The following is a 70,600-nucleotide window of genomic DNA, read 5'->3' on the forward strand; positions in this document are numbered from 1 at the left end:
CACAAGGCTTAGCCCAGAGCAGGTGCTGGATAAATGTTTGCTGAGTGAATAAACTCCTGAAGACAAGCTAGGAGGAACTGTGAGGACGCATCAGAGGAGATCCTACCTTCCTCTGCAAGGAATCACTTGATGGAGCTGATGGCCCCTTTAGGTGGTTCAAGCAGAAAAGACAACGGGATTCCAGAAGGTGGGAGGAGGGGTCGCCTACACAATTGGAACATTTCACACAAAAGTCCAGATTTCAAGCTATTTTTAAAATATCTGAAGATCTGGCAACCGAAGCCTGCACATCCCCATGACAACACGGGCTGGTGCTGAGCGGCGCTGCCCCTTTCAGACTGGACATGCGCTCTGCAACTCCCCGCGGCCCCGCGCTCCCCTTCGCTGGCACTGGGCCCACCTCACTCGGCCACATCACCTGGCCCCCTGGGATGAGTCGGCCAACCCTGGCTTAAGACATCAGATGAACAGAAAGCCATGCTGGGACATGGGGACAGTGGCATGTGTCCCCTCCGCCTGCTGCTAAGGAACGTCAGCCTGGGGTCCCGCCCTCGAGTTCTTCGGCAGGTGTCCGGTGTGAGGGAGCTCCGGGAACCACATAATCCGTTCCCTGTGCTGAGTTCTTTGCCAGGTGGCGCCAGGGCTCCAAAATGCAGCGACACCCTCTTGAGGAAAGAGGTGTCGTTCCAGTGCACACCAGAAGGGGGCGACTCTCCCAGCCGTGCCTTCAGAGCTGCCCATGAGGGCCATTCCTAGCCTTGCCCTGGCAACTGGAGCACAGCCCTCGGAGCATCCTGTGTCCCTGCCCTGTGCCACCTGAGGTGGCAGCTGAGGCCCAGGCTGCCTGGCAACATGATGGGCTCGACCAGAATTGACTGGGCCAGGGCTGCCTCCAGGGGCCCAGGGACGCCCTCAAGAAAACCACGCACCTGGAAGCGCTTTCGGCCTGTGCCCCAAGGGCTGGAGAGCACTCCTCCTGTTCTGGTCTCTCTTCCTCCTATTCTGGGAGTGTCCGGACTTCCTGTGGCCTGTGCCCTCAGGGCTGACCCTGTCATTAAATACTGTGTGCTTGGCACTGTGCTCAGGCTTTATACACTTTTATTTAAAACCCCAACAATCCCATAGGTAGGTTTTATTCCCCATTTGGCAGTTACGAGTGAGGAAACTGAGGCTTAGGCGGGCATCACCTGGCCAAGTGCACGCAGCTAACAAGAGGTGGAGTCGAGATTCCCATTCAGGCCTGCGGAATCCCCATTCCCTGAACTGCCTCACTCCCGTAAAGGAAACTTTAGAATCAACCTGTGAAGGGAGAGAGAGATTGGGGTTTGAGGGCAGAGGGCTCTTCTAGTCACCTTCTCTCCCACTTTAGCCGGAGCATCCCCCGACACCCACAGACCCCGCTTTAGCCAGAAGACCTCTATTGTCTGCTTTATACATTGAGGTTATGAACCCAATATATTGTTTGAATAAAAGGTTTCTGGTGCTTTCTTTTAAAAAGCCACTTAACTAATGAAGAGAAACAAGAGGCACAGAGAAAGTGATCTGTCCAAGGTCATATAAAAAGTGCATCACACTATTCCTGATATCACTAATCCAATCACGTCCATTAGGGGTTGGGGGGCGCTGCCCGGATGCAGCTGCCCCTGGCTGGGCAGTTTAGATGTGTATACTCTGGCTTCACTCCAGCAGCCTCAGTGGGGAGTCGCCAGGCTCCTTTAAACAACATTCCACTAGGACAGGAACAGATGGATAACCCAAGCCAATTAGGAACCAGAAAATCTCCAAGAGGGCGAATGCCCAGAACAGGGGGAGCTCGGGGCAGCAGCCCAGCTCACTGCAAGCCGCACAGTCGAAAACCTTCCTAAAACAACCCCTTGGCTGCCTTGGAGCATAATTTAATCTTCCTTTGATGACTCCGGATCTCGCCCTGCCTCAGGCCCCTCTGAGAGCATCAATAACCGCTGGGCCCAGGTGGGAAGCCGAGGGGCAGGGCGGGACCCAGCTTGACCAGCTGACCCTGACCTGCGGTAGGAGGGAAGCTCAGTCTGGACCCTGTGGGCTGGATGTTGCCTTGGTGGAGAGGGGGGCCCGGGAGGAGAATGGAAAGCTCTCTCTAACCGTAAAGGGGAGCCCTAAGGGGGACCCTCCCTAGCCCCCAGAGCAGGTGGGAAGGGGCAGCTCCCAGGCGTTTCTGGAGGTAGGAACAGAGAGGTAAAAGGAAGCAGAAGTGATATTGAAGACCAGCCTAGGTGACTTTTTTTTTTTTTTTTGAGACATAATCTCCCTTTGTCACCCAGGCTGGAGTGCAGTGGTGCGATCTTGGCTCACTGCAACCTCTGCCTCCCCGGTTCCAGTGATTCTCCTGCCTCAGCTTCCCAAGTAGCTGGGAACTATAGGCGCATGCCACCACGCCCGGCTAATTTTTGTATTTTTAGTAGAGATGGGGTTTCTCCATATTGGCCAGGCTGGTCTCGAACTCCTGACCTTGTGACCCACCCACCTTGACCTCCCAGAGTGCTGGGATTACAGGCGTGAGCCACCACACCCAGCCTTCTAGGTGACTTTTTAAGGGAGAGGCAATATATTAATAGTACAGTGTCCCCATAGGCTTCATAGAAAATGTTGGTTCTAAGGGAGGGAATGGGCTTAGGGCCACCCTGCCCTGCCCTGTGCTTCCTGGCTGGGGGATGGTGAGGAGGTCACTTAAATCTCTCTTTGCCTCAGTTCCCTAATGATTAATGCTAGACTAGTCACAGGGCTGCCCTGAGGGTTCAACGAGCCTAATGGTGGTGGCTAGAAGTCGGGGTCTTAGACCGAAGTCCCTGCTGAGGAAAAGACCAGAAGAGCAGATAGGCTCTCAGGTGAGACTGGACATGTTGCTTTGTTTTGTTTTGTTTTCTTTGGCTTGTCTGTATTTCCCACATTTTATGCAAGAAACACACATTATTATATAATTAAACTAACATTCAGAGTGAAAATAAAACAGTAAGGACTGCACTTGGTCCCCAGGGGGAAGCGGCTGATCAGGAGAGAGGCCTGTCCATTGAGGGTGGGATGGAAGGGGACAGTTCACCTGTGTCAGAGACACAGACAGGGAGGTCCTGGCTGCTGCCCCAAGGGCCCAGGAGATGGCAGCCCTGCATCCTGGGGGATAGATGAAAGTGACATTTTCTGTCTGGGTATGCCCTAACACGTCCTGAGAGGCAAGTCCCCTTCCCCTACTCAGGAGGTGCCAGGCAGGGGAGGCAGCACGGAGGAGAATGCTGCCTGCTTACGGGCACCAGTGTGCTTCCCATTGGTTGTCCTCAGCTCCAAGTCCTCTGAACATCAGTTGAGAAGGACCTTGAACCCTCAGCGGTCAGGCCAGATTCCTTCCCAGACTCTCCCCTCGGTGAGCCTGCCTGGGCTGCTCGCACTGGGTGGATGGACAAAACGGAGGCACCTCTCAGGCTTCCCATTTGGGCCCATGGTGTCCATCCAGCAGCCCTGCTAGGCTCAGCCACGCTGCCCCACCCCCACTGGCCTTCGCTGAGGCAGCCCTTTGAGAAGTGCTGGGCTTGGTGGGTCCACAGCACTCTCCCTGCCAGTGATGTTAATCCGCAAAAGAAAGTCAAACATTAGCCCGGGAAACAGCTTATGCCTTATATAAGCCCCCCTGGGGGAGGCACAAACACAGCTTGTTAGAGCTGAGCTGCCCAACTACAGCAGCAGCCGGCCCCTAGGACAGAGCAGGGACCTCAACTACACTGATCACCAGCCCCATCGGACCCAGACCCAGCCACCAGGTGAGGAGGGACGGAGGGCCCCCAGCCCAGGCACCCAGGAATCCCCGGGAATCTCCCGCGGCCAGGCTCTCATTGCGACTGGCCAAGCCACTAGTGCCCTCTGAGACCCACTTCGGGCTCTTACAGATACCCCAGCATGGTAGGCCCAGCCCCAGGGAACTGCCAGAAGCCAGGAGGCTCTGGGCTTGGGGAGGCCTTTTCCACCAGGCAACCTGTACTCTGCTAACCCTGTGTATCTGCCTGGAGCAACTGGGGACATCTGCCACCCACCTCACAATCCGTCCTTTGTAGCCAACATCCAAGGCCGGGCCCCTGGGTCCCTGCTATGTGTCCTGCACTGCTCCGTGCATGCAGCATGTACGACCAGCCTAGCTGAGCACACACACGCTCGTACCCGCAGGTGCACACACACACACAGCACACACCCGAGTTCACACAGCTGTGTCCTTATGCTCCAGCCTAAATGAGCACATACCTATAGATACCTTTGTGTCCACACACCTGGACACACACTTACACCTTTGATCCCATAGCCCTCCATGCAGGTGGGCTCTTCCTCAGGCATCCGCACAAGAATCTGCGGCTCCACACGCCTGAGCTTCCACATCCTTACACAGTCACACATGCACCGCTCCACACACCTGTGCTCGCATAGCCACCTGGTTCACCCTCTCACATACGGTTCCATAGGCCCACGCACCACCAGGCACACGTATACCTCTCCCTGGCCTGTGCCCTGCCCACAGCTCTGGCTCATCTTGCCCCAGTGCCATGACCTTCTCGGAGATCTTGGACCGTGTGGGAAGCATGGGCCGTTTCCAGTTCCTGCATGTAGCCATATTGGGCCTCCCGATCCTCAACATGGCCAACCACAACCTGCTGCAGATCTTCACAGCCGCCACCCCTGTCCACCACTGCCGCCCGCCCCCTAATGCCTCCGCAGGGCCTTGGGTGATCCCCATGGGCCCAAATGGGAAGCCTGAGAGGTGCCTCCGTTTTGTACATCCATCCAATGCCAGCCTGCCCAATGACACCCAGAGGTCCACGGAGCCATGCCTGGATGGCTGGGTCTACAACAGCACCAAGGACTCCATTGTGACAGAGGTACGCCTAGGCAAACCCTCTCCCTCCACTTACCCACGTACCCCATACCCTGGCGGGCAGCAGACGAGGCTAGGGTCTGGTGTTCCCAGGAACTGAGGACAGGCCACTGGGCAGGCAAAGAGGAAGGACCTGAGTGCAGAAGCGCCAAGAGCCTTGGCTTCTTCCCACTCGGAGTCCACGCAGTGCTTCAACAAACTGCTACCGAGGGCCTGTTCTGTGACAGGCACAGAGCTCAGCTCTGGGAATACAGAAATGCACCATGCCTGCTCCCAGGGGGTCTACAGCCTGGTGGGGATAGCACCCCTTAAGGAAAATACCACATAAAGAAGTGTAAAATTGCAACTTCAAAGTGACTTTGCACTATGACCTACCCCTAGGGTAGATGTGAGAGTGAGGGCATGGGGAATGGGCATTGAAGGAATCCTCCCTACACAAAGGCCCCCGGAACTGAGATAGAAACATCAGCCAAGGGCCAAACAGGCAGTGAGGGAAAGAAGGAAAATTCCATCTTGTGCAAAGGCCTCAAGGTGGGAGGGCTGTGGAGGAGGGACCGCACAGGCTTGAAACGCTCCACAGCAGACCCAGAAAATGTCTCATCCCCACACACAGGCACTCGTGGGTTCACCTCTCCTCCCCGCAGCCCTTCACTGATTCATTGACTCTCTCACCTGTCACCTCAGGGAAATCCAGAGTTAAATCGGACTCTTCAGGGAACTGACAGGCCAGTCGGGAGCCTTCGCTAGGACGCAGATGAGAAATTGGGAATTGGCATGTATTGGACATCACTAACTGCCAGGCACATGGGGTGCTTTGTAGACACTGTCTTGCTTGATTCCAACGTGATGCTCCGTGGAAGGTGAACTCCATCTCCCCTTACAGAATTTTTAAAAATGAAAAACCTAAGACCCAGAGAAGGGAAATGATTGTCCAGTGCCACATGGCTGGTCAGTTTCAGAACTGGAATTTAGAGCTAAAGCCCATGAGAGGTCCAGGGAGACAAATGTTTATGGGAGTCCAAAAGAGGGAGAAACCGTTGGATTCAAGGGAGGCTTCATGGAGGAGGTGGCGTCTGAGCGGTGAGCAGAGACCAGTGTTTTCATCCTCCCTCGGGAACCATGAACCCCTCAAGGGCAGGATCCTGTTTTTCCTCATGAGAAGAGATGTGTTGCAAAGCCCTGGTGCCAAGCACTATATGTCTGTGGGCTCCTGGAGGCCCAGGAGATGTAATCTCTTTAAGAGAAGTATTATCTCCAGTTTGCAGATCAGGAAACTGAGGCTCAGCTTGATTCCATGACCTTCCTATGTTACACATGGCTAGCGCCTGGCAGAGGCAGGATTTGAATTTAAGGCTATGTTCAGAGTCTGTGTGATTGCTATTCATTTGTTTAACAAATATTTTGATATAAAGTGCTTACTATGTGCCAGGCATTGTTCGAAGAGCTTCACAGATATTAATACTTTTAACCTTCCTGACAACACTATGAGATAGTTTGTATTGTCATTCTCTCTCTCAGATGGGGAAACTGAAGCACAGAGAGGTTAAGTAGCTTGCTCAAGGTCACATAGCTAGTAAGTTGCAGATTCAGGACCAAACACACACACCTGCACTCCACACCACGACATTTGCTACTCTCATATCCCTAGATTACATCTCCTCCCTGTCATGTTTGCTACTTTTTCCCCCCAGCACCAAGCATAATGCCTGAAACCCATCAAGTATCCATTTACGGACACCCAATGCATAATACTAAGGACACAAAGTCAAAGAGCCGCTAGCCCTGCCTGCCCTCCAGGAGCACACCGCTAGTGAGACGCAGACCCACTCTCAAGGATCCTGGGCAGTTTGGTGGAATACACACGTTTCCCAAGGCAGGGATTTTCTGCCGCTTTGTTTACTACTCTATCTGCAGCAGCTAGAATAGTGCCTGGTACAGGGGAGGTGTTCTGTGGAACGAATGAATGAATATGTGCTTTGTACACTCAGAATGCTCTGAGGCCCAGGGGAGGGTTATCTAATCAGCCTGGAGTGAGGATCAAAGTCAGGCTGGAGTCAGTAATGCCCACACTGTTCATGGAGAGGTGGGAGTTAGTGAGCAGCGCACCCCAGGCAAAAGGAAGGGTGGCGGGGGAGAAGGGTTAAATGCAAAGGCACAGAGGCAAGAAGAAAGACCCAGCACAGTAGCTCATGCCTGTAATCCCAGCAGTTTGGGAGGTGAGAGTTAGTAAGCAGTGAACCCTAGGCAAAAAAAGAGTGGCGGGGAAGGAGGGTCAAATACAAAGGCACAGAAGCAAGAAGAAAGGCCGGGTGCAGTGGCTCACACCTGTAATCCCAGCTACTTTGGGAGGCCAAGGCAGGCAGATCACCTGAGGTCAGGAGTTTGAGACCAGCCTGGCCAATATAGTGAAACCCCGTCTCTACTAAAAACATAAAAATTAGCCAGGTGTGGTCGTGCCCATCTGTAGTCCCAGCTACTCAGGTGGCTGAGACAGGAGAATTGCTTGAACATAGGAGGCAGAGGTTGCAGTGAGCCAAGATCGCATCACTGCACTCCAGCTTGGGTACAGAGCAAGACAACCCCGTCTCAAAACGTCAAGATTGCAAGGGCCAGGGGAAGGCTGGAGGAGTGAGCAGTAGGATATGGGGGTCCCCAGACATGGAGCTGGAGAGGACAGCAAGAGGGCCCATCTTGGATGATACAGAGGTGAAAATGTAGCCTCTGTCATAAGGGCAATGGGGAGCCAGTGACTGTGGTGGTGTTAAGCAGGAGAGTGGCACCACAGGTCACCTTCGAAGGCTTGTCACTCTGACTGCCCCTTAGAGTAGTTTGTGGAGTCTTTTAGTCCAGCAGCGGGGAGACCCATTAGCAAGCTGCACAGGGATCCAGGACAGAGACGACAGATAAAGGGACAGTCAGAATAGACACCAGGAAGGTCAGGAAGTTGGAATCTCTGGGACCTGGTAACTGAATGCAACTGAATGATGTAGGAAGTGAGGGACAGGGAGGGAGTCCAAGATGCCTCAATAGCCATAAGTAAGTTTCCAAATGTACTTGCCATGCACCTGCGACCTGGGAAGACAAAGAGGAGTAAAACTACCCAGGTCCTCCAAAAACACAGAACCTAGCCAAAGAAACAAAAATCTCACAGGAAACAATTACATCACCCTCATCAATAACATTGACTGCAGGCTCACACTGTGCCACATGGTTCTAAGCACTTCGGCCACATAAATTCATTTCATCTTCACAATAACCCTCTAAGGTTAGCACCTTTATTATCCCATTTCACAGATAAGGACACTGAGGGACAGGTCACGGCCAAAGGCCTCACGTTTCATACAGGATGGAATGAGGAGTCAAAGTCAGGAGTCAGGCTCCAGAGCCTACGGTCCTCAGGAATGCACAACCCCCAACCCACAATCCATAAGGCTGACTGTGCACCCCGCTGCCCAGGGCATCACAGATTGTCCTTCCCTGCCTCTGGTAGCATCTCCAGGGCAGGGACCATGTCTCTCTCACCCATCTCTGTCATCACGGGACTAGATGCATGGCAAGCGCTCAATCAACACTGAATGAAGGACTTGCCCCTCAGAGCCTGGTGGGAGAGACAGACGGGAGGGATGCAGACCCTGCTCACTGCGGGGAAGTGGCTTCCTTTCCAGAAAACCCCTCGAGCAGCCTCTAGGAAGGCCAGACGGAGAGAGAGGTTGCAGGCCTTGAACCCAGTCAAGCATCAGTTCACGCTTGAGCCAGTTCCCAGTCACCATGTCAGCAGCTGAGACAGTGTGAACCGCCCATCCCAACAGGACACCAGAGGTCGCCAGGCCTCAGGGCACTGCACCCTTCTCTGGGTCAGGTCTGGCCCAGGCATTCATCAGGCGCTGGGTCCCTGGGACTGTCAGCTGTGAGAGCCCTTAGGGAAGCATCCCTGCCCAGCCATGAATGCATCAGTGGCTAAACCCAGCCAGCCACACTGGTACCGGCACAGCAAGGGCAGACCCTTTCATCTTTCTGTTTCTGGGTCAGCCATAACAAGTCCAGCTCCATGTGCTTGGGTCAGGTTCTGGCGCCCCTTGGCTAGAGACAGAGCAGTGGCTGGACCTTACCTAGAAGTAGGTCTCTGACACAGAGGCAGGGAACCGATACGTTGGCTCCAGGTGAAGAGGGTGGTAATGAGGAAGGCAGGGTATTTGGCGAAGAGCAAGGTCAGTCCAGGTGACACCCGTTAGTAGAAGCAAGGAGTCATCCCGCAAACAGTGTGGGATCGCGCAGCAGAGCTCACAACCTGCCTCTGCCAGTGATCAGGAATGTCATGATCCCTGGAAGTCTCAGATTCCTCATCCGTAAAAAGGGCTAAGAAAGCAAGTGTGAGGGTTAACGGGGATGACGCAAGCACGGTACTGAGCCCAGGGCCTGGCACACAGCATTCCATTTTCATGTTAGCTGCACTCCTTGCTGGTGCCATGCTTTTTTGCTGTTGTTGTTAATAGGGATGTCTGAGAGCTAGAGGGTTTGTTCCCATCAGAAGAGAAGGGGGATCCCCCAGTAAAAAAGGGTAGCCAGCTCTCGCCATTGTTTCTGGCTCACCCAAGCCCTGACTTTGCCTCCCTCCTCAGCCTGGCCCTCCTCTTCTGCTCAGATCCAGCTCCTTCCCTACAGTCAGCAACCTGGCAAGTGACCTCGCCACTCCAGCTTCAGTCCCCTCATCTGTAGAATGGGGATTTTAAGGATCCTCCCTCTTGGAGTGGGCAAGAGGGCTGGAGGACTGAGCTGGTGGAGTGCGCAAGCCCAGCACTGGGTCTGGACAGGAGTGGAGGCAGTCTCCCTCCCCCTTCTGATCCCCTAAGCTTTCCTGGCAGGGGTGACTACAAATTCCTTTCTCTTGGTGCAGCAGAGAAGGTCAAGATTTTTCAGAATGAGCTTTACTAGGACATTAAGAGGAAACAAAGGCCTTTAAGTCTGGAAAGCATGGGAACACGAATTCTGGACGCTGGGCTCCCTGGAGAGGCACGTACCCCATAGTCCACACCACTGAACCTCAGCTTGTGGGCCTCAGGGCCTCGGCCGGGCCATGGATGAGCAAGACTCATTTCTCTAAGGGCCCTGGGCTTCCTCTCTGGGCCTTGAGCCTCCCTGTCTTGTCTCCAGGGCTGCAAAAAGCCCGTCTCCCACCCTCTCCAGGGTGGAAGAGTGCTCCAAGGAGTCCCCAGGTCGGCTGCTGGAGAAGCAGAGAGGCTGCCCAGTGAGGCCTCTGGGGAGCAGACTTCTACCCGGGGAGGGTCCCCTGCCGAGTCTCTGGTCAGCCACCTCTGACCCTCCTTCATCCCAATCCCCAGTCCTCAGTTGCCCATCTCTCATCTCCAGCAGCACTTCCACTTCACACCCCCATTTGCCCACCCTCAGCCCTGCTGGGGGCTCGTCCTCCCCCATCTCTTTCCTCGCCTCCAATCTGACTCCTGGGAAAAGGCCTGAGAGCCCCCACCCAAACCACTTTTCAAGCCAGCCTGATCCCTATTGACAGCTCTGACCTAGAAAGCCCCTGATTATGTGCACAGGAGGAGCTGGGACCTTCCTATGAGCTCTCCAGAATCAGGAACTCACCAGTAAGCACCCACTATATGCAGGGCCCTGGGCTGGCGTTTGCATCCCTTCTCTCGTGACCCTGCAAATCAGGCACTATTGTCCCCATTTTAGAGGGATACACTGGGCTCAGTACACTGGGCTCAGATCCAGATGGTGGCCTTCCCAGCCACGCTGGTGGGTCAAGCTTTTATAGAAGAAGGGGGGTGTTGAGAGGTCCTGACTACAGAATCCATGCCCTTTCTACTGCATTACCTGTCCTTGTGAGCGCAGGCCTTACAATGACTTAATGACATTAATAGTGACAAGAATAATAAGACAGCTATTGTGAATTGAGTGCCTATTGTTTTCCAGGTATAAGTGCTGGATGCTTTTCATTCCTATGTCATTCACAAGCCTGAGAAGCAGGTACTAGGTACCTGTGGGTACTGATGAAGAGGCTGAGCCACACAGAGGTTAAGTAATTGGCCCCAGAACACATAGCTCCTCAGTGGCAGAGCTGGAAACTGATGTCTTTTTGACTGTCCCCAAGATACCTGGCTCATCCTCTCTGGTCCTTGTGCCTCAGCACAGGTTCCTTCAGGGATCCAGGAACGCACATGGGCAGCAGCAATTCTCCCCTAAGCTACATCTGACCTAGCTCCAAAAGGCCCCGGAACTAAGGCAGGCTATTTCCTTGTTCCTGCTGTAGGTGGTAGGGACCACGTATGTGGTTCCAGGCAGAGCCAGCTCCCCACACACACGGCAGGGCCCCATCCCGCTGATCATGCTCCTGTTCACAAACGGCTCGTCCTGACTCTTTACAGCCCACTTTCTGCCTCATGCTCTGCAGGGCCACCTGGCCTCGCTTCTTGCTGCTCACTCTTTGGATACGATGTCAGAGCAGCTCATCTGGCTCTGACCTTGACTGCCTCCTGGACCACAATCCTATGCTGGGCTATGCTGTCTTACAGTGGCTCAGAGTGACAGCTCCCGTGTATGGTGCCTTCCCTTCAGCAGCCCAGGCCTCAGAACATGGCACGCAGGGAGGCATCGAGGAGCTGTGCTCAGGGCCAAGGGCAGCATCTTGGGTCCAGCAGACCTGAGTTTGAGTCTCTTTCTTGAAATGAATTAAGCTGTGCTTGAGCAAGCCACTTACCCTCTGAGCCTCAGGTTCTTTGTCTATAAAAAGAGATAATAGTACCTACTTTATGAGGTTACTATGGCGTTAATTGCAAAGCTTTCTCCTGAGCATAGTGCTTTTCTCTTTCTTCCCCACCACCTTCCTGATGCATCAGCCCACACAGGAAGGCATGGCAGTGAGTTTCCTACCCTTCCCTTCCAGAACCCAGCTCCCTCGGGGCTCGGCTACATTCCAAGAAAGGAAAAAGATGGTCAAGAACACTGAGCTAGGCCAGGCGCAGTGTGGCTCATGCCTGTAATCCCAGCATTTGGGGAGGCTGAGGTGGGTAGATGACCTGAGGTCAGGAGTTTGAGACCAGCCTGGTCCAACATGGTGAAACCTCATCTCTACTAAAAATACAAAAACTAGCCAGGCATGGTAGCGGGTGCCTGTAGTTCCAGCTACTCAGGAGGCTGAGACAGGAGAATTGCATGAACCTGGGAGGCAGAGGTTGCAGTGAGCTGAGATCGCGCCACTGCACTCCAGCCTGGGTGACAGAGTGAGCTTCCATCTTAAAAAAAAAAAAAAAAAAAAACACTGAACTAGAATATTGAGTGAGGACATTACGTGGAATTGCCAAGTTGATGAGACGGATCAGCCACGGTCATGTCAAGGACTAGACAGAAGCACCAGGAAGTTGAGTAACTAGCTCTGTTCAACCAGCAAGTTACCTTTCTTCCCTCTCTGGGCTTCCTCAATGAAACAAGGATAATTAAATCCAAGGATCCAAGTAGCAGAGCCTATGCATGGAGACACAGTCCAGGGAAACACAAGTCACACTCAACACTTGGAGTAATAATCAAGACATCTGCTATAGGTTTTCTTAACAGAGCCTCCTTAGGGGCTTTGTACAGAAAGCATGCCAAAATTCTCCCAGCCCTGTTCACTCATTAATTATTTGTTGAGGAAACATTAACATATACTACGTAGCAACTACTCTGCTAGCCATTAGATATAAAAACTCAAGGCCAGGCGCGGTGGCTCACACTGGTAGTCCCAGCACTTTGGGAGGCCTAGGCAGGTGGATCACGAGGTCAGGAGGTCGAAACCATGCTAGCTAACACGGTGAAATCTCATCTCTACTAAAAAGAAAAATACAAAAACTTAGCCAGGCATGGTGGTGCATGCCTGTAATCCCAGCTACTCAGAAGGCTGATGCAGGAGAATCGCTTGAACCTGGGAGGCAGAGGTTGCAGCGAGCTGAGATTGCACCACTGTACTCCAGCCTGGGTGATAGAGCGAGACTCTGTCTCAAAAAAAAAAAAAAAAAAAAAAACTCAAATGAGACATTCTCTATCCTCAGCAAGATTACAGAATACAGGAGAGCAAACAAGTGAATTAGCAGCTAGAATGCCATGTAATAGGAACCTTACTGGAGGTAAGAACAAGAAAGGGAAATGAGGAACACCTTACCTACCCTGGGCGGCTAGACACTCTTCTCCTCCATTTATCGATCTGACAAACACTTACTGACCACCTGTTTGTACCAGACAACCATAAAAGAAGTTCCTGGCTCTCCAAAAAGATGATATTGACATGAGTTTCAAAAGACTGCCAACATTACTAGAATAAGGAGATCATAACCAACACCAAAGCAAAGAGGAATGCAATAGCATGGAGGTTCTGCAGTATAACCTGATTAAATCCAAGGACTCCACATGGCTCAGACTATCATGGAGACACAGTCAAGGGAAACACAAGTCACACTCTTGATACCTTGAGTAATAATCAAGACATCTGCCATAAGTTTTCTTAACAGGGCCTTCTTAGGGTCTTTGCACAGAAAGCATGCCAAAATTCTCCCTAAATACCTTCCTCTCTCCCAGAAATTCCAGGATGCCTTTAAAATTCTCTCCCATTTTGCTCTACATCTGGTTCCCTATTGCCATGCTTGTCTAGTCCCAATCCTCTTCCAATCACCCCTTATAAAGCCAGCAGGTCCTTCAAACATTCAGGAGTCATGCCGTATATTAGTTTCCTAGGGCTGCTATAACAAAGCACAACAAATTGGGTGGCTCAGAACAACAGAGATTTTATTGTCTCAGATCTGGGGGCTAGAAGTCCAAACTCAAGGTGTCGGTGTGTCCTCTCCAAAAGCTCTAAGGAAGAATCCTTCCTTGCCTCTGCCAGCTTCTGGTGGTTGCTGGCAACCCTTGGCATTCTCCAGCTTGTAGATGTATCACTCCAATCTCTGCCCCTCTGCATCATAACATCCCCATGTGTCTCTCTCTTTTCTTATAAGAACATGAGTCATGGTGAATTAAGAACCCGCTCTACTTCAGTATAATCTCATCATATTTGACTTAGCTAATTACATCTACAACAACTCTATTCAGAAATGAGGTCATATTCTGATCCATGAATTGTTAAAACTTACATGTATTTTTTGGAGGGACACAAGTCGGCCCATAACAGTTGCAGATCTCAGATCTGAGTTTCAGTCTCTGTCTTGAACCATGCCATGCTTGGGTAAGTCACTTACCCTGTGAGATCAGGTTCTTTGCCTATAAAAAGAAATAACATGAGTACCTACTTTATAAGGTTATTATGGCATTATCTGCAAAGCTTTCTCCTGATCTTCAGGGAAGATCTGTGTTGGTCTTCAGGGAAAATAGATTTGTGTTGATCTTTAGGGAAGCCATGGCCACATTTTTCTCATCAGTTCTGATGTGCTTCATTAACCATGAAATCTCTGGAGCAATTTAGAGTGCAATTGAAGTTCAATTTTTAAAAATATTTAACCACAAAGCACTCCTCCTTCCAAGCTTCAAAACTTCATTGAAGGATGATAATCCTCCAGTAGACAATTTTTCCATAGAAGGTTTTCCAATCTGACTGTGAAAAAAAATACTTCTCTCCTGCTCACTGGCATGTGGTTATATCCTCAGCACATACAGCCTAGACACTATCCATCTTGACATGCGCTCATTCTGGTGAAATGAGGCAGTTCTCCACATAGCATTTGGAGTGTGGGCCCTATGACCGACCTCTCATGTAGACATTGGCAGATCTCTAACTTCTAAGGTTTTCAGTCCCTCTGTTCTATCTGTGGAATGTTCACACATTCAATTCCACAAGTATTTATTGAGTGCCTACTATGTGTTGGGTGCTGTTCTTTTTTTTTTTTTTTTTTTTTTTTTTTTGAGACGGAGTCTCGCTCTGTCGCCCAGGCTGGAGTGCAGTGGCCGGATCTCAGCTCACTACAAGCTCCGCCTCCCGGGTTTATGCCATTCTCCTGCCTCAGCCTCCCGAGTAGCTGGGACTACAAGCGCCCGCCACCTCGCCCGGCTAGTTTTTTGTATTTTTTAGTAGAGACGGGGTTTCACCGTGTTAGCCAGGATGGTCTCGATCTCCTGACCTCGTGATCCGCCCGTCTCGGCCTCCCAAAGTGCTGGGATTACAGGCTTGAGCCACCGCGCCCGGCCGGGTGCTGTTCTTGACAATGAAAGTACAGTAGTAAACAAAACAGACTAAAAGCCTTATCTTCACCAGGCTGATATTCTTGGGAGAGGAACATGCAATAAACAAAAAAGAGGGAAAATTTTGCAGCATTCTGACGGTATAAGTACTGTGGAGAAAATTAAGTAGTGTAGAGAGGTATAGGCTACTGGGGGTTATAATTGTAAATAGGGAGGTCTCACTGAGAAGATAATATTTGAGCAAAGATCTGAAGGAGGTGCAAGCCAAGTAGCTATCTGGGAGAACATTCTAGAAAAAGAGAACAATATACATCAAGACTCTGAAGTAGAAGCATGCTTGAAATGTTTATGGAGCAGTAAGGTAAACAATTCAACAAGAGTGGAGTACGTGAGGGAGAGGGCAGTAGCAGGTGAGAGCAGAGAGGTGACAGGGATAAAGATGTTAGCTGATTTTCCAGGGCCTCCTAAGCCATTGTAAGGATTCAGGCATGTTCTAAACAGGACTCAAAGTTTACTCCAGGAATGATATTTTCTATAAATTGCTCAATTTTCTGGTAGAAACCAGCTCATGACAGTTATTCTAAAGCCTACATGATCATGAGCATCATGGTAGAAACCAAGACCCAGGACAGCAGCCTGAAACTATTCCAAGCAGGTCTGACAATTGACCTTCTCATGATCCAAACAGATGATTGATTTCTTAAGGCACTAATTATCATGGAGGTTGGGATAAAAATCTAATTTCCATTTGCAACTTCTTATGGGATGATTCAGGATAGGCTAGGTTATTATAACAACAATAATTCATGGTTTGAAGAATATTGAAGTGTTTCTCTGTCTCACGTAACAGTTCCAAGGTGAGTAGCATTTTAGGCCAGTGGGTGGTTCTGCTCCACAGGGTCATTCAGGGACCCAGACTGACAGCAATTCTCCAGAGTTGTTCTAGTTGTCACCATTCCCACCAACAGGAGGGGAGAAAGCGTGCAAGTCCAGACTAGGGAATCCCTCTTAAGCAGATGACGTGGAAGTAACATCTCTTCTACTCACATTCCATTGTCAAGAACTACATGGCCCCACCCAGTACGAGGTCATCATCGAAATGTGCTATTTACTATGGAAGAAGGGGTGAATGAATTTAGGTGAACGGTAGGTCTGTCCTTTAGATTTTCCTAAAGGGACTGTACACAGCATGCCACAAAGTACCAGAGGTCTCTCTAGATGGCCACTTACATATTCCACCTCACACCCCCTTGCTTCTTCCTTTACCTTTTTCCCTCCCCCATCTCCTCCCAACACACACACCATGCAGGCCCCCTTCCCAACTAAAAGGGACCACCGGGCTTGCTGGCCATGCTGGGCCACTCTGAGACAGCTGCAGGACCTGGAGACTCCATCCACCATCATCCTCCCTCACTTCCAGCTGAGGAAAGTGGGAAAGAGCTCCCTGGAATGTGTGGTTCTTCGCCTTTTGGAATGTTTTGCTTCCAAAACATTCTTGTGAGGCATTTCTATTGAATTAAATTCTCCACTTCATTGCACAAGTAATTCAGATGGCTGGAGCAAAGGGTGCATGTTGGGGATTAGCAGATTAGACCAGACAGGTAGGCAGAGGCCAGAGCATGGAGGGCCTCATAAACCTGTGTTAATGGGGCATTATCTTTACCCAAAGGGCAAGGAGAAGCCAGTGAGCACTTTAGGCAAGACAGGCACCTGATTTGAGTGATGTTTTAGCCCTTCAGGTTATCAGTGAAAGAATGACTAGGAAGGGATGAGGCCAAAGGCCAGTAGACCTGTCAAGAGGTTGCTGCGGCAGCCTCATCTGGGCCTCAGTTTCTTTATCTGTAAAATAGGGTGATATTAGCACCTACATAATAAGGTTATTGTGAAGATTAAAGTTAAAACATGGAAAGAGTTTAGAACAGTGCCCAGTACCTAGAATGCCCTCAATAAATATCGGCTGTTATTATTAATCTAAGTGCAAGATGATGAGGCCTACACTAAGGCAGTAGTCGTGGAAATAGAAGAATCCACATTCAAGAAATACAAAAAAGCTAGAATCTTGAAGATCAAGTGATTGTGGAGTAGGAGAGGGAGGAAGAAACCAAGAGGGTTATCGGCATGATCTCACTTATATATGGCATCTAAAAAAAAAAGTCCAGTTCACAGAAGTAGAGAGTAGAATGATAGTTACCAGAAGCTCGGGGGGGAAGGGGCTGGAGCAAAGGAATGGGGAGTTACTGATCAAAGGGTACGAAGTTTCAGCTAGATGGGTGGAGTACGTTTTGAGATCTGTTGCACAGCATGACAGCTACAGTCAAGAATAATGATGTATTGTTTATTTCACAATAACTAAAAGGGTGACTTTCAAATGTATCACCACAAAAAATGTCAAGTAAATGAAGTGATGTTAATTAGCTTGATTTCATCACTTCACATTGCATACACATATCAAAACATCACATTGTTTTCATACATGTAAAATAATTATGATTTGTCAATTAAAAATAATATAATTTTTTTAAATAAAAATAAAAAAGAGGCTGGACGTGACGTGGTGACTCACATCTGTGATCCTGTGGGCCGGGCGCGGTGGCTCAAGCCTGTAATTCCAGCACTTTGGGAGGCCGAGACCGGCGGATCACGAGGTCAGGAGATCGAGACCATCCTGGCCAACACGGTGAAACCCCGTCTCTACTAAAAAAAATACAAAAACTAGCCGGGCGAGGTGGCGGGTGCCTGTAGTCCCAGCTCCTCGGGAGGCTGAGGCAGGAGAATGGCGTAAAGCCGGGAGGCGGAGCTTGCAGTGAGCTGAGATCCAGCCACTGCACTCCAGTCCGGGTGACAGAGCGAGACTCCGCCTCAAAAAAAAAAAAAACATCTGTGATCCCAGCACTTTGGGAGGCCGAGGCAGGCAGATCACTTGACGCCAGGAGTTAGAGACTAGCCTGGGCAACATAGTGAGCTCTTGTCCATATAAAATATCCAAAATTAGCCAGGTGTGGTCATGCACACCTGTAGTCCCAGCTACTTAGGAGGATGGCTTTAGCCCAGGAGACTGAGGCTTCGGTGAGCCATGATCATGCCACTGTACTCAGCCTGGGCAACAGAGTGAGGCCCTGTCTCAAAAAAAAAATTAACGTAATTAATTAATTAAAAAGAGAATGTTACCAGTCCCTGAGATTGGGACTTTAATAAGAAGTGGGGTGATAAGTCCCATTGAATGTGGGATGTGCCTGTGACTTTATCCAGGTGGAGTTCTCAACTGGGACCACTGAATCTGCTCCTCTGGGGGTCAGAAGAGAGGTTGGGCTGCAGGTGGAGATTTGGAATCTTCAGCATAAAATAGGAATTGAAGCCATAGGAACAGATGGCATCGCCTGGGGAAAGTGGAGCGAGAGAAGGATTCAGGAAGAGCCCTGGGAAACTTCAAGGGCTAGGCAGAGAGAAAGGAGCCATGAAGGAGAGGAGCGCAGAACAGCAGGAAGCCCGACGGAGGGTGAGATCAGCAGCATCCACATCTTCCAGAGGGCAAGCCAGGCCAGGATTCGGGACGTTGCGTTGTATACTGTGACCTTGATAGGCACAGATTCAGTAGACGGGTTAGGGGCAGAATTGAGACATGAAAAGGAGATGAGGATGGAGTGATACCAAGTGCAGCTCCTCGTTCAAAGGAGTTGGCTTTGAAAGGAAGAGAGAAATGAAGTGAATGGGAAAGGAAAGAGGTGTTAAGATGGAGAGATTTGGACACACCTAAATACTGATGAGGAGGAGCAGAGAAAGAGAGACTGGATCTGCAGGAGGAAGAAAGGTGGCAAGGATAGAGGCACGTTCCTGTAGAGGAGAGAAGGCAAGGTCAAGGGGGTAGGCAGAGGGACTGGCCTGGGCCATGTGAGCGGCAGGGAGAAGGCAAACAGGGATGCAGGCAACTTGGAGGGGAGGAAGAAGTTGAGGTCAGACCTCGATGTGGCAGCTGAGTAGACTTTGAGACCCATACGAGAGGCCACACATGCCTGAGGGATTCAGGTCAGGGGCCAGAGTGCCACAGACAAACCAAGGAGCTCTGAGCCAGGCTGAAAAAGGAAATGGTCCTTGGGAGGTAGGGGCTGAGTCAGGACGCTGGGAGAGGAAGCCCACATGTATGAGGGCACAGGCTGAGCACGGCTGAGCAGGCTGTCTACACTGAGTCAGGCTAGCCCTACCTTTCTCTCGTGCAGTGGAACTTGGTGTGCAACTCCAACAAACTGAAGGAGATGGCCCAGTCTATCTTCATGGCAGGCATACTGATTGGAGGGCTCGTGCTTGGAGACCTGTCTGACAGGTGAGACATGGGGGCACAGCCCATGGAGGCATGACCCATGGAGACCCCTCCTTACTCTGCTCCACCCATGCACCCCCAAAGAGGCAAAGAGCTGGGGGAGGGTGGGATGGCTCTTGCTGTGTGGCCTTGGGCAAACCTCAATACCTTTCTGGACCATAGCCTTCTCTCCACCCCAAGGCCCTTACAACTGGAATCTTCCAGCCTTCCTTGTTTTTTTTTTTTTTTTCTTAAGACAGAGTCTCACTCTTGTTGCCCCAGCTGGAGTGCAATGGCATGATCTCGGCTCATTGCAACCTCTGCCTCCCGGATTCAAGTGATTCTCCTGCCTCAGCCTCCCAAGTAGCTGGGATTACAGGCGTGTGCCACCACGCCTGGCTAATTTTTGTATTTTTAGTAGAGAAGAGGTTTCACCACGTTGGTCAGGCTGGTCTCGAACTCCTGACCTCAAGTGATCCTCCCATCTTGGCCTCCCAAAGTGCCCAGATTATAGGCATGAGCCACCGTGTCTGGCCTCCAGCCTTCCTTTCTTCCAGGGGTAAAAACCTCCAGGTTTTGGGACACAGCGTAGTGGCTGTGGAGCAGTGGAGGCAGAGAAGATGGACTGCTTAGAGATGGGTGGTCCTTTGACCCCTGCTCAGTCAGCTAAGCTGAGGCGGATGTAGAGGAGATCACTCATTAACTCAAACCTCTAATTGCAAACTTGTCAAAAATAGCAATTACCAAGAAAGCTCTGTCCGGGGAGGGAACTTCATGTGTCCCACAGGAAAAGGTTGGGGGTCGGGTCCAGCCCTTTGCCCCACAGCCTGCAGAGTCACTCCTCTTGGCAGGCACACTGTGGCTAACTCGGCCCCTCCTCTCCTTTGAGCCACAGGTTTGGCCGCAGGCCCATCCTGACCTGCAGCTACCTGCTGCTGGCAGCCAGCGGCTCCGGTGCAGCCTTCAGCCCCACCTTCCCCGTCTACATGATCTTCCGCTTCCTGTGTGGCTGTGGCATCTCAGGCATTACCCTGAGCACCGTCATCTTGAGTGAGCTGCAGTGGGGCAGGGAGCTGGGCTTTGGGGAGCACCGTCCAGAAGCCAAAAGAGAATGGGGTCTGGGTCTGGCTCAACCACAGGCTCCCTGTGACCTTCGTCAAGGTGCCACCCCCTCTCAGGACCTCAGAGGCCTCACTTAAACTTAACAGTGACAACAAGCGCAGTAGTAGCAGCTATCAGTCTTGAGGACTCACCCTGGGCCTGATACTCTGCTGGGTACACAATCTCCTTCAATAACACCTGCAAGTCAGCGACACCGTTATCCCCATTTTACAGATCAGGAAACTGAGGCAGAACAAGGAAAGTCACTTGCCACTGGAGAAGCAGTAGTTAAGAGCATGAGTTTGGAAACAGATACACCTAGGTTTGAGTCCTACCCCCTTGAGCCTCAGCTGCGGCATCTGTAAAATGGGGATGATGAACTTAGGGTTAGCATCAGAACAGCAGGAAGCCCCAGTGGAGGGCGATATCAATAGCATCCATGGGGAGGATATCAGTAGCCGTGGGGATGCAGAAGCTGGTGCCCCTTCACAGGGAGGTGCCTGGGACCTAGCAGAATGCTAATCTGGTCCTTGGACTCCTCCCACAGATGTGGAATGGGTGCCTACCCGGATGCGGGCCATCATGTCGACAGCACTCGGGTACTGCTACACCGTTGGCCAGTTCATTCTGCCGGGCCTGGCCTACGCCATCCCCCAGTGGCGTTGGCTGCAGTTAACTGTGTCCATTCCCTTCTTCATCTTCTTCCTATCATCCTGGTATGTGGCCCTCTCCTCTTCATCTGTTTCCTTAGGCGCCCCAGGGCCAAAAAGGGGAGCCCATACCTGCCCAGGCTGGCCAACTCTGTGTCCCCAGGCACCCTGTCCCAGAGTCAGGGACGGGCACTCCAGGAAAGAGGAATTACATAAACAAATGCATGCTGCAGGAGAGAGCAGGGATGGGGGCATGTGGGGAAGCAGGGCCTGCCTGCAACTGAAGAAGAGGGTAAGTGGAGGTGGACGGGATGGGGACCGGTTGGGAGTGCACAGAAAGCTGGGGGAGGCTGGACTTCATGTGGAGGGAGGTAGAAAGCCACAGAAAGAGTCTGTGGTGCTACAGGCCTGACCAAGTTTCCATCTGTGACATAATAGCCCAGAAGGACAGACCCAACTGAGTGGGGATAACAGACCGATGGGAGGGGACGGTGCAGGGAGGGGGATTCTGGGAGACTAATCTGGGATATACCTTGAAGGAAAAATCTGGAGAATTTGGGACTGCTAGAGTTGAAGTACAAAGGAAAGTTCAAAGAGGAGCCTGAGCCTGGGAACCGGGGAAAATGGAGGTGCCTGGGTCAGAGACCCAGAGTGGGCCGAAAGCTCATTACCAACATGTTGAACCTGAGGCCACACTGAAAGACAGGAAATGGGTCTTCAGAAAGTAGTCAGAGCTGGCCGGGCGCAGTGGCTCATGCCTGTAATCCTAGCACTTTGGGAGGCCGAGGCAGGGGGATCACTTGAGGTCAGGAGTTTGAGACCAGCCTGGCCAACATGGTGAAACCCCATCTCCACTAAAAATACAAACGTTACCCAGGCACAGTGGCGCATGCCTGTTATCCCAGCTACTCGGGAGGCTGAGGCGGGAGAATCGCTTGAACCTAAGAGGTGAAGGTTGCAGGGAGCCAAGGTCACGCCACTGCACTCCAGCCTGGGCAACAAAAGCGAAACTTCGTCTCAAATCACACACACACAAAAAAAGTAGAGCCAAAGAGCAGAAAATTCCACAGGAGCTCAGGAAAAGAAGTGAAGTTTTGGAGTGACCTTTTATTGAGTATCTGCTACGTGCAAGGCCCGTTTTGGCATCAAACTACATCGTCTGTGATTCTCATGGCTTCTCTGAGTGAGGGAGACATTATTGTCCCCATTTTACAGATGAGGAAACTGAGGCTCAGAGATGTGAAGCAATTCCTCAGAGTTACATGAAAAGATGCAAAGCTGGGATGAAACATCAGCTCGGAAATGAGAATAGCAGCTCCCAGAGGGGATGGGCTGAGAGCACTCAGAGTCAGGAGGCGAAATAAGGGTGGGCGATTAGCAGAGTACAGTTGAGAGCTTGGGCCAAGTCACTGTGTGACTTGGGGCAAGTCTCATGCACTCTGAGCTTCCAGAATTTTCTAGGTAGCCGGGCGCAGTGGCTCACGGCTGTAACCCCAGCACTTTGGAAGGCTGAGGCGAGCGGATCACGGGGTCAGGAGTTTCAGACCAGCCTGGCCAACATGGTGAAACCCCGTCTCTACTAAAAACACGAAAAATTAGCCGGGCGTGGTGACACGTGCCTGTAATTCCAGCTACTCAGAGGCTGAGGCAGGAGAATCGCTTGAACCCGGGAGGTGGAGGTTGCAGTGAGCAGAGATCACGCCATTGCACTCCAGCCCAGGTGATAGTGCGAGACTGACTCCGTTTCAAAAAAGAAAAAGAAAAAGAAAATGATTTTTCTAGGTAAAATGAAGATAATGTTGCCTGTCACCCAGAGTTTCATGGGTCTGGTACACAGGGAGGCTCACTAATTATAAGCCATTCCTGCCATAATTATCGGGAAGAGGAGGAGAGTCCAGGCCTTGCCATGGTTTTGGGAGGAAGTCACTGCTAATCTTGGTAACAGCAGGCTCAGAAGACCGTCCGGGCAGCAGGAGGGATAGTGATGGGCCCAGGAAGCTGCCACCATCAGCTGGGGCAGTGGCCTGAGGCCAGGCGACCAATGTCCACTCCCTAAGGGCCTCACTGGATCCAGGTCACCCACAGGGGCTACAGCTAAAGCTGACCCCGCCTTGGACCAGACTTCTCCAAACACCACTCCTTTCTCCCCACATCTCAGCCTCTTCCTTTCCTCTTATCCTAGTGACCCTCAGGGACTGCTCAGAATGAGCCAACCTCAAAAGCATAGCCTGGGGGCAAGGGAGAGTGGGGGTGACTGCCCATTTATCAATCCCAAGACCCCATGTGGTGCTCACCCACTCCCCACAACTCCCCCAGCAGAGTTAGTCCTTTGCAGGGAGAATCTGAAGGTTCCAAAGCCTAGTCCCTAACCTCACCTTAGCCTCCATCCCCCTCTCAAGCTGCCCTGTGGCTGCGGCCCTGCCCTCTCTTCTCCAGAGAGGCTGGGAATGCAGCCCAAGGAGGGCTGGGGAGGTGGATGTGCAGGACCCTCCAGCAGTCCAGCCTTGAACATGCCGTCCCCTCCCCAGGCCCCACCTGCCTTGGCCTAGAGCCTGAGGCTCCTAGTTAAGGAAGACACCCAACAATAACAAGTGGCCCAGGTCGGGGGTGGAGGAAAGGCTCTTCTGGAAGGGGAAGAAGAGAACACTGGAATTTGTGCTGGCTGCAGGCAGCCCAGGTGCAGAGTTTGGCCAAGTTTAAATTCCATGAAACCTGCAGTGAGATAGCTCAGGTTTCTGGTCTTCCTACCCCTTGGCCCTGGCTGTTGATGTTCTTCCAACCTCTCAAAAGGGGCTCTGGAGTGGGAGGAGCCACTGTGACTGGTCTCTGGCCCCCAGGTGGACACCAGAGTCCATACGCTGGTTGGTCCTGACTGGAAAGTCCTCGAAGGCCCTGAAGATACTCCGGCGGGTGGCCGCCTTCAATGGCAAGAAGGAAGAGGGAGAAAGGCTCACCTTGGAGGTAGGGGCTGAGAAGGACTATAGTCTGGGAGCAGAACCCCTGTGCCCCACTCTGGGGCTGGCCCCTCCCCTTGCCTCTGTTTCCCTGGCTCACACCTGATTACCACATCTGATTCCCTGAGTTCCTCTAGAGGCACCAGGCCTGCATCTCCCTCTCTACTTCCTGTCCACCAGCTGGTCATTAATGGCACCCCTCCCCCTCCTCTGCCCCAAGGAGCTCAAACTCAACCTGCAGAAGGAGATCTCCTTGGCCAAGGCCAAGTACACCGCAGCTGACCTGTTCCGGAACCCCATGCTGCGCCGCATGACCTTCTGTCTTTCCCTGGCCTGGTAACCCACCTCCTCCCTGCCCACACCCTGCCGAGGCAGGGGTAATAGACAAGGCCTCCAGCAGGCTCACCTAAGGGCAAGGCCTACGGCATCTGAAAGAGAAGTCAGGGGATCCCCTCTCCTGGGCCACCACAGCCCAGCCCCAACCCCAGAAATCTGCTGCATTCCTGCCCCACACTCAGGTCCAGCCATCAGGGTCTGCTTCCCTCTGGGGTCACAATGCCCCACTCCTCACCCCCAGGACAAATGCTCCAGACACCTTCCCCAGCTCACATCCCTGCTGTTCAGTGTCCCCATGCTCTCCCTCTCTGTCACTGCCCCGCTCTGGGTCAGCTCTGTCCTCTGGAACCCCACAGAGCAAGGCTAGACCAATGGGTTTCAGACTGGAAGACAAAAATTATATTTCTCTCAAGTTTTCTCCTCTGTCTGACTTTCTCCAGCTCCCTGAAAGCCCTTTCTGTGACCTGGCTTCTGCTTCCCATCCTGGCCATTTCTTTGTGAATAGGATTCAATTTGTCCAGGAATCCTTCAAAGGGATCCCACAGTTCAGAGAGAGGAAGGAAAACATGTGACCCAGGCATACAGCTCTATGCACACCTCCCCAGTCTGGATGTTAAACTGCTACCCAACCAGGAGAGATCATTTACCGCCTCCTTTGGTCTCCGAGATTCCCTTCAGTCCCGATCTTCTCTAGAGTCAGTTATCAGCACCTTTGCCACCACACCCTGTACCATGCCCACGTCAGACATGACCAATCAATCACAGCACTTTCTCCCTGAGCCCAGACACAATCTCAGAGACCTCAAAAGGACACTCAAATAGCCCCCATCATCAGACGCAGTTGGCACAAGAAGTGAAGCTATTCATCATCCTGGTGACCCAATGACCAGCATGGGGAGTGGCCTCTGCCTGGCTGCAGGTGCTAACCAATCCTTCTCTGCCTCTCAGGTTTGCTACCGGTTTTGCCTACTATAGTTTGGCTATGGGTGTGGAAGAATTTGGAGTCAACCTCTACATCCTCCAGATCATCTTTGGTGGGGTCGATATCCCAGCCAAGTTCATCACCATCCTCTCCTTAAGCTATCTGGGCCGGCATACCACTCAGGCCGCTGCCCTACTCCTGGCAGGAGGGGCCATCTTGGCTCTCACCTTTGTGCCCTTGGGTGAGAGACTGGGGCTACCCCAGAACCCTCTGGAAGAGGCTGCCAGGTTGGGCACCAGGGACTTCACTGCTAGCTCTGCTGCTAAGTCACTGTGTTACCTTGAGTAACACAGTGAGCAGGTCACTGCATTCTCTGGCGCTCGGGGTCTCTCATCTAGAAAATAATTCAATTGGGCTAGATGACATCAAAGCTTCTTTCCAGATCTGACTTGGACTGGGCAAAGTACGGTGGTATCTGGATAGTGTGAAAATTTTTGAAGTATTGGGAGTGTCCTGAGTGATATCACTGTAGAGGATAAGCTGAGATGGTAAAATGACAGAGCTCATGCTCAAGAAAGACCCCACAACCTACTCCATCATGACCTTGGAAAAGCTATGCTTATTTTATATGGGTGTTAGTTGGTCGATACACCTATATCCTTCCAAAAGAACTTGAGGTATTTTAAGACAAGAACAAGAACATATACAACAAAATATAAATGGAAATAGAGGATCAGAGGCAGGGGAAAACACAAATATAGCAGGACACAAGCATGCAAAGCATTAGGAATAGCGGAAAGACTATTACTCAGCTTTAAGTTTGGATCTGAGCTTCCTGGAAGCCAAAGCAAAAAGGGAGACAAGATCAGCTAAGGAGTGAGAACTCGTGGGTGCTCCTGAACCCCGAGGCCCACCACATTTTCTTCCCTCTGCAGACTTGCAGACCGTGAGGACAGTATTGGCTGTGTTTGGGAAGGGATGCCTATCCAGCTCCTTCAGCTGCCTCTTCCTCTACACAAGTGAATTATATCCCACAGTCATCAGGTAGGTGCTGGACCTGGGGCCAGGCCCAGCCAGAGGACACAAGTCAGGTGGGACTGTGGCATTTTCCTGTCCTCTGCCCAGGGGAGCCATCCTTTATGAACCCCACACACAGGCTGCCAATCCCTACTCTGAACCCTCGCAGGCAAACAGGTATGGGCGTAAGTAACCTGTGGACCCGTGTGGGAAGCATGTTGTCCCCGCTGGTGAAAATCACGGGTGAGGTACAGCCCTTCATCCCCAATATCATCTACGGGATCACCGCCCTCCTTGGGGGCAGTGCTGCCCTCTTCCTGCCTGAGACCCTGAATCAGCCCTTGCCAGAGACTATCGAAGACCTGGAAAACTGGTCAGTCACTGCCTCTGGCCCCATCAGTGCTCCTCCCTGGGGAAGCAGGTCTGGGCCCAGGGCTTTTCCTGAGCTCTCTGTCCCTAGGTCCCTGCGGGCAAAGAAGCCAAAGCAGGAGCCAGAGGTGGAAAAGGCCTCCCAGAGGATCCCTCTGCAGCCTTATGGACCAGACCTGGGCTCCAGCTGAGGACAACGGAACCCCCTTTCCCTGCCCTCCAGAGACTGATCCTAGCCAGGCACCTTAGGGGTACAGGGAGGCCCCAGATAGGTCCACCCTCCTAGGATGAAGCCTTCTGAGAGCTTGGTGAAGGTGTCTCCATCACCACCACCAGAGCCTCCTGCCCAGCCCTGGCCAGTTCAAAGGTTCAGCCATAGACCTTTCCATACCCATCCCTGCCCTTGTTCTCCCTGCAACCCAGGCCCTGCCATTCTTCTGTCCAGCCCTTCCCCACTGGCCACCTTCCTCCACTGTCCTGGTTCTCTTCCCCTGAGGTCCCCTGATGTCCCCTGGCTCAGTCCTAACAAGACTGAGTCTTAACAAGATAAGAAGTCCTCCCCTTCTTGACTCCCACACTTTTCTTTGATGGGAGATTTCAATAAACAGCAATAAGAACTCAAGCCATGATGTTCAGGAGTGGGGGTGGGGATGGGAGCTGGCCACTGTGTGGACACGTGAGCATGCGCATCTGTCCATCCACACTTTCATGTACGACAGGCCTGTGTACAGGCACCACAGGTACATACAAGCTGGACTGATGTGAACATGAGCAAGCATGTGTGAGTGCTCTGAGGTGTGTACACCACACCTGTGCATGAAAATACATGTGTGTGTCTACATGTCTCAGGATGCATGTGAGCAGATAACTGACCAAGCCCAGAGTGGCTGCAGACAGAAGCCAGAGCCCCTCCAATCCTGATTCCCTTCCCCTGATCACCCCAAATCTCTGACCTATGTCTCAGCCCCATGCCCAACAGGGAGTTTTTCTCCTGTTAACTGAGAAAACTGCAACGGTAGCCGACTGCTGTCAATGTCTGCTGCCATGTTCCCGGTTCCCTCCAGCCACAGGAGAACAGCCAGCCCCTCCACACCCAGCCTCTCCCACCGGCAGCCATCCCTTTCCCTCTGGGGTCTCTGACCATTCCCTCTATCCTGGCTGCTGCCCATCACCAGTTAAACAAGCTTAGGCTTCTCCCAACTTAACAAAAATCAAAACAAACACATGCCAGGCTGCTGTATCTCCTTCCAAGGGCCACACTGGCCCTTTCTCCCCTTCGAAGCCAGACTTCATAAAGGAATTGTCTGCCTCCCCGTATCCACCTTCTAGCCTCACACATCTCCCCCACTGCACTCCGGCCCCTACCCCTTCTCCCCTTGGAACTGCTTTCACCAAGGACACTCATCACCTCCCTGTGCTGAATCCATAAGTCACTCTTCAGCCCTCCTCTTACTGGCCTTTCGGCAGATTTGGTCCTACTGGTCACTCTCTTCTTCCTTGGTTTCTGAGAGGCCACGTGTTTGCAGCTCCCTCCCACACACTGGCTACTCCTTCTCAGGCCCCTCTGGGGTATCCTGTAAATGCTGCAGTGTTCACTTTGCCTATCCTGCCCTGACCCCTTCTCTAAGGATCTGCATCCCCAGAATCTGCCAACTGAACAGTTCCATGACCCACCATCTCTGGTAGTGACCAACTAGACCAGAGGCCACTCCAGATCCAAATCTCATTGATCACAAGGGCACTCCAGATCCAAATCTCATTTATCACATACTCTTTCCTAGGCTAGGATTTGAGATCTTAGAGGTTCTTTTCCATCTCTTTGTCCTTGCCCTGGGAAGACAAGCTAGCATGAGGCTAGGCTGGCCCAGATGCAGATAGAGCAGAGGAGGCCAGTTGCAGCAAGAGAATAAGGCAGATGCACAGAGAAAAAGAGAACAAGAGACCACATGGGCCCAGATAAAAAGAGCTGGTGAGGCGACTTCCACTGGTTCTTAACGAATTCCAGGTCTCGGTTCCTCATCAGCCCTGGATGCGCTTTTTACCTTGGGATTCTATTAAATATCCCTGAATTCTCCAAATAAATTCCCCTTTCCGTTTAAGCTAACTTGATGGGCTGCTCCTTGTAACCAAACAGCTCCAAAAGCAGATCCTCTCCCTCTATCATCTCTTCAACACTGATGTTCCCCAGGAATCTTTCCTAGGACCCTCTTCCTGTAACATTCTTCCCCAGCACCGTCCAGGGGAAATAGAGTGTAAGCCACGTATGTAATTCCAAATCATCTAGTAGCCATTTTTAAAAAGCTAAAAGAAAACAGGTGAAATTAATTTTGAGTATATTATATAAATAATATAATAATATTTGTTTGGACCAATATCTTCAAATATTGCATTTCAGGATTAGTCAATATTAACATTATCAATTAGATATTTTATAACCTTAAATTCAGACTAAGTTTTCAAATTCTGGTGTGTATTTTCCACTAGCAGCATATTTCAGTTTGGACTAACTCAATTCAAGCACTCAGTAGTGGCTACTGGCTACCACATTGGACAACTCAGACATACTACAGGTCTTTAATTATCAGACACAGAGCTAATTACTCTCAAATCTGTATTTAGATATTTCAGAGACAGCTTAATAAATATGAAAGGGGTCGTATTATACCCCTGCTTCAACATTCTGGTGACTTCCCAATGGGATAAAATCTAAAGTCTTTCACAAGGCCTGCCATGACCAGGCCCAATCTGCCTCAACAGCTTTGGTTTTTAACACTCTCCACCTTGTACCCAGAAATCTAACCTCAACTGACTTTTTTCAGATCCTAGACTGCCTCTGCTCTTCACCATGTCCAGCGCTTGGCTTCTCCCCATCCAACTCCACAGCACTTGGCTCACGCCAACTCATCCTTAAGGCCTAGCTTGGATGGATTCCTCTGAAAAGCCTTCTGTGACCCCCTCCCCGCCCGCCCCAGAGCCTGGGTTGGGTACCTGCTTATCAGACAATGAACTATGATCACATTTGTGTCTTAGTGGGTGTTTCCCTGGAAGCAGACTCCAAGACAAGAATTTGAGTCCAAGTACCATAGATGATCTGGCAGGAGATCCTAGAAAGCATAAGTAGAGGAAGTCAGGGGTAAGTCAGGGAAAAGAATCAAGAGGCAAGAAGAAAAAGAATGAGAAGGGAAGAAGGGTCTCCTATCCCAGCCCATCTGTCACCCAGCCACGTGGGAAGCTGCTGGGACTGGCCATTTGTGATCATTTTGGATGCAGGACTCCCCCTTGCCAACCTGTAGGTAACCTGGGGCTGGCACCTAGGACCAGCCTTGTGCCACACTGCCCCCTGAGATCTGGCCCTTAAGCTGAAAGTGCTATGGGGTTGAATGAGGAGAAGCCACCTAGTTTCTATCTTGGAACCTGGTTTCTACCTATAGAGCTTCTACCTTGGAGCCTAGGATCAGCTGACAACAGAGCCAGCAATGCCTCCCCTTGGTTTGACTGGGTCTCAACCTGGAGGGAGAAGGACTAGGCTCAGGGAGGAACACTGACCCCGCCATGCCCCCATCTTTCGGCTGTCCAGAATTCAGAGCGGTTGCCAGGATGTCCTGGCCATGACTATTCCTGTGCTGCTTCGGGGTGCTTATTGCAAGGACATGCATGAAGGGAAGGGAAGACACCCAGGAAATGCTTTCCAGGTACACGGTCAGGACTCATGGTGAACTGGGATGTTGGTCAGGACAAACTGGCCACTCACAAGACCGGTTCTTCTTGCAATCCCCAAATCCCCATTCTGGATTCTTCCTCCTCTCCATTGCTGCTTATTCCTCTACAACCCCAGCTCCGCTTGCTTTTTCTACTCCCTCCCTTCTGTCTCTAAGCAGGGACTCCACCTGGCTCGATGCATGGAGATCCAATATGGAGCACCACTTTTGGGCAGAGTCCTCATGCTGTGTCAACTCACAGGTCACTGGCCTCATGTCCAGTCTTTAAATGGAAGTCTTTGGAGGAATTTCTAATTTCTGCACCATCCACCAGCCAGGATAATCAGGCCACAAGGCACAAAGCTCACAGTGTATCTCAGAATTCCTTACTCAGAATGTTGCGAGGGGCCTGGCTGACACTTGGAATCTGCTGGACTCCTCCCCAAGTCAATCATTTCAAACCCATGGTTAGGGCATGTGATCTAAGTAAGACTGTTTTATATGATCTGTAAATTATTTATTTGAAACGTCTCACAAAAGAATGAAAACCAAAATCACAGGTAGTCCCACACTTTAAATCCCATTTATATAATGGAATAAAGTTATACAAAATCAGGACTTCTCCCAGAAAATCTGGGATATATGATGGCTGCTGGCATGGTAGGAAGAACAATGGAGTCCAAAGAGTTGAGTTCCAGACTTGCTTGCTGTGTGATCATGGACAAATCCTTTGCCTGCTCTGGGCCTTGATCTCCTTATGTGTACAATGAGATGTTTTTACCTGAGTGATGGTGTTCAACTTAGATGGCATGTGGTTCTATGGCTCTGGGCCAATCAGAGATTCCCAGATTTGACCCTTTCTCAGTAAGTATGACCAGAATTTAAGTCTACATTCCAGTCAGCACAAGGAAGTGCAATTGTGAGGTTTCAGTAGCCCAGAAGTTTCCCCTAAGGGGCAGTTCCTAGCTCTGGAAATCACTTGCCATGCGAGTATGCCCATCCAGAAATTCTCCATGAGCCAGGAGGCTGCTGGGAATCCCTTGCCACTCAGATGATCCCAGGACCCAAACACAATTCAGGGCCCAGAGTCTCCAATGGAGGCTTTTCCAGACTCAGCCAGGCTCGGAGCTCGTCAGGCAGTCAGGAGGGAGCTCTTCTCCAAGGCGGGGTTGGCACAGGCTTAGAGAGGGAGGGTGCTTGTAGGGGCCCACCATCCCCTGCTGCCCTCAACACTCCACCCATTCCCCCATGAGGGCACCAGGTCCTAGCAGGAGACTGGCCCCACAGTCCCCAAGCTGTTTGTCCAGCTGTCCTCGCAACCCCAGACCACAGGACTCTTATGTATCTTGGCCTGGAGAATGTTGTCAGGCATCTGGATACCCACTGGGTCCCAGCCCAGAACCAACACCAGGTGGGAGGGGGAAGACTGGGTTGAGTTGCATCCCTTTCTGGGCCTCCCCTTTTCTCTTTTGTACAAATGAGCCCAGATAATTTCCAAAACCCTTTGGGCTGGGCAGTCTACACCTCAACAGCAGCAGTTAAGAACTCAGCTTTGAAGTTAGACAGAATAGGTTGGAACCAATCAAAGACTTCATGGATCTCAGGGTCCTGATGAATGATAAAAACCCTCCCAGCTTCATGCACAAGGCTGAAGTTTGCATAAACTACACAACATGAACAGGGCATCTCGACTTCTAACGAGAGAAGTTGGACATCAAACGACATCCCTTCAACAGCAAGACTTGGAGATTTCTGCCCCAAAGAATTGAGAAACATCCTTTCTTCTCATGACCCTTGGCATCGGCTCATTTGCATAGGACCTAGAGTGCTTTCTGTCAAATGATGGAACTCTAATCATCCATCACGTGTAGACACATGCCAAGAGAATGACGAAGCTAGGTGGAGGGGCAGTCAGCAGGAGCCAGGTTACCTAGAGGGACAGTTAGAGACCCAAAATGGAAACACATGATAAAGGGCAAGGAAGAGTCCAGCATGGTAAGCCAAGCTCAACAGTCAAGCTAGGACATAGTGGAGAAGGGTGTTAGAGCAGACACAGGAAGGTCAGTTTCCTGATTCAGCCACCCCAGTGGTGGAAGTGGCTGGGTGGGCCCAGGCTGGGGAAGAGCTGCAGGCCTTTGGAGGCCAGGTTATCCAGTTGTCCTCCAGCAGAACAAGGAGGAGGAGGATTTCTCTTCCTTGCCTTCCAAAACATTTTCTTCACAAAATGAGATCATGGGGGTTCCTGGGAATATTTTGATAGGAGTCATCTTTCCTTGACCAAGCAGGTATAAGATTGATTATTAAACACACAAACTCTGCAACATCTTTTTTTTTTTTTTTTTCCTTTTTTAATGAAGCCTCACTCTGTCACCCAAGCTGGAGTGCAGTGCTGTGATCTCAGCTCACTGCAACCTCCACCTCCCAGGTTCAAGCAATTCTTCTGCCTCAACCTCTTGGAGTAACTGGGATTACAGGTGCGCACCACCTAATTTTTGTATTTTTAGTAGAGATGGGGTTTCACCACGTTAGTCAGGATGGTCTCGAACTCCTGACCTTGTGATCTGCCTGCCTCGGCCTCCCAAAGTGCTGGGATTATAAGCATGAGCCACTGTGCCCGGCCTGCAACATCTTTTAAGGTAGCGTTTCTCAATCTCAGCACCACTGACATTTGGGGGTCTAGATAATTCTTTGTTGTGGGAGCCTGTCCTGTGCATTGCAGGATATTCAGCGGCATCCCTAACCTCTACCCGCTAAAAACCAGTAGCACCACAACCATCCCGAGTTGTGACAACCAAAAATATCTCCAGACATTGCCAAGTGTCCCCTGGGGGGCAAAATCACCCCCAGTCAAAAATCACTCTTCTTCGGATAAGATGTACTTAGACACATTTTCTTTCTAAAATCAATGTGATAGTCTCACCTTTTCACCAGAAACAAGTAAGAAGAGTCAGTAACCACTGAATTACAGAGCATCTGAGCTACTTTAAGCTTCTTATCTATATTAGTTCATTTAATGCTCCAAAAACTCAAGGCAGCAAACATAGCTATTATCCCCATCTTGCAAATGAGGACACTGAGGTACACAGGAGTTTAGTCACTTGCCCCTGGTTCCACAGCCAATAAGTGTGGCGTGAGGGTGTGGGTCCAAGTAGACTGACTCGAGTCCATGTTTTATATAATATGAATTGCACAAGTTAATAACGAGAAGCTGCTACCTACTGTCTCTCAGTGTCCCCAATCTGGGATCCAACCAACTGGATCCCATGGAAGCCCATCCAATCAGAGCTCCACACTTCCCTGATCACATGTGACTCAGGAGCCAAAACTCTGTTGGAGGAATTCATGTCATTGAATTCATATCATCTTAGAGTTGTGGCTAAAAATACAGTAAGTTCATGCTCATTGTTTTAAAAAATAACACTATGGCTGGGCGCAGTGGGTTACTCCTATAATCCCAGCAATTTGGAAGGCTGAGGCAGGTGCATTGCTTGAGCCTAGGAGTTCAAGACCAGCCTGGGCAACATGGCAAAACCACATCTCTTAAAAATAAATACATAAATAAATACATGTGTACTGGTGCACACATGTAGTTCTAGCTACTCAGGAAGCTGAACTGGGAAGATCACCTGAGACCAGGGAGGTCAAGGCTGCAGTATGCCAAGACTGTGCCACTGTACTCCAGCCTGGATGACAGAGTGAGACCCTATCTCAAAAATAAAGCAAAGAGGCCAGTCGTGGTGGCTCACGCCTGTAATCCCAGCATTTTGGGAGGCCGAGGGGGGCAGATCAGCTGAAGTCAGGAGTTTGAGACCAGCCTGGCCAACATGGCGAAACCTCATCTCTACTAAAAATAACAAAAATTAGCCGTGCGTGGTAGCACATGCCTGTAATCCCAGCTACTCAGGAGGCTGAGGCACAAGAATCACTTGAACCTGGGAGGTGGAGGCTGCAGTGAACTGAGATTGCATCATTGCACTCCAGCTGGGCAACAGAGTGAGACTGTGTCAGAAAAGAAAAGAAAAGAAAAAAAGAAAAGAAAAGAAAAGAAAAGAAAAGAAAAGAAAAGAAAAGAGAAAAGAAAAGAAAAGAAAAGAAAAGAAAGAAAAGAAAAGAGAAAAGAAAAGAAAAGGAGGTGAGGGGAGGGGAGATTGCACCATTGCACTCCAGCCTGGGCAACAGAGTGAGACTGTGTCAGAAAAGAAAAGAAAAAAAGAAAAGAGAAATGAAAAGAAAAGGAAAGAGACACTTTGGACAGAAGACAATATGACTAGGGGAAAATCCAAAGCTTGGAGGGGCCAGAAGAGCCACTGCAGAACTACCCTACGTTGTGTATGACATTGGTCTTAGGTCCCACTCCAAAAGCAGCCTCTAACCTCTGTTGTTTCTTCCAACTGAACAAGCCCGTGGTTCTATAGGACGTGAGCTGTCCCCAGAACAACGACTGGGGTTGTCACATTTAGCAAATAAGGATACAGGGTGCCCAGTCAAATTTGCATTTCAAATCAATGAAGAATTTTTTAGTATAAGTATGTCCCATGCAATATTAGAGACATTACTCATACTTTTAAAAATTCTTCATTGACCTAAAATGCAAATTTGATTGGGCACCCTGTAATTTCCCTGGCAACCCTTCCCAAAGGCAGACTATTTGGATCTCATCCACTAAAAAGGGCAGAAACTCCTCAAGAGGCCACCACACTTCCCAGAGCCCAGTCTCATTCTTAAAAGGAAGACAAATAGATCCAATAGATCCCACCCTGGCTCCTCCTACCCCCAGATGCCCAGATGCCCCCCCATACACCCCTCTCCCCACTCCTGCTTCAGTCCACCCTCTCCTGCCCTTTATAACCACTTGGAGAAATTCCACTGACACAAGGAATCCTTGGAGGGTTAATCCTTCTGATACCAAGTCACACTTTAACTCATTCCCTCCAGGTCAAGGATTAAAAGCTGCCCATACAAGGGTCAGGCCTCCAGCAGACCCTGAAAGCTGAGCTGCCCTGACCCCCAAAGTGAGGAGAAGCTGCAAGGGAAAAGGGAGGGACAGATCAGGGAGACCGGGGAAGAAGGAGGAGCAGCCAAGGAGGCTGCTGTCCCCCCACAGAGCAGCTCGGACTCAGCTCCCGGAGCAACTCAGCTGCGGAGGCAACGGCAGTGCTGCTCCTCCAGCAGAGGACGGCAGGCAGGCAGAGAGGCAGAGGTCCTGGGATCGGAAGGCCTCAGCCCCCAGCCGCTGGGCTGGGTCTGGCCCAATGGCCTTTAATGACCTCCTGCAGCAGGTGGGGGGTGTCGGCCGCTTCCAGCAGATCCAGGTCACCCTGGTGGTCCTCCCCCTGCTCCTGATGGCTTCTCACAACACTGTGCAGAACTTCACCGCTGCCATCCCTACCCACCACTGCCGCCCACCTGCCAACGCCAACCTCAGCAAGGATGGGGGGCTGGAGGCCTGGCTGCCCCGGGACAGGCAGGGGCAGCCTGAGTCCTGCCTCCGCTTCACCTCCCCGCAGTGGGGACCGTCCTTTCCCAATGGCACAGAAGCCAATGGCACGGGGACCACAGAGCCCTGCACCGATGGCTGGGTCTATGACAACAGCACCTTCCCATCTACCATCGTGACTGAGGTGAGGACCTGGGGCTCCCCATCCAGGGGCCAAGATGGGAAGATGGGGGCCTTTGTTAAAAAAAAAAATGTACGTGGAGAAGTTAACTGCTGAGTTTTTTAATTGCTGAGTTAAAAAGAAAAACGCTCTCAGCTGTCAGGATCAGAGAAGCAAAGGGCAAAGTGCCAGAGGAAGAGGGTGACATGGACCCCAGAGGACCAGCTGAAGGAGGGGAAGGGGATTCTCTGAAGCCAGGCTCATCCCTGCCTGACCCTTGCTCCTCTCCCCACAGTGGGACCTCGTGTGCTCTCACAGGGCCTTACGCCAGCTGGCCCAGTCCTTGTACATGGTGGGGGTGCTGCTCGGAGCCATGGTGTTCGGCTACCTTGCAGACAGGTCAGTCCTGGGTAGGGTCAAGGGGCTGGGCTGGGATTAGGGGCTCAGCTGGGCTCAGGGGGTCTAGGTGGGAGCTTGGCATTGCCAGCCGGGGCTGGTTTGAGAATCTACAGCACCAGTCTCATAATACCACAGAGGTCCTCAAAATACCCCAGCCTAGGCATGATCCAGGGTGAGCCCTCCTCTCCTGGCTCAGCCTGGCCCCCATCAGTCTCCAGGGCCCTGTTACAGGTCTCCCCTCCTCCCACAGGCTAGGCCGCCGGAAGGTACTGATCTTGAACTACCTGCAGACAGCTGTGTCAGGGACCTGTGCAGCCTTCGCACCCAACTTCCCCATCTACTGCGCCTTCCGGCTCCTCTCGGGCATGTCTCTGGCTGGCATCGCCCTCAACTGCATGACACTGAGTGAGAGACACTTACCAGCCCACTCCCCTCTGGCCACCCAGCCCAGCAACCCCTTTCCAGCCTCCCCTCCCGGCCTGCCCCTCCTGAGCCCTGCCTGCCCTCCAGCTTCTCTCTTGGGTCTCACCTTCCTGCCAATAGAACAACCTTTTTCTCAGGCTCATGCCACCCTGACCCCTCATTTAAAAACAGGATTGCGAACTCCATTGTTAGAGCCAGCAGATCACGCAAGAGGCCAAGCAGGCCAGGTGCAGGAGGCATTAGGGAATGGTGAGAACTGTATTCAAAGGAGAGACACATTCATCCAGAGACACCCCAGGCACACAGCTGCTCCAGGCAGGAGATCCTAGGGTTGTCATAGCTTCCCCCTCCTCTTTGATTAATGTAAAATATCCCAGTGTTTTTAATGTTTGCAATTAACTCTAATAATAAACATAGGGTGAGGCGGCATCGTGCAGACAAGACGCGTCCATGGACTGAGTGTGGTCTCTCCATGGGCCATGGATGTGCATCCTCTGATAGATAAACCCCCCCTGACCCCATGTTTCTCAAATGAGGAATCTGAGGCTGAGAAGAAGGGAAAGGATTTACCCAAGGTCATTCCTCAACCACAGAAGGAAATCCAAGGATTTGGGATTCTCTGGGCTAGAGGAATTAACCGGGACTGGGCTAGAACCTGGGCAAGACACCTAAGAAATCCAGCCCCCAAGTCCAGCCTAAGTATCCAAGTCCCTGTCCCAGCAGCCCAATGGGGAGCCCACCTGGACAGGAGGTAGGCCTCTCCAAACCACACCAGAGAGGTGGTCCCACTCCTACCTCAAGACTCCAGGATGCAGAAGAGCCACTGCCTCCTCCAAGCTGCTCTGGCCAGTGAGAGTGGAATCCAGTCCACAGCTGAGGAAGACCAGAAGAATGGTTGCTGTTGAAGACAGACCGAGTGGCCAGAGGTGCTCTCAATGGAGAAGGAACTCTAGTCAGGAGAATGGGTTGAGGAGGAGCAGGAAAAACAAAAAAGTCAAGAATGTGGAGGGGGCAGTTCCCGGATATTCTGAACCCAACTCCCCATCCATACCTCCACTGAAATTGCCCCACTCCCATCACCCCGGCACTCAACTTACTCGATGCATTTTCCACTGAGCCTTGGGACAGGCCAAGGTTTGGATGGAGGGAGGGTCTTTACTAGCCCAGTAGCCCAGGTAGTTGCAGCATCCTGTCTTAACCCTCTTTCCAGATGTGGAGTGGATGCCCATCCACACACGGGCCTGCGTGGGCACCTTGATTGGCTATGTCTACAGCCTGGGCCAGTTCCTCCTGGCCGGCGTGGCCTATGCTGTTCCCCACTGGCGCTACCTGCAGCTGCTGGTCTCTGTGCCTTTTTTTGCCTTCTTCATCTACTCCTGGTGCGTGGGGCCTAGGGTAGGACATGGTTGCCACAGGAGCCCAGAGGGCTGTAAGGGACAGGGCATCTCCCAGAGCTCAGCACACATCCCATCCCAGAAATGTAGAGAAAGTCAAACCCAATACAATGCCTCTGTGTGGCAGACAGGGAGACCAAGGCTGCGGGGAGAAGGCTTTGCCCCAGGATATCCAATTCTCTGGCTTCCCCCACTCAGTCAGCCTGCCTGCTCTGCTCCCCCTACCAGCAACCAAGAGCTGAGCTTCTGGATTGGGAAATATGTCATTACCAAGCTGGGCACTGCCTCGTGGTCCTACAGAGAGGGATTTGGCAAGGCCCCCGGGTTCCCAACCTTACATAAAATCCCATCGCAGGCCCCTGGAAAGACCAGCCCCAGCCCCCCACCCAGCTGACTGGAACTGAAGACATGCTGACACCCACCCCCACCCCTGCTCCCAGGTTCTTCATCGAGTCGGCCCGCTGGCACTCCTCCTCCGGTAGGCTGGACCTCACCCTGAGGGCCCTGCAGAGAGTCGCCCGGATCAATGGGAAGCGGGAAGAAGGAGCCAAGTTGAGTATGGAGGTGAGATCCCCTGAGACTTCCCATGATAACCTCCCAGGGCTTCATCCTCAAACCCCAAACCCAGGGCCCAGGGAACTCCCCTGAATAAGGGATTAGGGAGGAGCTCCTTGGGAAGATCCCAGGCCCTGAGCTCTGCCGGTCCCAGCAGGTACTCCGGGCCAGTCTGCAGAAGGAGCTGACCATGGGCAAAGGCCAGGCATCGGCCATGGAGCTGCTGCGCTGCCCCACCCTCCGCCACCTCTTCCTCTGCCTCTCCATGCTGTGGTAGGCCCAGAAAGACAGACAGACTGAGACAAAAGGCTGGCTGGGGCGGGAGGAGACACAATGGGTGGAAGAGGCCAGACAAGAGGGCAGGAAGGTCAGCAGACCTGCTGTGAGAAGCAGTAACCCCACACTAGGGATCACCTTTAGGAACCAAATGCCCCCCAGCCTCGACTCAGTCCCAGTCTCCACACAGGACACCAGTCTCCCCATCTTGTCTTTTCACTAGCCCTGTTCCAATATGGAGACACCTCATCAGGACCAATGGGCTCCAGAGTCAATAGACTTACATCATGAAGGCAGAGACCAGTCTGGCTTGCAAAATATTCATAGATTTTACTGGCTTGATGGTGCCTGCCGGAAACACAGGCACAGGCAACAAGATGACTAAAACTCATCTCCAAAGAACACTTTGGCCAAGGCCAAAGAAAATCTTCCTTTCCCTTTGCAACACTCCCCATTATCCTTCCTTCCCATCACCATAGCAATCCCATGACAGTTAAGGGAAACATGATCAGAAGGAACAATCCTGCCAATGAATTATTTGCTTCCAATTTGGGATTTATTCTGAGTCATGGGCTCTAGCCAATAATCTTGAGCTTCATTTTTCGGGCTCTTGACATCTTCAAAAGCACAACACTCATCCCAGGAACATGGACAGGTCCCAGAAGGCTCCGTACTCTCCCAGCTGCCTTGGCCCTGAAGATGGCTTGGATATCCACCTGCCCTCCCTCAGCCCAGCATCAACTGATAAGATGAGAACTAAACCTATGTAAATCCTACACAGCAACTAAGTGAAAATTCCCCCAATTAACTGGGACCCTAGTTATCAGAAGATTGAGAAATTTGGAGTATTAGAGGACTACCTCAATACTTAAACCCTGCAGTTTGATTATATGGTTAAATGAAGAAATATTAGCCAAGACAGATTCCAGCTCCTTAAGCAGGGTACCCAATGCAGCTCCCCCGCTTTTGAAAGAGTACCCCACTTTAAGCCTCCCTAACAAACTCTATACCCCTCTCTTCTCTCTGCTAGGTTTGCCACTAGCTTTGCATACTATGGGCTGGTCATGGACCTACAGGGCTTTGGAGTCAGCATCTACCTAATCCAGGTGATCTTTGGTGCTGTGGACCTACCTGCCAAGCTTGTGGGCTTCCTTGTCATCAACTCCCTGGGTCGCCGGCCTGCCCAGATGGCCGCACTGCTGCTGGCAGGCATCTGCATCCTGCTCAATGGGGTGGTACCCCAGGGTGAGCACCCATGAGCACCTTGGCCCCTTCTCCTCAGCCCCATCCCCACACATAACCCAACCTCTCAGAAGGGAGGGGGCCAATTCCTCCTAGCCTCCACTCCCAAGCTCCAGCTATCCCCCTTCTTTCTCTCTAGACCAGTCCATTATCCGAACCTCTCTTGCTGTGCTGGGGAAGGGTTGTCTGGCTGCCTCCTTCAACTGCATCTTCCTGTACACTGGGGAACTGTATCCCACAATGATCCGGTGAGTGGGAGCCTAACAGGAGAATGACAGCCTTTCCTTGGGGAAAGACATTCTCCTGTGCACAGGTCGGACCCCAGAGCTAAATCAAGTACATCCCAGCCCAAAGGCCCCTCCCAGCACTCACCATTGCAAGGCACATCGTAGCTACTCAGTATACACCTCATGGCCTAGCTAACACAAGTGTTACTATCCTCTAAGCCCTTACTGGACCCTAGAAGAAGATCTCAAAAGTAACCACCAATTGGCGCAGGGTAAGGAACCAAGAAGGCACATTTCAGAGGCAACAAATTGAAGTCCTCCCTTAATCTCCAAAACACAAATTAGAAGCTGCCACCAAACCTACATTCTGTCTATAAACCAAGTGATACATCTGAAAGCAAAGACCACAAACGTGAAAGCAATTTCCTATCTCAGGATTCACTCCTGATAATATCCCAGCAGTAGGAATAAATATAGTATTGCTCATTTGAGTCCTAAGATGGGGAGCAGTATTTTTGCATTAAGAAACAAGAATGGCGGCCGGGCATGGTGGCTCATGCCTATAATCCCAACACTTTGGGAGGCCGAGGCAGGCAGATCATGAGGTCAAGAGATCGAGACCATCCTGGCCAACCAACATGGTGAAACTCCGTCTCTACTAAAAATACAAAAATTAGCTGGGCGTAGTGGTGCACACCTGTAGTCCCAGCTACTCGGGAGGCTGAGGCAGGAGAATCGCTTCATCCCGGGAGGTGGAGGTTGCAGTAAGCTGAGATTGTGCCACTGCACTCCAGCCCCAGCAACAGAGCGAGACTCTGTTTCAAAAAAGAAAAGAAAAGAAACAAGAATGGGATGCAAAATTTACATGAGATGTCAAAGAAATGTCAGGCTTCCCTGGGCTAGTTGGAGTGGGCCTGTAAAGTCTGCAGAGTGGAACCCTGAGGGTCATGGTCTTGTGCCCTTATCAGATTTCAGATGAAAGAGCAATAATCCAAAGCACTCACTATGTACCAGGCAGTGTCTTAAACTTTTCACAAACATTAATTCATTTAATCTGCATAACAAGCCATTGTGGTAGGCACTATTATTATTCCCATTTACAAACATGAAAGCTGAGGCAAAGAGAAGTTAAGTGACTTCTCCAAGATCACACAGCTAACAAATGGTGAAGCACGCATTTGAACCCCAAGCAGCATGTCTCCTGAGTCAATGTTTTTAACCTCTTATCTCATGAATAATGTTCTTAACATGCAGATTCCAGCTCCCTCCCACTAGGGATTCTAATCCAATAGGTGTATGTTGGCTTGTTGCAACTATAACACAATTCCTCCAGGTGATCTGAGAACCGTAGTGTAACACAACTGGATCATTTGACATCAGAAACTGAAGCCCAGGGAGGGAAAGGGGCTTGCCCAAAGTCACACAGCAAGTTAAGGGCAGAGGCAAAATTCAATCTTAAGTCTCCTTATTCCTTGGCCAGAACCCTTTCCAACTTCTCTTTTGAAAAAGATCACCAACAGCTGTGGTGGGGGAGGACCATTTGAGCCCAGGAGTTTAAGACCAGCCCTGGCAACGCAGAGACCCTATCTCTACAAAAAAAAAAAAATCGCCAAATGGGTTTGCTAATTAAATGGGGAACGGAGGAGGTACTGGGAGTGTCCTGGGGGCTGAGCCTGAGCTGCCATCCTCCAAATGGGACCAGAGCCTGGGCATTCACGCCAGAACTCTAACCAACACCCATCCGCTGCGGGCCCTGCAGGCAGACAGGCATGGGGATCGGTAGCACCATGGCCCGAGTGGGCAGCATCGTGAGCCCGCTGGTGAGCATGACCGCCGAGCTCTACCCCTCCGTGCCTCTCTTCATCTACGGTGCCGTTCCCGTGGCCGCCAGCGCTGTCACTGTCCTCTTGCCAGAGACCCTGGGCCAGCCACTGCCAGACACGGTGCAGGACCTGGAGAGCAGGTGCGCCCCCACCCAAAAAGGAGCAGGGATATATCCCAGGTCACACATGCAGGGTGAGGTGGCATGGAGACTCAAGCCCAGGCTTCCTCTTCTAGCCCAAAGCTCTGTGTCCCTTTGTCCCCATTTGCCTGAGCTTCTCCTAGAATCCTTCCTGGGGATCCCAGCTCCGGGGAGCAGTAGGTGTTTGGGGCAGAGAGCAGGTGGCCAGGCACAGCTGAGTGGAGATCCCACGGGAGCCCCCATCTCCTGGCCCTGGCCTGGAGTCTACATACCCAGAGTGCCATTCCTCTGCCCCCTGCAGGAAAGGGAAATGGACGCGACAGCAACAAGAGCACCAGAAGTATATGGTCCCGCTGCAGGCCTCAGCACAAGAGAAGAATGGACTCTGAGGACTGAGAAGGGGCCTTACAGAACCCTAAAGGGAGGGAAGGTCCTACACGTCTCGGGCCACCCACACAAGGAGGAGGAAGAGGAAATGGTGACCCAAGTCCAGGGCCTGTGGTTCAGGAAAGCACCTTCCCAGGGGTCCACCTCCCTTTATAATCCCCACCAAAACCACATCATTAAAAGGTTTGACTGCATACCATCTCTCCATGTCTCTCTTGTCTCAAATGGAATGGCCACTCCATTTTAGTCAGCTTCCAGCCCCAGAGGCCATACAGTCCCCCCTCCCACCCACTCCATCCCCAGGATTTTCCAAACCATCCTAGACAATTAGAAAAGACTCTTGGCCGGGCGCGGTGGCTCACGCCTGTAATCCCAGCACTTTGGGAGGCCGAGACGGGCGGATCACGAGGTCAGGAGATCGAGACCATCCTGACTAACAGGGTGAAACCCTGTCTCTACTAAAAATACAAAAATTAGCCGGGCGCGGTGGCAGGCGCCTGTAGTCCCAGCTACACGGGAGGCTGAGGCAGGAGAATGGCGTGAACCCGGGAGGCGGAGCTTGCAGTGAGTGGAGATCGCGCCACCGTACTCCAGCCTGGGCGATAGAGCGAGACTCCGTCTCAAAAAAAAAAAAAAAAAAAAAAAAAAGAAAAGACTCTTGCCTTTGCCCCTCTGTATCCCTCCTTTCCTCCCTCTTCCCTGCCCCATCCTCTAACCTATTCAAATATTTCTGTGAGATTTAGCTAAATATCTAATGCTCCTCCCTTCCCTGTCAGGCTAGAAATTGACAAGAGCTGAAATGACTGGCTGAAATGAAAGCAGCCAATCAGAGGCTTTATTTCAAGCTCCTCCCCCTCTGTGAGAGCAGGTGGGAACCTCTGACAGCAAAGGAGAAGAAAAAGGACAACAGCTGGCCAGGTGTGGTGGCTCACATCTGTAATCCTAGCATGCTGGGAGGCCGAGGTGGGTGGATCACTTAAGCCCAGGAGTTCAAGACCAGCCTGGGCAACATAGCGAGACCCTGCCTCTATTAAAAACAACAACAACAACAACAACAACAGCTGCGACTTCAGGAAGTTGGCCCCTCTATCAGCATGGTCAGGATGATGGAATCTCTAGATTCCAACAGGGTCTGGACTCAAAACCCGCTCCGCTCTAGATTAGCCTGCTAGCTAACCTAATCCTGCCTGCTGCACTACCTGAGCTCTCTTGGTTGCTCTGCCTCCTGTGGGCTCTGGGCTGGTGGAGGGAAGAGAAGAGGGAAGGGGTTGTGGGGAACACTAACTATGTGCCAGGCACTGTCCTAAACCATTTGCCTATATTAACTCATTTACTCCTCCCAGCAACCCTTGGAGATTACTACAATCATTCCCTGTTTTACAGATAAGAAAATCAAGACACAGAGAGGTTAAGTAACCTGTCCAGTTCATACAGCTGGTACATTGTGGAGTCAGGATTAGAATTCAGACAATCTGGCACCAGGATGTGTGCGCCTGACCCTTCTGCTGCCAGGAGCTGTGAGGCACTGAAACTTTAGCCTCTTTCACCCCCAGGACCCTTCTCCTCCTTCCTTCGGGGCTGAAAAGGACGAGTAGGAGAAGAAGGGAGATGATCATGGGAGGAACCATGTGAAATGAGTTAGGGGTAAGGCAATTTAAGGGTTAAGGTCAGGAAAAGACCAGGATGTCCAGCACCTGTGTCCTCAAAGGAGCTCACTTCAGGGAAGCCTGGGGCAGCCCTATTCTCACCTGCAGGTGGCAGGAGTGAGGCCTGCCACGCCCTGCCATAAATGCTCACTGGCACTCTGCCTGGAACCCTATCCCCAGTAGCCAGCCTGGCCCCCAGGGCCAGCCCCTTATCCCCGGGGGAAAGTCCACGTTCCTTGAGCTGTACACACTGCCTTGCAGGTAGGACCCCAGGGGCTCGGGTTGAGTTAGGGCAATCTGGAAAGAGGGGTTGGCCTGAAGATCCCCTGAAAAAAAACCACACAGCCCAGGGGGAGCTCACAGCAACTCAGACAACAGGACTCTCCAGGGCAAATCTGGGCACAGCAGAAATCACCACAACCCACCTCACCTCCTGGAACATCTGGAGCCTTGGTGTTCCCCCTTGGTGCTGAAACTCCTCATGCTCCCATTGGTTGCTTGAGGGTCACCAGCCCTACTCACCCTGCAGTTTCTCAGGCAGCACTGCCCTCATGGCTGACCCTCATGGGGCATCTGGACTGAGACTGGGAGACAAGACACATGGATTTAGCCCTGCTTCTGCAGATCCGGGGTTTTGAGACCAGTGACTTGGCCTACCACTGGCTCCAGACTCTGCCAGCAACTCTGACATGCCCTGGTTCCTCCTGCAAGTCTCTGTGCTCATATCACCTGGTATCTGCAGATGCCTCAGCAAGGCTGCCCAGAGCCAGCCATAGCCTGCCTCAGCTGCACCCCAACTGGTACAAGTCCTGGGTGCTGATTCAGCCAGCTCAGACCATGCACACAGAATCCATTCTCCCAGCTCCTGGCCTGGACTTCCTATACTCATCCTGTGTGCTTGACAAAAGAGAACGCTAAACCATAAACCTTCCTCCCACTTCTAAGTCACCAGTAAGTGACTTCTGACCTTGCCCCCCAAGGAGTCAGCCCCAAACACAGGCTCAGATCCCATCCTCTAGCCTTGGCCCTGAGGCTGAGTTAGGACACTGTCATGCCCCACCATAGTGGCCTCCGATGCTCTCCCCATTTTTTTTTTTTTTTTTTTTTTCTGAGACAGTGTCTTGCTCTGTTGCCCAGGCTGGAGTGCAGTGACACGATCTCAGCTCACTGCAACCTCCACCTCCCGGGTTCAAGCGATTCTCACTGCAATGTCAGCCTCCCAAGTAACTCGGATTATAGGCACACACCACCACACCTGCCTAATTTTTCTATTTTTAGCAGAGACAGGGTTTCACCATGTTAGCCAGGCTGGTCTTGAACTCCTGACCTCAAGTGATCCGTACGCCTCAGCCACCCAAAGTGCTGAGATTACAGGCATGAGCCACCGCGCCTGGCCTATCTCCACTTTTGACCATAGGTGCTATCGTCAGCCAGCCTGGCAGGGCCGTGTAGCCACCCTCAGTTTCCTGGCCAGGATGGTACACTCAGGAGGATCCTCAACTGCCTGGTCCTGTAGAGTGCTCACCAGAAGCCACATCCTCAGGGTTCCATGCCATCATCCCAGGTCCCACCTTGACAGCCCCAGTTTCACACCACTCCAAGCCCCTCCCTTAGGCTCTTCTCTTCCCTTTCCCAAGAGTTTGCACGACCTATTTGGGTCATGTATAGAGCAGATGCCCAAATAGCTAAATTTCATATCATGTGGGAGGCTGAATAATGACCCCCAAATATGCCCACATCCTAATCTCTGGAACCTGTGAGTATGTTACCTTACATGGTAAAAGGGGTTTTGCAGTTGTGATTAAATTAAGGATTTTGAGATCGGGGTTGTGTTACCCTGGATTATCTGGGTGGACCCGATGTGGTCACAACAGTACTTATAAGAGAAAGGCAGGCGATCAGAGTGGGTAGTAGTTGAGACAACAGAAGCAAGAGTGTGGAGTGAAGCGAGAAGGGACCGAAAAGCTTTTTTTTTTTTTTTTTTTTTTTTTTTGAGGCGGAGTCTCGCTCTGTCGCCCGGACTGGAGTGCAGTGGCCGGATCTCAGCTCACTGCAAGCTCCGCCTCCCGGGTTTACGCCATTCTCCTGCCTCAGCCTCCCGAGTAGCTGGGACTACAGGCGCCCGCCACCTCGCCCGGCTAGTTTTTGTATTTTTAGTAGAGACGGGGTTTCACTGTGTTAGCCAGGATGGTCTCGATCTCCTGACCTCATGATCCGCCCGTCTCGGCCTCCCAAAGTGCTGGGATTACAGGCTTGAGCCACCGCGCCCGGCCCGAAAAGAATTTTCAAAAAACACATTCAAGTCAAAACAGAGACCATAAACCTCAATTCATTCAATAACTTATCATTCAAACCACTAAGTAAATGCATATGGTGATGTTAAAAAAAAAAAAAAAAAAGGAACCACCAGCCAAAGAATGCAAATGGCCTCTAAAAGGCAAGGAAATAGATTCTCCCCTAAAGCCTGCAGAAGAAACGCAGCTGGGTTGACATATTGATTTTTTTTTTTTTTTTGAGGCGGAGTCTTGCTCTGTCACCCAGGCTGGAGTGCAGGGGCATGATCTCAGCTCACTGCAACCTCCACCTCCTGGGTTCAAGCAATTCTCCTTCCTCAGCCTCCCGAATAGCTGGGATTACAGGCATATATCACCATGCCCAGCTACTTTTTGTATTTTTTGTAGAGATGGGGTTTCGCCATGTTGGCCAGGCTGCCTCCCGAGTTCAAGTGATTCTCCCACCTCAGCCTCCCAAATAGCTGGGACTACAAGAGTACACCATCACGCCCCGCTAATTTTTGCATTTTTAGTAGGGACAGGGTTTCACCATGTTGGCCAGGCTGGTCTTGAACTCCTGACCTCAGGTGATCTGCCTGCCTTGCCCTCCCAAAGTGCGAGAATTACAGGCGTGAGCTACTACGCCCCGCCGACATATTAATTTTAGACATCTGGCCTCCAGAATTATAAGAGAACAAATCTATACTGTTTTAAGCCACTAAATTTGTGGCAGTTTGTTAACAACAGCAATACGAAACTGATACGCATCCCTTGTTCCTAGATTCCTCCAGGGAGGCCCCTAGACAGTTTCTTTTTCCCATGCACCATAATTTTTGTAGGGATGGGATGTAATGTCTGGATCATCATAGGCCGCACCTATTGTCTTATAGCCTGTCAGATTCACAGAGTTTAAATTAGCCACTAGCCCTTGTAGACACTTAAGTTTGGGACTCCTAGACTTCTCTGTGCTACCCTCCCACCACTACCATTCCTTATGTTTAAAAACTGTGGAAGGAAAATTGTGTCATAGGTGCAGGAAGCAAAAGGAAAACACTGACCGGGTAGACTCCACTGTCCCACTGCACCTCCTCTTTCAAGAAAATCATTTGGATGTTCTCTGAGATGTGACTGTCTCCATTGGTTCATGTGATAGCCATAGAACAGTGGAGGACTCTAATGCAACAATGCTGTAGTAATGGCTGGGTGCGGTGGCTTACACCTGTAATCCCAGCACTTTGGGAGGTTGAGGCAGGCAAATCACCTGAGGTCAGGAGTTTAAGACCAGACTGGCTAACATGGCGAAACCCCATCTGTACTAAAAGTACAAAAATTAGCCGGGCGTGGTGGCAGGCACCTGTAATCCCAGCTACTCAGGAGGTGGAGGCAGGGAAAGCTTCAACCCGGAGATGAAGGTTGCAGTGAACCGAGATCGCACCACTGCACTCCAGCCTGGGTGACAAGAGCAAGACTGAGTCTCACAAAAAAAAAAAAAAAATGCAGTAATAAGCTAGATGAACTTGAGGCTCAACTTCCCTGATCCATTCTAGTGAGGTCTGCTCCTCCTGAAACCCTCCCCCAAGAGAATCCTGCACTTCAGTAGCAACAGCAAGTGCCATGTAAACCACACCCATAGAAGAGACCAAGCAGCCTATAAGGGCTGAATGTAGGGTTTAGATGTAAGTGGCAGACAACGTTGAGTCTGGACGGATGTCCAGAACCGTGGCAGCCATCTTGTAACCCAGAGGGAAACCAGAGCATGGACTAAGGCAACCAATGAGGATAATATAATGGAAAGATAGAACTAATCTGGGTGTTTGATGATTTAACCCCCACCGATTCAATCAATACTGGCACCACCTACCTCTACTCTGATTGTTAAGGGTAACAATTTAAATTTAAGTCCTCCTTTTACTTTAAGCCAGTGTGAATTCATTTTTCTGTGATTTGCAGTCAAAGATATCTTATATTTTTACAGTTTTATTGAAATACAACAGACAGTTGCTCAGGTGGTGGTGGTGGTGGTATTGTTGAGACAGGCTCTTGCTCTTGGCCCCAGGGTGGAGCGCAGTGGTGCAATCACAGCTGACTGCAGCCTCAACCTTCTGGGCTCAAGCAATTCTCCTGAATAGCTGGGACTACAGGCAAGGGCCACCACTCCTAGATAATGTTTGTATTTTTTTTGAAGAGACACGGTCTCGCTACGATGCCCAGGCTGAGTTGCACATATTTACAGTGTAAAATTGGATGCATTTCGACACATGCATGAAACCGTCACTACAATCAAGACAATGAACATATCCATCACCACCAAAAGTTTTCTCATGCTCCTTCTTCGTGTGGACATAGGTTTCTACTTCTCTTGAACCAGATTCTCTTCCCCAGATTAATTTCATCTTTCCATTATATTATCCTCAAATATCAAGGAGTGGAATGGCTGAGTAGTATGTAAGGTGTAAGTTTAGCTTTTTTTTTTTTTTTTTTGAGACGGAGTCTTCCTCTGTCACCCAGGCTGGAGGGCAGTGGCGCAATCTCGGCTCACTGCAGGCTCTGCCTCCCAGGCTGACACCTGCCTCAGCCTCAGCCTCCCAAGTAGCTGGGACTACAGGCACCTGCCACCATGCCCAGCTAGTTTTTTGGGGGGGTTGTTTTTGTTTGTTTGTTTGTTGTATTTTTAGTAGAGATGGGGTTTCACCATGTTGGCCAGGCTGGTCTCAAACTCCTGACCTAGTGATCTGCCTGCCTCAGCAGATCCCAAATCCAAAAGAGCTGGGATTACAGGCATGAGCCACTGCGTCCAGTCATATGTTTAACTTTTTAAGAAATAGCCAAACAGCCGGATGTGGTGGCTCACGCCTGTAACCCCAATAACTCAAGAGGCTGAGGCAGGAGGACCCCTTGACCCCAAGAGTTCAAGACCAGCCTGGACAATATAGCAAGACCCTGTCTCTAAAAAATAAAAATAAATTAATAATTTTAAACCATGTTTTTAGTAGAAACAGGGTCTTGCCATGTTACCCAGGCTGATCTCAAACTCCTGGCCCCAAGTGCTGGGATTATAGGTATGAGTTGTCACACCAGCCAAAATTTTACAAAAGAAATAGCCAAACAATTTTCTTAACATTTTATATTCCCACCAGCAGTATATGAGAGATCCAGTTGTTCCACATCTTTGCCAAAACTTGGTATGATTGCTTTTGTTGTTGTTGTTTGAGATGGAGTCTCTCTGTAGCCCAGGCTGGAGTGCAGTAGTGCAATCTCTGCTTACTGCAACCTCTACCTCCTGGATTCAAGCAATTCTCCTGCCTTAGCCTCCTGAGTAGCTGGGATGACAGGTGCACACCACCACACCCAGCTAATTTTTTTGTATTTTTAGTAGAGATGGGGTTTTACCGTGTTGGCTAGGCTGATCTGGAACTTCTGACCTCAAGTGATCCACTCGCCTTGGCCTTTCAAAGTGCTGGGATTATAGGCATGAGTCACCATGTCTGGTCTGATTGCTGTTTTTAATTTAAGCCATTCTAGTTAATGTGTACTGGTATCTTATTGTAGTTTTAATTTACATTTCTCCGAAGACTAATGATCTAAAGCAACTGTTTACGTGCTTATTTCCGTCTAGACCTCTTCTTTGGTGAGGTGTCTGTTAAAAAATTTGCACATTTTAAAATTTTGATTGTTTCATATTGTTGAGTTGGAAACTTTTTATATATTTCAAAAACAAGCCCCTTGCCAGATATGTTTTGCAAATGTTTTCTCCATGTTTATAGCTTGCCTTTTCAGTTTTGTAACAGTGACTTTTGAAGAACAAAAGTTTTTCAACTGTAATGAAGTCCAGTTTGCTGATTTTATAGTTAATGCTTTTTATGTCTTTTTTTTTTAATCTTTGCCAAACCCAAGGCCACTAAATTTTTCTCCTTTTTTTAATAGAAGTTTTATAGTTTTAACTTTTATATTGAGGTCTATGATCCAATTTATTTTTGTAAATGACGTGAGGTAAACAGATTGTGGTTCATTGCTTTTTGCATATGGATATCCAATTGTTCCAGCTCCATTTGTTGAAAGATTTTCTTTTCCTCATTGAATTATCTAAACATCTTGGTTGGAGATCAATTGGCTACATATGTGTGGCTCTATTTCTGGGCTCAATTTTGTTCCATTGATCTATTTGTCTTTACATAAATCCCACACTGTCATAATTGATGTAACTTTGTAACTAGCCTTGAACATAGACAGTGTAGATTCTCTAACTTTGTTCAACTTTTTCAAAGTTGTTTTGGCTAGTCTACATGCGTTGCATTTCCATATAAATTTTAAAATCAACTTGTACATTTCTACCAAGAAAACTTCTATGATTTTCATTTGTATTATGTTGAATCATAAATCATCTTGGGAAAAACTGACATCTTAATAATATCGAGTATCCCAATCCATGATATAGTTCTCCATTTATGTAGGTCTTCACAATGATAGTTTGTATTTTCATTGCATAGGTTTTGTACATCTTTTGTCAAATTTATCCCTACAGATTTCATATTTTTAATACTATATTAAAAGAAAAACTTCAGACAAAATAAATGTAACAGATTTTATTGGAGCATTAAAGCATTAATGAATTGGGCAGCACTTGAAATCAGAAGAGGTTCATGTAGCTGCACTTAAGCACTATAAGCAGATCTTCATAGTCTGAACACAAAAGTAAAGAAAAAAGAAATAACTTAATTGGCTGTAGGTAGGCATTTGTTTTGTTTTGTTTTCTTTGTAGAGACAGGGTTTCACCATCTTGACCAGGCTGGTCTCGAGCCCCTGGCTTCAAGTGACTCCCCCACCTTGGCCTCCCAAAGTGCTGGGATTGCAGGCATGAGCCGTCATGCTCAGCCACTATTTGTCTTACTTGGGTACCATCTGGTGGAAAGTTCCTAGTTATATAACTAAAGACTAACCAACTATTTGTGTTTGGCTGAAGCTTGGTATCTGTTTTGGTTTTGGTTTTTCAAAATTAATTAGTTACAAAGAATGCTTCTAGGTTAAGTTTCAGTTTGCTTGTGTAAGGGTTTCTGGATACAGAAACAATTCCAGGCTAATAACTTCCTGCTTATTTTGCTTTAATAGTTATTATGAATGGTATTATTTCAATTACCAATTGTTTGTTGCTAGTATATAGAAATACCACTGGTTTTTAATATATCCTACTTGCATCCTGAAAACTTACTCAAATCACTTATGAGTCCCAATAGCTTTTTTGTAGATTCCTCAGGATTTTTGGTATAATCATGCTATTTGCAAATAAAGGTATATTTACTTTTTTCTTCCTTTCTGGAATTCTTTCATTTCTTTTTGTTACATTATTACATTGCCTAGAATCTCCAGTACACTGTTAAATAAAAGTGGTGAGAGTGAATACCTTTGTCTCTGAACTTAGGGGAAAAACATTGTCTTTCACAACTTAGTATAATGTTACCTATATTTTTTCCATAGTTGTCCTTTATCAATTATTTTTTGGGATGGGATCCTCCTATGTTGCCCAGTCTGATCTTGAAATCCTGGGCTCAAGGGATCCTTTTCCCTCGGCCTCCTGAGTAGCTGGGACTACAGTCATGGACCACCACACCCGGCTTATCTATTTTGAGAAGTTCCCTTTACACCTAGTTTGCTGAGAAGTTTTATCATGAATGAATATTGAGTGTTATCAAATGTTCTTTCTGCATCTACTGAGATGATTATATGGTTTTTCTTTTTTAGTCTATTAGTATGGTGAATTATATTAACTGATTTTTTTTTTTATGTTAAACAAATCTTGCATTTCTGGAATAAACCCCACTTGGTCAAGATATAGTATTCTTTTTATATGTTTTTGTTAAATTTGATAAAATTGTATTAAGAATTTTACATCTATCCCAGCACTTTGGGAGGCCGAGACGGGCGGATCACAAGATCAGGAGATCGAGACCATCTTGGCCAACACGGTGAAACCCCGTCACTTAAAAAAAAAAAAAAAAAATACGAAAAACTAGCCGGGCGAGGTGGCGGGCGCCTGTAGTCCCAGCTACTTGGGAGGCTGAGGCAGCAGAATGGTGTAAACCTGGGAGGTGGAGCTTGCAATGAGCTGAGATCCAGCCACTGTACTCCAGCCTGGGCAACAAAGCAAGACTCCGTCTCAAAAAAAAAAAAAGAATTTTACATCTATATTCATGAGAGATACCTGTCTCTAGTTTCCCTTTTTGTAATGTTTTGTCTGGTTTTAGTGTCAGGGTAATTTTGGCCTCATAGAATGAGTTGTGAAGTATTCCCTACTTTTCACCTTTCTGTAGGTGTTTGTGTTGAGTTGGTATTATTTCTTCCTTAAATGTTTGACAGAATTAATCAGTTAAGTCATCTGTTCCTGGAATCTTCTTTGTGGGGTGGTTTTTAAGTACAAATTTAATTTCATTTAACATTTCTTGCAGTGCAGGTCTGTCGCTGCTGTGTTTTTTCAACTTTTGTATGCCTGAAAAGACATTGATTCTATCATCATTTTTGAAAGATATTTTTGCTGGCAGAGAGTTTTAGGTTGACAGATTTTCTCTTTCAGCTTTTAAAGGTATTTCTCCATTGTCTTCTGGCTTACATCATTTTTGACAAGAAATCTGCTGCTATTCTTCTATGTTTTGCTTTATATTAATGTGTCTTTTTTTCCTCCAGCTGTTTGCAAGCACGATTTTCTCTTTATCCCTGGTTCTAAGCATTTGATTATGATGCACCGTGTAGTTTTTATAATATTATCATATCAGCCGGGCGCGGTGGCTCAAGCCTGTAATCCCAGCACTTTGGGAGGCCGAGGCGGGCGGATCACAAGGTCAGGAGATCGAGACCATCCTGGCTAACACGGCGAAACCCCGTCTCTACTAAAAAATACAAAAAATTAGCTGGGCGAGGTGGCGGGCACCTGTAGTCCCAGCTACTCGGGAGGCTGAGGCAGGAGAATGGCGTGAACCCGGGAGGCGGAGCTTGCAGTGAGCTGAGATCTGGCCACTGCACTCCAGCCTGGGTGACAGAGTGAGACTCCGTCTCAAAAAAAAAAAAAAAATTATCATATCAGAGTTAATTTACCTTCTTGGATCTGGGATCTATAGCTTTTATTTTGAACTATTTTGTTTGTTTGTTTCCTTGAGACAGTGTCTCCCCCAGGCTGGAGTACAGTGGCGCAATCGTGGCTCACTGCAAGCTCCGCCTCCTAGGTTCAAGCGATTCTCCTGCCTCAGCTTCCCAAGTAGCTGGGACTACAGGCATGCACCACCACACCCAGCTAATTTTTGTATTTTTTAGTAGAGATGGCTTTCACTATATATTGGCCAGGCTAGTCTCAAACTCCTGACCTCAGGTGATCTGCCCTCCTCAGCCTCCCAAAGTACTGGGATTACAGGCATAAGCCACTGCACCCGGACTATTTTGAACTTTTTTCTGGGTCACAATAAGTTACTTTTCAAGGCTTGCTTTTAGGCTTTGTTAGGTGAGAGCAGAGATGCTGCTAATTTTTCCTCTCAAGTGATCTTTCTGAGTTTGCTATGCCAGTGCCCTGAATACTATGAGTTTTGTCGTCACTGTGGCTGGTGGGAAGATAAACTGTTCCTGGCCTGTGTGAACTCTGAGAATCATCTAGGTTCTTGCACCAAATGTATGCATCAACCAATACTCACCTGAAGATTCTATTAATAACAAAAACCACCTACAAATCTCCAGTGCTCTGTGCAGCTTTCTCCTCTCCAGTCCTCTGCTCTGTAAACTCTTGTCACCGGGGTCTCCCCAGATTCCCAACTTTGTTTCCTCAATGCAGGGAGACTTCTGGGCTCTGAGTAGATCCCCTCTCCCTGTTCTGCAGCCTGCAGAGTTTCTCCAGGAAGTAAATTGGTTCATAAGGCTCATTCTGTTTGTTTCTCTCTCTCAGGAACAACTGTCCTGAACTGCCTATTGTCCAATGTCTAAAATTAGTTACCATACAAACCTAATTTGTCAGGTTTTTTTTATTAAAGGCAGGATAGTATTTACTATTTACTAGTCCCTGTTCCTCCATCTTGGTTGGAAGCAGAATCCTAACAACTGATATATTATTGTAGTCTCACGACTTCTTGCCAAATACATTTCCATAAACAGAAATGATTGAAGACATTAAAGACAATATTTTCTTATTTCTATGCATAGCATAACAACGGCATTGCAACAGAACTAAAGAAGAAGACATCACTCAGAAATCTTTAACTTGGTTCCAGCTGTCAGGGGCATTCAAACCAGAGCAACTCCATCTTTAATAGGGGCTGGGTCAAGTAAGGCTGAGATCTACTGGGTCGCATGCCCAGAAGGTTAGGCATCCTTAATCACAGGATGAGACAGAAGTTCGGCAGGATTGGTACCACAAGATACAGGTCATAAAGACCCTGCTGATAAAATAGGATGCAGTAAAGAAGCCCACGGAAACCTACCAAAGCCAAGATGGCAATGTAAGTGACCTCTGGTCATCCTCACTGCCCATTATATGCTAACTAACTATAATGCATTAGGATGCTGAAAGACACTCCCACCAGCACATCACAGTTTACAAATGCCATGGCAACATCCCGACGGTACCCTACAAGGTCCAAAAAGGGGAGGAAGCCTCAGTTCTGGGAATTGCCTGCCCCTTTCCTAGAAAACTCATGAATAATCCACTCCTTGTTTAGCATATAATCAAGAAATAACCCTAAAAATAGCCAACCACTAGCCCTCAGGGCTGCTCTGCCTATGGAGTAGCCATTGTTTTGTTTGCTTATTTCCCTAATAAAATTGCTTTCACTTTATCTATCCTATGAACTCACCCAAAATTCTTTCTTATGTAAGGTCCAAGAACCCTCTTTTGGGGTCTGGATCAGGACTCCTTTCCAGTAACACAGCTACGTGGAGGCTGAGGTGACAGGACGGCTTGAGCTCAGAAGGTCAAGGCTTCAGTAAGCCATGATGGTGCCGCTGCACTCCAGCCTGGGTGATAGAGTGAGACCCTGTCTCAAAAAAAAGAAAAAAAATGCATCTCTTCTGCACCACATATGGAACCAATTGAGAGACACAGCAGTCAAATACCTCACCATGTGGTCAAAAACAATAAAAAAACACATGCTCTCTGAAGGTAAAGAGCGTCCAAAAGAAAAGAAGAAGGTAGCTATACATGCCCTGTTCTTTCTTCCAAATTCACCAAATAACCCACTCCTTATTCCATAAGGAAACAAGAAGCCAGACGAATGGAAGTTTCTCCCTCTACTGGCTACCCAGCATCCCCCTTTAGAGAGGAAGAAAGACACTTTCTTTAGAGAGGAAGAAAGACACAAGGAACACTGGTGTTTTAAATGCATTCAGAATGGAAAAGGAAAAGTTCCAGTCATCAGGAAATAACAAACTTCCACAACAACTCTCCCATTGTAAAAAACTAGAAAACTGGGTCAGGCATGGTGGCTCATGGCTGTAATCCCAGCACTTTAGGAGGCCCAGGCAGGCGGATCATGTGGTCAGGAGTTCGAGACCAGCCTGGCCAACATAGCGAAACCCCGTCTCTACTAAAAATAAAAAATAAAAATAAAAAAATTAGCCAGTGTGGTGGCAGGAGCCTGCAATCCCAGCTACTTTAGAGGCTAAGCCAAGGAGAATCGCTTGAACCCGGGAGGCGGAGGTTGCAGTGAGCCAGGATCATGCCACTACACTCCAGTCTAGGCGACAGTGTGAGATTCCATCTCAAAAAAAAAAAAAAAAAAAACTAGAAAACTGAAGGAAATGTGGAAAATAACGAGATTCACACATTGGACGACAGGCAGCAGGCAGCGCAGGACTGTAATTTCTGTGAGAAGGCAAACAGATTATTTAAGGCCTACTATTAGGTTGATGCAAAAGTAATTGTGGTTTTTGTCATTACTTTTAATTGCAAAACCCGCAATTACTTTTGCATCAACTTTTATCACCCAGGCTTTCTTCCTGGGAGCAACTTCTGGACTGCAGTGTAGAGAGGTAGAATCCAAACAGAGACAGCAACCTCACTGAGCTGAGGAGAATAAAAGAGAAGTTCAGGATAGCCAAGATTTCTCAGGAGAGGAGAGAGCTATGCAAACAAATCTGCAGAATATAAAAAGTACTCCTACAACTCAATAAAAAGAAGTCAAACACCCCAATTCAAACACAGGCAAAAAAAATTACACATATGCTTCACCACGGTAGGTATATGAAGAGCCAATAAGCACATGAAAAAATGCTCAACATCATTAGTCATCAGGAAAGTGCAAGTTAGATCACAATGAGATGTCTCTTCATATTCGTATAAATGGCTAAAATGTAAAAGACCGGCCATACCGAGATGTCGACAAGAATATGGAATAACTGGAACTCTCATCCATTGCTGGTAGAAATGTAAAATTTGGAAACACTTTGGAAAACAACTTGACAGTTTCTGATAAAGTTAAATATATGACCCAGCACTTCTAGGTGTTTACCCAAGAGGTGTGAACGTACACGTCCCCTCACTATACACAAATGTTCATGGCAGCTTTCTTTATAATAGCCAAAAACTAGAAACAACACAAATGTTCATCAACAGGTGAATGAATAAGCAAACTGTGGTTGTACATAAAATGGAATACTATTCAGTATTATAAAGGAATGGGGCCAGGTGCGGTGGCTCACACCTGTGATCCCAGCACTTTGGGAGGCCGAGGTGGGCAGATCACAAGGTCAAGAGATCGAGACCATCCTGACCAACATGGTGAAACCCTGTCTCTATTAAAAATACAAAAATTAGCTGGGCGTGGTAGCACGCACCTGTAGTCCCAGCTACTCGGGAGGCTGAGGCAGAAGAATCTCTTGAACCCAGGAGGTGGAGGTTGCAGTGAGAGGAGATCATGCCACCGCACTCCAGCCTGGCAACAGAGTGAGAGTCCATCTCAAAAAAAAAAAAAAAGGTGGGGGGAATGAACTACTGGCATCCTACAAGGTGGATGAATCTCAAAAACGTTTTGCTGAGCAAAAGAAGCCAGACACAAAAGAGGATATACTGTATGATATCATTCATTTGAAACTCCAGAAAAGACAAATCTATTGCCTAGGGTAGAAGATGAGAACTGGCTGGGATACAGTACTAGGGCATTGCTGTGGTGGGAGAGGCAGGAGATGAAAATGTTCTATATAGTGGTTATGTGGTATAAAAATTTATCAGAGCTGACTGTAATCCCAGCACTTTGGGAGGCCGAGGCAGGTGAATCACCTGAGGTCAGGAGATTGAGACCAGCCTGGCCAACATGGTGAAATCCCATCTCTACTAAAAATACACAAATTAACCAGGCGTGGTGGTTCACACCTGTAGTACCAGCTACTCAGGAGGCTAAGGCATGAGAATCCCTTGAACCCAGGAGGCGACGTTGCAGTGAGCCAAGATCGCACCAATGCACTCCAGCCTGGGCAACACAACGAGACTGTCTTAAAAAAAATTGTCAGAACTTGTAAAAATGTACCCCTAAAATTGATGCATTTTATTGCATATACTAAACCCTAATAAAGTTTTACTCAGGTGCATGAACCATTTGCAAATAACCAGTACTCCCACCTAGGGCCTTGACTCTTGCAATAGAACACAAAGCTGCAGGAACATTTGGGAGATGACACACAACAGCATGTGAGGGTCCAGGGAGGAATGGAAACCTCCAGGGAATACTCCAGTGGAGTCCTAGCCAAACTGTTTCCTGGCCACCCTCAGCTCCTGCCCATTTCTGAGCCAGATTCTCATCAATTCCATGAGCAGCCCATTATCTTTCCAGTGATTTTTCTACAGCTTACATTAGCCACAGTCTGTTTTTGTTGTTTACACCCAACAACCCTGACTAATACAGCCATTCTATCACCCAGCCTAAGAGGCTTCCCTGGCTTCAGTTTCCCTGGCTTCAGTTTCCCTGTGCTTCCGGGTTATGGCTCTTTTTTTGTTTGTTTTTTTTGTTTTTTTTTTTTTTTTAGTAGAGCTGAGTTTGGCTCTACTTGCCCGGGTTGGAGTGCAGTGGTGTGATCTCGGCTCACTGCAACCTCTGCCTCCTGAGTTCAAGTAATTCTCCTGCCTCAGCCTCCCGAGTAGCTGGGATTACAGGCATGCACCACCATGCCTAGCTAATTTTTTGTATTTTTAGTAGAGATGGGGTTTCACTATGTTGGCCAGGCTGGTCTCGAACTCCTGACCTCATGATCCGCCCACCTCGGCCTCCCAAAGTGCTGGAATTACAGGTGTGAGCCACCACGCCCAGCCCAGGTTATGGCTCTTATGATGGAAGTATCAGCCAGGACTCTTTCAATTGTAAGTGACACAAAACTAACTGGCTTAAGCCCTGCCTCCAAAAAAAAAAAAAAAAAAAAAGCAGATTCGTTAGCTTCCATGATTCAGGCACCCAACATCATCATGGATCCAGGTTCTTTTCAACCCTCTCCTCAGCAGGTCAACAATTTCCCTCATGACAGCAAGAGGGCTGCCATGGCTACAGGCATCATCCCCTCATACAGCATCCAAAGGCATCAAAGGAAGTGACTCCTCACATGTCTGTTTAGAAGAGCAAGACATCTCTTTTGAAGACCTTTCCCAAAAGCCACCTCCCCCACAGTGGGCTTCCTGCCACATTTCTTGGCTAGAATTGTGTCACATTACAGATATAAGTGACAGCCTTGGGCTGCCGTAACAAAATACCACAGGCTGGGTGGCTTAAACAACAGAAATTTATTTTCTCACAGCTCTGGAGGCTGGAAGTCCACAATCAAGCTGTCATTAGGTTTGGTTTCTCCTGAGGCCTCTCTTTGGCTTGCAGATGGCCGCCTTCCCACCATGTCCTCACATGGCCTTTCCTCTGAGCACGTGCCTCCCACCCTGCTGTCTCTCTCTCTTCTTGTAAGGATACCAGTCACACTGGATTAGGGCCCCACCCCATGATCTCACTTAACCTTCATTACCTCCTTAAAGGTTCTATTTCCAAATATAGTCACATTGGGGGTTGGGGCTTCAACAGATGAATGAGGAGGACAGAATTCAGTCCATAACAGGGGCCAAGATGTCAGAACACCTGGATTCGCCTGGGCCCTGTTCACGGCGCAGACCCCAGTATGCCCAGACCCTTAAAGAATGTGAAAGCGGCCGGGCGCGGTGGCTCAAGCCTGTAATCCCAGCACTTTGGGAGGCCGAGACGGGCGGATCATGAGGTCAGGAGATCGAGACCATCCTGGCTAATATGGTGAAACCCCGTCTCTACTAAAAAAAAATACAAAAAACTAGCCGGGCGTCGAGGGGGGCGCCTGTAGTCCCAGCTACTCGGGAGGCTGAGGCAGGAGAATGGCGTAAAACCCGGAGGCGGAGCTTGCAGTGAGCTGAGATCCGGCCACTGCACTCCAGCCTGGGCGGCAGAGCAAGACTCCGTCTCAGAAAAAAAAAAAAGAATGTGAAAGCACCTGATGGCTGTTTACCATGTCACATATACTGGTACAATTCTGGAAAGGGGAAAAAAAATGGGAGTGGATTAGAGAGGATATTCTAATGAGAAAAGAGACTCTGCTGACACACCTCTCACAAAGACTTCCTCCTGCAAGTGAAGGTTGAGCTGTGGCCTGGCCCTCGACTAGGGCTGAAGGCCCAGACTCTAGGATCCGCGCAGAGGCGATGCTCGCAGGTTAAGGGATTCCAAAGCCCACGCACCACAGCATTTCTACGTGGGCCCTTCAGAGTCTCCCCAGTTCAGTCTGGCTCAGAGTGAGGTAGGCCCCGGCCCTGAGACAGGAGAGCTCAGCTCAGGCTTCATGCTCACACCATCTTGAGCTCTGCTTCACCCTGGGTGCTTTCCCTTCCTCCCTACCTGTTCCAGTGTGGTGACAAGGCTCAAACACGCCCTCCCTCACAGGAGGGTACTTTCCTCCGCCAGATCCAACACTACTTGCCCATTTGACTTCCTGGAACAAACGATTGACGTGATGAATCTTATAATTAAATGTCTGACTCTTGAGTCAGTTTAACTTGGTGCTTCAAAAGAAGTTATAAAAACTACTGGGCCGGGCACGGTGGCTCACACCTGTCATCCCAGCACTTTGGGAGGCCAAGCCAGGCGGATCATCTGAGATCAGGAGTTTGAGACCAGCCTAGCCAACGTGGTGAAACCCCGTCTCTACTAAGAATACAAAAATTAGCCAGGCATGGTGGCAGGCACCTGTAATCCCAGCTACTTGGGAGGCTGAGACAGGAGGATCACTTGAACCCAGGAGGCGGAGGTTGCAGTGAGCCGAGATCGCGCCATTGTACTCCTGCACTCCAGACTAGGCAACAAGAGTGAAACTTCATCTCAAAAAAAAAAAAAAAAAACTACTGCTGGCCATTAGGGGGCCTAGGGCTACAGCAGACCCAGGAACTGATGAGTGCAGGAAACAAAGGCAGCCCCTCTCCTCCCCATCCACTGGAAGAAAGGAAACAGGTTGCTTGATTTGCAGACCCAGCCCCCAGTCACTTGACCAGGCCTAGTTCCATGGCCTTCAATGACCTCATGCAGCAAATGGGGGGTGTCAGCTACTTCCAGCAGATCCAAGTCACCCTGGTGGTCCTCCCAGTGTTCCTCCTGTGTTTGCACACTACTCTGCAAAACTTCACTGCCACTGCCTCTCCACACCCAACCCCTGCCACCCCCACCTGCCGCCCCCACCCTCAGCAAGGACAGGTGGCTGGAGGCTTGGCTGTTGCAAAACTGGCTGGTGTGGCCTCAGTCCTGCCTCCACTTCACCTCCTCCCAGCGGGGACCACCTTTTCCTAATGACACAGAGGCCAACAACATGGGGCCACAGAGCCCTGCATCAATGGCTGGATTTATGACAACTGCACCTTCCCGATGACCACTGTGACTGAAGTGAGGATAGCTGGGCCCTCTGCCCCCTTCCAACCCCTGTGCCCTCATCTTACCATCCCACCTAAAGACGCAGACTGTGCAACCTTGACCCAAGTTTGTCTGAATGTGGGAAGACCCTGGAGCTTCGAAGAGTTTTACCAAGGATGGAGCTAGGGAGCTTCCTGGCGGAGGAGACATGAAGTCCTGGCAGAGAGCTGCTCTCTGCCTCCCAGCCCCTACCAGAGAGAGACACTGCTGCAGGAGTTTAATGTTCTACTTCATTTTCTCAAAATGTCAAAAAACCCTGAGGGATAAGACAATTCCATAAGGTGAAGAGGTGATACAGAGAAAGGGAGAGAGGAGGAGTACACGTGGTGAGGGCAAAGGGGACATTCCTGAGCAGGGGATTCTGGACTCAGAGTCTTAGAAACAGAAACTGTTTGCTGACTTCATCTAGAAATAGCTCTTAGCAGCTGGGGCCAGGAGATGGAGAGCAGCCAAGGAACGAAGACGGGAAAGAGAAGATGGTTATGGGGGGGGGTCCTTTCATCTCTAGTGATTTAACGCCCCTCCCCATAAACATACACACACACGTGCAATTGTAGCCACCCTGGCCTGCTGAGTGGTTCATCAGGCTGCTTTCTGTACTTAGTAGCTGTCACACTCATCATGTTCTTAACATCTGTTCTAGTCAATGGTCTTTTGGTCATAAAGAAGAGAAGCCCCGTCGAATCAGCTCTTGGGAAAAGGGGGCATGACTGCAAGGATACACAGATTACAGGGAATTCGAGAACAGGAAACAAACTGTGTTCAGGCCTCATGGAAACTGGAACCAGGAACTGGAGCACGAGAGGCATCTCTGTACATTGACTCCATTCCTCTCTCCTACTCAAATCCGTTTCAACTGTGTGCTTCTCTTAAGGGATGACTACCAGTCCCAGCTCTGATTCATTATTTCTCAGATTTAGAACCCAGCAGCAACCAGAACATTTCCGTGTATCTTAATTCACATTCCTAGAACAGGCTCTGATTGGCTTAGTGCCTCATATTGATGCACCGCCCCCACCACTTAAGTCAGGTGTCAACACTTTATCTCATCAGTGTACCAAAGAGGAGTGTAGTGAGATTTTGTGGCCCATTGTCCATTAGTCACAGTTGTGCAAAGAAAAGATGCCCTTGGCTGGGTGCGGTGGCTCACGCCTGTAATCCCAGCACTTTGAGAGGCCGAGGCAGGTGGATCAGTTGAGGTCGGGAGTTCAAGACCAGCCTGACCAACATGGAGAAACCTCATCTCTACTAAAAATACAAAATTAGCTGGGTGTGGTGGCGCATGCCTGTAATCCCATCTACTCGGGAGGGGGAAGCAGGAGAATCACTTGAACCCAGGAGGCGGAGGTTGTGGTGAGCTGAGATCGCACCATTGCACTCCAGCCTAGGCAACAAGAGCAAAACTACGTCTCAAAAAAAAAAGAAAAAAGATTACCTGAGAAGGGCTGCAGTCAGGCATAGCCCCCACAAACCTGCCTCATGCAGCAACTCTCTGAAACTGGTAAAAGTTAAGCAATATTCCTACTAGAAAGACCCAAGACACAGAAGCAGAAGGTAACCAATATGGCCAGTCTTCCTCTGATGCATGTAGGCATCATATGCAATCCCCTCCATGCAGAGTTATGGACACTTTCTTCATTATTTGCTAGCCTCAACCCAAGTTCTGAGATATCTTTGTCCACCCACCTTAACTTGTATGTCATCCTCCCAATTCGGCTTCCCTATTTTCCTTCTTAAACTCTACTCTCTGTGTTCCAAGGCCAACAATACTCCAGGAACTATCAACCCACCTGTTGCTCTTCTGTTCAAAACAGCAGGCAGTTCCATCCAAAAGCCTAGATTCCTTGCTGTCCAGAGAATGTGGGTGAGTGAGCATCTTGGATTTCCTTCTAAATGGGGACTCGGTAGTAATCTCCTTACCATTTTTGGTGTTAGTAACTGACCACATCAGATGCACACAGTTATTTCATCAGGATAACTGTGTACATCTGATGTGGTCAGTTACACTAAATTCCAAATATGTCTATATGTGAAATGCCAGAAATAATCCAATCCTCTTCCAATAGGCACTGGGGATGGTACCATCGTCCACTACCACATATAGGCATGGGGCACTAAAAGCCCTATTTTGTAATCACAGCCAAGAAACCTCTTCCTTGGGCCAATAATGTCAAAGCCTGTGGCTGCATCAGGAGAACATCTCATTAGAAGGATGGGTAGCTTGCATGCATAATCTAATGTGAAGCTGGATTGTTAAGCAAATGAAATGGCTCATAAGCCAACAGGGGTTACTTAAGAACAAAACATTCAGGACGGGCACAGTGACTCACGCCTGTAATTCTAGCACTTTGGGAGGCCAAGGCAGGTGAATTGCCTGAGCTCAGGAGTTTCAGACCAGCCTGGGCAACATGGTGAAACTCTGTCTCTACTAAAATACAAAAAATTAGCCTAGTGTGGCGGTGTACACCTGTAATCCCAGCTACTTGGGAGGCTGAGGCAGGAGAATCACTTGAACCTGGGAGGCGGAGTTTGCAGTGAGCTGAGATCGTGCCACTGCACTCCAGCCTGGGCGACTATAGCAAGAGTCCATCTCAAAAAAAAAAAAAACATTTTATCGTTTCATTGCAATGAAGACACCCCTGCCCCAAGGCCACATGGCTGTAACTGGTAAGCACAACACAGGTAGGTCACCAAAGAAAGACAAGCCCCAGGATGCCCCTCAGGAGGAACTCCCGAAGAACCCAGTATCCCAAAGGGACACTTCAGCACTCTGAATACAAAGCAAAACATTAATAAATATAACAAGAAAAACATGTAGGCCATGGGTTTTAATAAAAAGCCTAGCCAGGTGCAATGGCTCACTCACGTAATCCCAGCACTCTGGGAGGTTGAGGTGGGAGGACCGCTTGAACCCAGGAGTTTGAGACCAGCCTGGGCAACATAGTGAGACCCTACTCTATTTTTTAAAAAATTCAATTAGCTGGGAGTAGTGGTTCATGCCTATAATCCTAGTTACTAGGGAGGCTGAAGTAGGACTGCTTGAACCCAGGAGTTCAGGGCTGCAGTGAGCTTGTTACTACAGCAACCTCAATTCTTGCCTCCTCAGAAGAATTCGACTGAGGGACGTAAGGCAAAAGAGATCGAGGCAAGTTTTACAGCAGGAGTGAAAGTTTTTTTAAAAGCCTTAAAACAGGAATGAAAAGAAAATAAACTACACTTGGAAGAAGACCAAGCAGACACCTTGGAAGTCAAGTGTCCCATTTGACCCAGGACTTGGGGTTTTATATGTTGGCCTACCTCTGGCGTCTTGCATCTCTTTTCCGGTGGAATGCTCCTGGAAGGTTATGTAACAATTAAACTCCACCATTTTGCCTCTTAATGCGCATGCTTGAACTCACTCGCCCAGCTCCTGAGATCTTGTTGAGAAGTTGCCGATCACCAGTTACAGGTGTTTTTAATCTATTGTGAAACTGCCTTTCCCTGGTGATGACTGCGACCAATTATTACGTTAGAGAGGCAGTGTGACAACTGCCTGATCATCACCTGATGGTCGCCTGACATTGCTGGTGGGGTGGGGGGACCCTCTCCTGCCCCACTCATGCCTGGCTAGCTACCTACGGTAACAAGCTATGATCGTGCCACTGCATTCCAACCTGGGTGACAGAGACATCCCATCTCAACAACAGCAGCAACAACGAAACCCTGCCTAATCCCTCCTGTTATTTTCTTTTGAGTTAAATATCCTGGGTGATATGGTTTAGCTGTGTCCCCACTCAAATCTCACCTATCTCACCTTGAATTGTAATAATCCCCATGTGGCAAGGGCAGGGCCAGGTGGAGACAATTGAATCATGGGGGCAGTTACCCCCATACTTTTTCTCATGGTAGTGAATAAGTCTCCCGAGATCTGATGGCTTTATAAATGGGAGTTCCCCTGCATAAGCTCTCTTGCCTGCTACCACATAAGACATGGATTTGCTCCTTCTTCACCTTCTGCCATGATTGTGAAGCCTCCCCAGCCATGTGAAACTGTGAGTCCATTAAACTTTTTTCTTTATAAATTACCCAGTCTCAAGTATGTCTTTATTAGCAGTGTGAGAACAGACTAGTACACTGGGCAATAACTAGCAACATCTATCTGAACCTATATCTATAAGGACTCTTGTTTGCAAGTGGCTGTAATTCAATTCTAGCTAAGTTGAGCATAAAGGGGGTGTGTATATAAAGGCTCCCATTACCAAAGCAAAGATGGATAGAGGTGGAGCTGGCTCTAGGGACATTGAGAACCAGGGTCATGTCATCAGAATTCTTGTGTGCTCTCATCTTTGCTTGTCTTTCCATGCTGGGCATGTCTGTTGCGCACAGGATCCTTCATACGGTGGCCACTTGCCATTCTGGGCTCACCCCTAATAACCTTGTAACCAGGGAGAAAAAAATAAACGTTTCTGTCTCCCACCTCCAACTCTGAAATATCCCCCACCTCCAACTTTGAAACACTGATTGGCTGACCTGAGTCATGTGCCTACACATTAGTCCACTGACTGTAGGGCAGGGGCGTGAGTTACTATGAATGACCCAGCCTAAGTCTCCTGTTCACGCCCGCGCTGCAGATGGATAACAAGCACCATTTCACCTCTCTGCTTCCTGGTTCCACTGTCATTTGTTTTCTCTTTTCCTCCTTTTCTTTCCTCTGAGGCCAGTCTCATAGCATCTGTTACTGATCACAGCTTTTATCAAGTTAGCAGTGCAGGGCTGTCCTGGGCAGTAATTCTCAGTCTCCCTCAAATCTAACCCTGTCTCTTCTTAGGTTTTGGTTCCTGTTAGTGATAAAGTAATTATCTATACTTGAGGCCCTGGAATACACGGAAATATGAGATCCCCAGGGGTTTCAGGTGTACATGAAGAGAACTCAGATGGTGAAAGCCATAATAACCCCAAGGTGGTGCAAGCCCCCATGCAACTATTGCTTTTGCAGGCGAGAAGCACCTTAGAGGAAACCAGAGGCTGAGAGATTCTTGCTAAGTATTTTGTATGCATCAGTCAATCATTAATCTGGACGACATGTAGATTTCATCGTTAGACGGCATGTAGATTTTGTTTTCTTTGCACTCCTCTGACTTCTTGCCTCTTTCCTACATTCTCTTGCTTCTTATCTTCCCATTCCTCAGTTCCCATCCAGGCTGTCCTCATCACACGCACCATGGTGTGTCCCACAGGCATCTCCACAGCCATATTCCATTCACGTATTTCCATTAAAGTGCTGTCAAGTCAGCTCCCAGTCTTCTTTGATATAACCCCAGAATCTCTTTCAAATAAAAGTTATGTGGCCAGGCAAGGTGGCTCACCCCTATAATCCCAGCACTTTGGGAGGCCAAAGTGGCCGGATCACCTGAGGTCAGGAGTTTGAGATCAGCCTGGCCAACATGGCGAAACTCCATCTCTACCAAAAATACAAAAATTAGCCAGGCATGGTGGCAAGCGCCTGTAATCCCAGCTACTTGGGAGGCTGAGGCAGGAGAATCACTTGAACCAAGGAGACAGAAGTTGCAGTGAGCCAAGACCGTGCCACTGCACTCCAGCCTGGGCAACAAGAACGAAACTCCATCTCAAAATAGCAGTTATGTGAATAAAGTAGGGGAAAAAAGGCCATTCCTGTTTGGAGAAGGTGTTCAAATGCCAGTATCTCAAATTTTACATCATGTGGTATTTGCATCCACAAGATACTAAAAATACCACAATAATAATTACATTCACAAATATGGATTTCTTGCCAACAAAATCAACATTATCAAGTAACTACACCTGAAGGATGAATTCATTTAGATATATATTAACATATTTTAGGGCCATTCCCTAATCATTCTGGTCATTCCAGTCCCTTTTCCTTTTTTCTGTTAACAAAAGAAATGACAGTTTAAAAATCCATTCAAAAATCCATATATTTAATACAAAAATGAGTTATTAATTTTAAAGAAAATGCCACCACTATTTGTCATTTTAACTTAATTTTAATGGTACATCCTTCAGCACTACGGATTTTCTACAGGGTATGGAGCTGTTTTACTCCAGTTAAGAGAGGAAGTACTTTCAAATCAAGAATTTTTTCTTATCTTAATTTAAAAGAACAACAAAATTATTCAAGAAAAAGAAATGGGGGCTGGGTACAGTGGCTCACACCTGTAATCCCAGCACTTTGGGAGGCCGACGTGGGCAGATCACCTGAGGTTGGGAGTTCAAGACCAGCCTGACGAACTTGGAGAAACCCCGTCTCTACTAAAAATACAAAATTAGCCGGGCGTGGTGGTGCATGCCTGGAATCCCAGCTCCTCAGGAGGCTGAGACAGGAGAATCACTTGAACCAGGGAGGCAATTGCAGTGAGCCAAGATTGCGCCACTGCACTCTAGCCTGGGCAACAAGAGAGAAACTCCATCTCAAAAAAAAAAAAAAAAGAAAAAAGATATGAGCTATCAAACCATGAAAAAACTTGAAGGAAACTTAAAAGCACATCACCAAGTGAAAAAAGCCAGTCTGAAAAGGCTATACACTGCATGGGTCCAAGTATATGACGTTTTGCTTTTTTGTTGTTTTGAGGGGGGCAGGGGTTGTTTGTTTTGAGACAGGGTCTCACTCTGTCCCCCAGGCTGGCATGCAGTAGGATGATAATAGCTCACTGTAACCTCAAACTCCCAGGCTCAAATGATCCTCCCACCTCAGCTTCCCAAGCAGCTAGCACTACGAGCATGCACCACCTCACCTGGCTAATTTTTTCTTTTTCGCTTTTTGTAGAGATGCGATCTCACTATGTTTCCCAGGCTGATCTCAAACTCTTAGGGTCAAACCATCCTCCCACCTCAGCCTCCCGAAGTGCTAGGATTACAAACGTGAGCCCCTACACTAGGCCCAGCTATATGACATTCTGGAAAAGGCAAAACTATGGAGACAGTACAAGGGTCAGTGATCACCAGAGTTCAGAGGGGATAAAGAGACAAATAGAGCACAGAGGATTTTGTAGGGCAGTGAAATTACTGTATGACACTGTGAGGGTGGATATATGTCATTACACATTTGTCAAAACATGTAGAATGGGCGGGGTGCGATGGTTCACACCTGTACTCCCAGCACTTTGGGAGGCCGAAGGGGGTGGATCACAAGGTCAGGAGTTCAAGACCAGCCTGGCCAAGAAGGTGACATCCCGTCTCTACTAAAAATACAAAACTTAGCTGGGCGTGGTGGCACTCTCCTGTAATCCCAGCTACTCGGGAGGCTGAAGCAGGAGAATCACTTAGAGCCTGGGAGGCAGAGGTTGTGGTGGGCCAAGATTATGCCATTGTACTCAAGCCTGGGTGACAGAGCAAGACCCTGTCTCAAAAAACAAAAAAAAAGATGGAATGTACAACACCAGGAGTGAACCCTAATGTAAACTCTGGACTTGGAGTTCAATGTAGGTTCATCAGTTGTAACAAATACCACTCTGGTAGTGTTGTTGATAGTGGAGGAGTGTGTGTATGTAGGGACAGGGAATATATGAGAAATCGCTGTACCTTCCAGCCAATTTGGCTGTGAACCTGAAACTGCTCTAAAAAACAAAATCTACGGCCGGGCGCGGTGGCTCAAGCCTGTAATCCCAGCACTTTGGGAGGCCGAGACGGGCGGATCACGAGGTCAGGAGATCGAGACCATCCTGGCTAACATGGTGAAACCCCGTCTCTACTAAAAAAAAAAAAAAAATACAAAAAAAAACGAGCCAGGTGAGGTGGCGGGCGCCTGTAGTCCCAGCTACTCCGGAGGCTGAGGCCGGAGAATGGCGTAAACCTGGGGGGCGGAGCTTGCAGTGAGCTGAGATCCGGTCACTGCACTCCAGCCTGGGTGACAGAGCGAGACTCCGTCTCAAAAAAAAAAAAAATCTACTTCAAGAAAGAACAACAGGCTGGGTGTGGTACCTCACGCCTGTAATCCCAGCACTTTGGGAGGCTGAGATGGGTGGATCACTTGACATCAGGACTTCAAGACCAGCCTGGCCAACATGGTGAAACCCCATCTCTACTAAAAATACAAATATTCACCAGGCATGGTAGCGTGCACCTGTAGTCTCAGCTACTCAGCAGGCTGAGGCAGGAGAACCGCTTGAACCCAGGAGGCGGAGGTTGCATTGAGCTGAGGTCGTGAGATCGTGCCACTGTACTCCAACCTGGGTGACAGAGCAAAACTCTGTCTAAAAAAAACAAAAGAACAAGAAAATTTACATTATTGGTTTAGTGCCAATTGTTGTTTATTCAGGGTTACAGATAACCAAAACTCTCAACTATGCTTATGCAGAAATGAAAAGTTAATGGAAGGATGCAAGAATATTTCACAGAACACAGGGTCAGGAATTTGAGCCCAGCCTCGTGAAGGACTAAGACCACGCAACTTGAGTCTCCATCTCTACTCTCTGGCACTGACTGAATCCTGGTCCTGACTTCTCTCCAACTGGATTACTTCATTTTACCCTCCCCTCTCACCATGGCCTCCTCTTCCTCCTCCTCCCTCTCTTCTGTTTTCTACTGTTTTCTCCTTTCACATTGGCCCAAACTTGGGTCCCACTCCAACATTGGATGTCCTTACAAATCCCGCTTCTCTGAGTCACATTTCCTTTTTTTTTCTTTTCCTTTTTTTTTCTTTTTTTTTTTTTTTTTTGAGACGGAGTCTTGCTTTCTCACCCAGGCTAGAGTACAGTGGAACAATTTTGGCTCACTGCAACCTCTACCTCCTGAGTTCAAACAATTCTCCTGTCTCAGCCTCCCGAGTAGCTGGGATCACCAGTGCCCACCACCATGTCCAGCTAATTTTTGTATTTTTAGTAGAGATGGGGTTTCGTCATGTTGGCCAGGCTGGTCTCAAACTCCTGACCTTAGGTGATCCACCCACCTTGA

At 49.2% G+C, this 70,600-nt stretch overlaps 2 protein-coding genes across 4 annotated transcripts; both read left to right on the forward strand.

Moving 5' to 3' along the window:
- Positions 1-3,661: 3,661 nt before the first annotated feature.
- Positions 3,662-27,312, forward strand: SLC22A8 (solute carrier family 22 member 8). Of its 2 annotated transcripts, none has more exons than XM_033205576.1 (11): positions 3,662-3,785; positions 4,532-4,889; positions 19,264-19,367; positions 20,239-20,393; positions 20,992-21,160; positions 23,932-24,055; positions 24,269-24,384; positions 25,333-25,547; positions 26,242-26,350; positions 26,493-26,696; positions 26,784-27,312. In XM_033205576.1, the coding sequence occupies exons 2-11, from the start codon at positions 4,557-4,559 to the stop codon at positions 26,881-26,883; spliced, it is 1,629 nt and encodes a 542-aa protein (XP_033061467.1). In that variant the 5' UTR covers positions 3,662-3,785; positions 4,532-4,556; the 3' UTR covers positions 26,884-27,312. The 2 variants fall into 2 exon arrangements, with proteins under 2 accessions (XP_033061467.1, XP_033061466.1); XM_033205575.1 differs by having other exon boundaries at positions 3,669-3,785; positions 4,553-4,889.
- Positions 27,313-35,314: 8,002 nt separating this feature from the next.
- Positions 35,315-43,052, forward strand: SLC22A6 (solute carrier family 22 member 6). Of its 2 annotated transcripts, none has more exons than XM_033205573.1 (10): positions 35,315-36,011; positions 36,283-36,386; positions 36,637-36,791; positions 38,020-38,188; positions 38,644-38,767; positions 38,913-39,031; positions 40,065-40,279; positions 40,416-40,524; positions 42,263-42,466; positions 42,768-43,052. In XM_033205573.1, exons 1-10 carry the CDS (start codon positions 35,643-35,645, stop codon positions 42,853-42,855), a joined length of 1,656 nt encoding a protein of 551 aa, XP_033061464.1. In that variant the 5' UTR covers positions 35,315-35,642; the 3' UTR covers positions 42,856-43,052. The 2 variants fall into 2 exon arrangements, with proteins under 2 accessions (XP_033061464.1, XP_033061465.1); XM_033205574.1 differs by having other exon boundaries at positions 35,350-36,011; positions 38,916-39,031.
- The last annotated feature ends 27,548 nt before the right edge of the window (positions 43,053-70,600 follow it).

The sequence above is a fragment of the Trachypithecus francoisi genome, unplaced genomic scaffold (assembly GCF_009764315.1).
Source record: "Trachypithecus francoisi isolate TF-2019V2 unplaced genomic scaffold, Tfra_2.0 Lachesis_group8, whole genome shotgun sequence".
Classification (NCBI taxonomy): domain Eukaryota; kingdom Metazoa; phylum Chordata; class Mammalia; order Primates; family Cercopithecidae; genus Trachypithecus; species Trachypithecus francoisi.

Excerpts from the sequence above, each read along its gene's own strand:
- SLC22A8 (XM_033205576.1), top strand. The coding sequence starts at position 4,557 with ATGACCTTCTCGGAGATCTTGGACCGTGTGGGAAGCATGGGCCGTTTC. Across the intron at positions 19,368-20,238 it reads CTTGGAGACCTGTCTGACAG|GTTTGGCCGCAGGCCCATCC; the intron begins GTGAGACATGGG and ends TTTGAGCCACAG. Across the intron at positions 25,548-26,241 it reads TCTCACCTTTGTGCCCTTGG|ACTTGCAGACCGTGAGGACA; the intron begins GTGAGAGACTGG and ends TTCCCTCTGCAG.
- SLC22A6 (XM_033205573.1), top strand. The coding sequence starts at position 35,643 with ATGGCCTTTAATGACCTCCTGCAGCAGGTGGGGGGTGTCGGCCGCTTC. Across the intron at positions 36,387-36,636 it reads TTCGGCTACCTTGCAGACAG|GCTAGGCCGCCGGAAGGTAC; the intron begins GTCAGTCCTGGG and ends CTCCTCCCACAG. Across the intron at positions 38,189-38,643 it reads GCCTTCTTCATCTACTCCTG|GTTCTTCATCGAGTCGGCCC; the intron begins GTGCGTGGGGCC and ends CCCTGCTCCCAG.